The sequence below is a fragment of the Bidens hawaiensis genome, unplaced genomic scaffold, assembly GCF_021521415.1.
Source record: "Bidens hawaiensis isolate Kalapana, Puna unplaced genomic scaffold, B.hawaiensis_p1.1 tig00004595_1, whole genome shotgun sequence".
NCBI classification, from domain to species: Eukaryota; Viridiplantae; Streptophyta; class Magnoliopsida; order Asterales; family Asteraceae; genus Bidens; species Bidens hawaiensis.
Window position 1 is genome coordinate 515,018 of NW_027491279.1, and position 72,089 is coordinate 587,106.

Here is a 72,089-nt window from a genome sequence, read left to right on the forward strand (position 1 = left end):
ATGTTTATAAAATATTGTATGAAAGTCTCTTAGACGAATTTCTGATCCAATTCAGTGGTTCGACCCTTACTCAGTTTTTCCTCCGGCTCGATGAACATACCCCTTTGGCAATACAGGCAAAATTTCGAACGGGCCCCGGTGTGGCGTCAGGGCATAATTATTGATCCGATTCTATCGTATGTTTATAAAATATTGTATGAAAGTCTCTTTGATGAATTTCTGATCCAATTCAGTGGTTCGACCCATACTCAGTTTTTTCTCCGGCTCGGTGAACATGCCCCTTTGGCAATACTTGCAAAATTTCGAAGGGGCCCCGGGGTGGCGTTAGGGTATAATTATTGATCCGATTGTATCGTATGTTTATAAAATAATGTATGAAAGTCTCCAAGACCTAATTTCTGATCCAATTCGACCCATACTAAGTTTTTTCTCCGTCTCGGTGAACTTACCCCTTTGGCAATATATGAAAATTTTCTAACGGGCCCCGGGGTGGCGTCAGGGCATAGTTATTGTTCCGATTGTATCGTATGTTTATAAAATATTGTATGGAAGTTTCGAAGACCGAATTTCTAATCCGATTCAGTGTTTCGACCCATACTTAGTTTTTTCTCCGGCTCGGTGAACAGATCCTTTCGGCAACACATGCAAAATTTCGAACGAGCCCCGGGGTAGCGTCAGGGCATAAATATTGATCCGATTCTTTCGTATGTTTATAAAATATTGTATGGAAGTCTTCAAGACCGAATTTCTGATCCGATTCAGTGGTTAGACCCATACTCATTTTTTTCTCCGGCTCGGTGAACATACCCCTTTGACAATACAGGCAAATTTTCGAACGAGCCCCAGGGTAGCGTTAGGGCATAAATATTGACCCGATTGTATCGTATGTTTATAAAATATTGAATGGAAGTCTCCAAGACCGAATTTCTGATCCGATTCAGTGGTTCGACCCATACTTATTTTTTCTCCGGCTCGATGAACATACCCCTTTGGCAATACTGGCAAAATTTCGAACGGACCCCGGGGTGGCGTCAGGGCATAATTATTGATACGGTTCTTTCTTGGGGTCATAAAGTATTGTATGAGAGATTCCAAACACCGAATTTCTGATCCAATTAATTGGTTCGACCCATACTCAGTTTTTTCTCCGGCTCGGTGAACATACCCCCTTGGCAATACAGGCAGAATTCGAACGGGCCCCGGGGTGGTGTCAGGGCATAATTATTGATCCGATTCTTTCGTATGTTTATAAAATATTGTATGGAAGTCTCCAAGACGAATTTATGATCCGATTCAGTGGTTCGGCCCATACTTAGTTTTTTCTCCGGCTCGGTGAACATACTCCTTTGGCATTACTGGCAAAATTTCGAACGGGCCCCAGTGTGGCGTCAGGGCATAATTATTGATCCGATTCTTTCGTATATTTATAAAATACTGTATGAAAGTCTCTTAGACGAGTTTCTGATCCAATTCAGTGGTTCGACCCTTACTCAGTTTTTTCTCTGGCTCGGTGAACATACCCCTTTGGCAATACAGGCAAAATTTCGAACGGGCCCCGGTGTGGTGTCAGGGCATAGTTATCGATCCGATTCTTTCGTATGTTTATAAAATATTGTTTGAAAGTCTCTTAGACGAATTTCTGATCCAATTCAGTGGTTCGACCCATACTCAGTTTTTTCTCCGGCTCGGTGAACATACCCCCTTGGCAATACAGGCAGAATTCGAACGGGCCCCGGGGTGGTGTCAGGGCATAATTATTGATCCGATTCTTTCGTATGTTTATAAAATATTGTATGGAAGTCTCCAAGACGAATTTATGATCCGATTCAGTGGTTCGGCCCATACTTAGTTTTTTCTCCGGCTCGGTGAACATACTCCTTTGGCATTACTGGCAAAATTTCGAACGGGCCCCAGTGTGGCGTCAGGGCATAATTATTGATCCGATTCTTTCGTATATTTATAAAATACTGTATGAAAGTCTCTTAGACGAGTTTCTGATCCAATTCAGTGGTTCGACCCTTACTCAGTTTTTTCTCTGGCTCGGTGAACATACCCCTTTGGCAATACAGGCAAAATTTCGAACGGGCCCCGGTGTGGTGTCAGGGCATAGTTATCGATCCGATTCTTTCGTATGTTTATAAAATATTGTTTGAAAGTCTCTTAGACGAATTTCTGATCCAATTCAGTGGTTCGACCCATACTCAGTTTTTTCTCCGGCTCGGTGAACATACCCCCTTGGCAATACAGGCAGAATTCGAACGGGCCCCGGGGTGGTGTCAGGGCATAATTATTGATCCGATTCTTTCGTATGTTTATAAAATATTGTATGGAAGTCTCCAAGACGAATTTATGATCCGATTCAGTGGTTCGGCCCATACTTAGTTTTTTCTCCGGCTCGGTGAACATACTCCTTTGGCATTACTGGCAAAATTTCGAACGGGCCCCAGTGTGGCGTCAGGGCATAATTATTGATCCGATTCTTTCGTATATTTATAAAATACTGTATGAAAGTCTCTTAGACGAGTTTCTGATCCAATTCAGTGGTTCGACCCTTACTCAGTTTTTTCTCTGGCTCGGTGAACATACCCCCTTTGGCATTACTGGCAAAATTTCGAACGGGCCCCGGGGTGGCGTCAGGGCATAATTATTGATCCGATTCTATCGTATGTTTATAAAATATTGTATGAAAGTCTCTTTGATGAATTTCTGATCCAATTCAGTGGTTCGACCCATACTCAGTTTTTTCTCCGGCTCGGTGAACATGCCCTTTTGGCAATACTTGCAAAATTTCGAACGGGCCCCGGGGTGGCGTTAGGGTATAATTATTGATCCGATTGTATCGTATGTTTATAAAATAATGTAAGAAGGTCTCCAAGACCTAATTTCTGATCCAATTCGACCCATACTAAGTTTTTTCTCCGTCTCGGTGAACTTACCCCTTTGGCAATATATGAAAATTTTCTAACGGGCCCCGGGGTGGCGTCAGGGCATAGTTATTGTTCCGATTGTATCGTATGTTTATAAAATATTGTATGGAAATTTCGAATACCGAATTTCAAATCCGATTCAGTGTTTCGACCCATACTTAGTTTTTTCTCCGGCTCGGTGAACAGATCCTTTCGGCAACACATGCAAAATTTCGAACGAGCCCCGGGGTGGCGTCAGGGCATAAATATTGATCCGATTCTTTCGTATGTATATAAAATATTGTATGGAAGTCTTCAAGACCGAATTTCTGATCCGATTCAGTGGTTCGACCCATATTCATTTTTTTCTCCGGCTCGGTGAACATACCCCTTTGACAATACAGGCAAATTTTCGAACGAGCCCCAGGGTGGCGTTAGGGCATAAATATTGATCCGATTGTATCGTATGTTTATAAAATATTTAATGTAAGTCTCCAAGACCGAATTTCTGATCCGATTCAGTGGTTCGACCCATACTTATTTTTTCTCCGGCTCGATGAACATACCCCTTTGGCAATACTGGCAAAATTTCGAACGGACCCCGGGGTGGCGTCAGGGCATAATTATTGATACGGTTCTTTCTTGGGGTCATAAAGTATTGTATGAGAGATTCCAAAGACCGAATTTCTGATCCGATTAATTGGTTCGACCCATACTCAGTTTTTTCTCCGGCTCGGTGAACATACCTCCTTGGCTTTACAGGCAGAATTTCGAACGGGCCCCGGGGTGGTGTCAGGGCATAATTATTGATCCGATTCTTTCGTATGTTTATAAAATATTGTATGGAAGTCTCCAAGACGAATTTATGATCCGATTCAGTGGTTCGGCCCATACTTAGTTTTTTCTCCGGCTCGGTGAACATACTCCTTTGGCATTACTGGCAAAATTTCGAACGGGCCCCGGTGTGGCGTCAGGGCATAATTATTGATCCGATTCTTTCGTATGTTTATAAAATACTGTATGAAAGTCTCTTAGACGAATTTCTGATCCAATTCAGTGGTTCGACCCTTACTCAGTTTTTTCTCTGGCTCGGTGAACATACCCCTTTGGCAATACTTACAATATTTCGAACGGGCCCCAAGGTGGCGTTAGGGTATAATTATTAATCCGATTGTATCGTATGTTTATAAAATAATGTATGAAAGTCTCCAAGACCGAATTTCTGATCCAACTCGACCCATACTCAGTTTTGTCTCCGTCTCGGTGAACTTACCCCTTTGGCAATATATGCAAAACCTCTAACGGGCCCCGGGGTGGCATCAGGGCATAGTTATTGTTCCGATTGTATCGTATGTTTATAAAATATTGTATGGAAATTTCCAAAACCGAATTTCTAATCCGATTCAGTGGTTCGACCCATACTCAGTTTTTTCTCCGGCTCGGTGAACATGCCCCTTTGGCAATACTTACAATATTTCGAACGGGCCCCAAGGTGGCGTTAGGGTATAATTATTAATCCGATTGTATCGTATGTTTATAAAATAATGTATGAAAGTCTCCAAGACCGAATTTCTGATCCAACTCGACCCATACTCAGTTTTGTCTCCGTCTCGGTGAACTTACCCCTTTGGCAATATATGCAAAACCTCTAACGGGCCCCGGGGTGGCGTCAGGGCATAGTTATTGTTCCGATTGTATCGTATGTTTATAAAATATTGTATGGAAATTTCCAAAACCGAATTTCTAATCCGATTCAGTGGTTCGACCCATACTCAGTTTTTTCTCCGGCTCGGTGAACATAACCCTTTGGCAATACAGGAAAATTTTCGAACGGGCCCCAAGGTGGCGTTAGGGTATAATTATTAATCCGATTGTATCGTATGTTTATAAAATAATGTATGAAAGTCTCCAAGACCGAATTTCTGATCCAACTCGACCCATACTCAGTTTTGTCTCCGTCTCGGTGAACTTACCCCTTTGGCAATATATGCAAAACCTCTAACGTGCCCCGGGGTGGCGTCAGGGCATAGTTATTGTTCCGATTGTATCGTATGTTTATAAAATATTGTATGGAAGTTTCCATGACCGAATTTCTGATCCGATTCAGTGGTTCGACCCATACTAAGTTTTTTCTCCGGTTCGGTGAACATAACCCTTTGGCAATACTGGCAAAATTTCGAACGAGCCCCGGGGTGGCGTCAGGGCATAAATATTGATCCGATTCATTCGTATGATTATAAAATATTGTATGGAAGTCTTCAAGACCGAATTTCTGATCCGATTCAGTGGTTCGACCCATACTCAATTTTTTCTCCGGCTCGGTGAACATACCCCTTTGGCAATACAGGCAAATTTTCGAACGAGCCTCGGGGTGGCGTCAGGGCATAAATATTGATCCGATTCTTTCGTATGTTTATAAAATATTTAATGGAAGTCTCCAAGACCGAATTTCTGATCTGATTCAGTGGTTCGACCCATACTTATTTTTTCTCCGGCTCGATGAACATACCCCTTTGGCAATACTGGCAAAATTTCGAACGGACCCCGGGGTGGCGTCAGGGCATAATTATTGATACGGTTCTTTCTTGGGGTCATAAAGTATTGTATGAGAGATTCCAAAGACCGAATTTCTGATCCGATTAATTGGTTCGACCCATACTCAGGTTTTTCTCCTGCTCGGTGAACATACCTCCTTGGCTATACAGGCAGAATTTCGAACGGGCCCCGGGGTGGTGTCAGGGCATAATTATTGATCCGATTCTTTCGTATGTTTATAAAATATTGTATGGAAGTCTCCAAGACGAATTTATGATACGATTCAGTGGTTCGGCCCATACTTAGTTTTTTCTCCGGCTCGGTGAACATACTCCTTTGGCATTACTGGCAAAATTTCGAACGGGCCCCGGTGTGGCGTCAGGGCATAATTATTGATCCGATTCTTTCGTATGTTTATAAAATACTGTATGAAAGTCACTTAGACGAATTTCTGATCCAATTCAGTGGTTCGACCCTTACTCAGTTTTTTCTCTGGCTCGGTGAACATACCCCTTTGGCAATACAGGCAAAATTTCGAACGGGCCCCGGTGTGGTGTCAGGGCATAGTTATCGATCCGATTCTTTCGTATGTTTATAAAATATTGTATGAAAGTCTCTTAGACGAATTTCTGATCCAATTCAGTGGTTCGACCCATACTCAGTTTTTTCTCCGGCTCGGTGAACATGCCCCTTTGGCAATACTTACAATATTTCGAACGGGCCCCAAGGTGGCGTTAGGGTATAATTATTAATCCGATTGTATCGTATGTTTATAAAATAATGTATGAAAGTCTCCAAGACCGAATTTCTGATCCAACTCGACCCATACTCAGTTTTGTCTCCGTCTCGGTGAACTTACCCCTTTGGCAATATATGCAAAACCTCTAACGTGCCCCGGGGTGGCGTCAGGGCATAGTTATTGTTCCGATTGTATCGTATGTTTATAAAATATTGTATGGAAGTTTCCATGACCGAATTTCTGATCCGATTCAGTGGTTCGACCCATACTAAGTTTTTTCTCCGGTTCGGTGAACATAACCCTTTGGCAATACTGGCAAAATTTCGAACGAGCCCCGGGGTGGCGTCAGGGCATAAATATTGATCCGATTCATTCGTATGATTATAAAATATTGTATGGAAGTCTCCAAGACCGAATTTCTGATCCGATTCAGTGGTTCGACCCATACTCAATTTTTTCTCCGGCTTTGTGAACATACCCCTTTGGCAATACAGGCAAATTTTCGAACGAGCCTCGGGGTGGCGTCAGGGCATAAATATTGATCCGATTCTTTCGTATGTTTATAAAATATTGTATAGAAATCTCCAAGACCGATTATCTGATCCGATTCAGTGGTTCGACCCATACTCAGTTTTTCTCCGGCTCGGTGAATGTACCCCTTTGGCAATACAAGCAAATTTTCGAACGAGTCATGGGGTGACGTCAAGGCATAAATATTGATCCGATTCTGTCGTAAGTTAATAAAATATTGTATGGAAGTCTCCACGTCCGAATTTTCTCCGGCTCGGTGAACATACCCCTTTGGCAATACTGGCAAAATTTTGAAAGTACCCCGGGGTGGCGTCAGGGCATAATTATTGTTACGGTTCTTTCGCGGTGTCATAAAATATTGTATGGAAGTCTCCAAGACCGAATTTCTGATCCGATTCAGTTGTTCGACCCTTACTCAGTTTTTTTTCCGTCTCGGTGAACATACCCCTTTGGCAATATAGGCAAAATTTCGAACGGGCCCCGGTGTGGCGTCAGGGCATAATTATAGATCCGATTCTTTCGTATGTTTGTAAAATATTGTATGAAAGTCTCTTAGACGAATTTCTGTTCCAATTCAGTGGTTCGACCCTTACTCAGTTTTTTCTCCGGCTCGGTGAACATACCCCTTTGGCAATACAGGCAAAATTTCGAACGGGCCCCGGTGTGGTGTCAGGGCATAATTATTGATTCGATTCTTTCGTATGTTTATAAAATATTGTATGGAAGTTTGCAAGACCGAATTTCTGATCCGATTCAGTGGTTCGACCCATACTCAGTTTTTTCTCCGGCTCGGTGAACATACCCCTTTGGCAATACTGGCAAAATTTCGAACGGACCCCGGGGTGGCGTCAGGGCATAATTTTTGATCCGATTCTTACGTATGTTTTTGAAATATTGTATGAAAGTCTCTTAGACGAATTTCTGTTCCAATTCAGTGGTTCGACCCTTATTCAGTTTTTTCTCCGGCTCGGTGAACATACCCCTATGGCAATACAGGCAAAATTTCGAACGGGCCCCGGTGTGGTGTCAACGCATGGCAAAATTTCGAACGGGCCCCGGTGTGGCGTCAGGACATAATTATTGATCCGATTCTTTCGTATGTTTATAAAATATTGTATGAAAGTCTCTTATAAGAATTTCGGATCCAATTCAGTGGTTCGAGCCTTACTCAGTTTTCTCTCCGGCTCGGTGAACATACCCCTTTGGCAATACAAGCAAAATTTCGAACAGGCCCCGGTGTGGAGTCAGGGCATAATTATTGATCCGATTATATCGTATGTTTATAAAATATTGTAAGAAAGTCTCTTAGACGAATTTCTGATCCAATTCAGTGGTTCGACCCATACTCAGTTTTTTCTCCGGCTAGGTGAACATGCCATTTTGGCAATACTTGCAAAATTTCGAACGGGCCCCGGGGTGGCGTTAAGTTATAATTTTTGATCCGATTGCATCGTATGTTTATAAAATAATTTATGAAAGTCTCCAAGACCGAATTTCTGATCCAATTCGACCTATACTCAGTTTTTTCTCCGTCTCGGTGAACTTACCACTTTGGCAATATATGCAAAATTTCTAACGGGCCCCGGGGTGGCGTCAGGGCAAAGTTATTGTTCCGATTGTATCGTATGTTTATAAAATATTGTATGTAAGTTTCCAAGACCGAATTTCTAATCCGATTCAGTGGTTCGACCCATATTTAGTTTTTTCTCCGGCTCGGTGAACATAACCTTTTGGCAACACAAGCAAAATTTCGAACGAGCCCCGGGGTGGCATCAGGGCATAAATATTGATCCGATTCTTTCGTATGTTTATAAAATTTTGTATGGAAGTCTTCAAGACCGAATTTATGATCCAATTCAGTGGTTCGACCCTTACTCAGTTTTTCTCCTGCTCGGTGAATGTACCCCTTTGGTAATACAAGCAAATTTTCGAACGAGCCACGGGGTGACGTCAAGGCATAAATATTGATCCGATTCTTTCGTAAGTTAATAAAATATTGTATGGAAGTCTCCAAGGACGAATTTTCTCCGGCTCGGTGAACATACTCCTTTGGCAATACTGGCAAAATTTCGAAAGTACCCCTGGGTGGCGTCAGGGCATAATTATTGATACGGTTCTTTCGCGGTGTCATAAAATATTGTATGGAAGTCTCCAAGACCGAAATTCTGATCCGATTCAGTTGTTCGACCCTTACTCAGTTTTTTTTCCGGCTCGGTGAACATACCCCTTTGGCAATACAGGCAAAATTTCGAACGGGCCCCGGTGTGGCGTCAGGGCATAATTATAGATCCGATTCTTTCGTATGTTTATAAAATATTGTATGGAAGTCTCTTTGACGAATTTCTGTTCCAATTCAGTGGTTCGACCCTTACACAGTTTTTTCTACGGCTCGGTGAACTTACCCCTTTGGCAATATATGCAAAATTTCTAACGGGCCGGGGTTGGCGTCAGGGCATAGTTATTGTTCCGAATGTATCGTATGTTTATAAAATATTGTATGAAAGTTTCCAAGACCGAATTTCTAATCCGATTCAGTGGTTCGACCCATACTTAGTTTTTTCTCCTGCTCGGTGAACATAACCCTTTGGCAACACAGGCAAAATTTCGAACGAGCCCCGGGGTGGCGTCAGGGCATAGTTATTGTTCCGATTGTATCGTATGTTTATAAAATATTGTATGGAAGTCTCCAAGACTGAATTTCTAATCCGATTCAGTGGTTCGACCCATACTTAGTTTTTTCTCCGGCTCGGTGAACATACCCCTTTGACAATACAGGCAAATTTTTGAACGAGCCCCGGGGTGTCGTCAGGGCATAAATATTGATCCGATTCTATCGTATGTTTATAAAATATTGTATGGAAGTCTCCAAGACCGAATTTCTGATCCGATTCAGTGGTTCGACCCATACTTAGTTTTTTCTCCGGCTCGGTGAACATACCCCTTTGGCAATACTGGCAAAATTTCGAACGGACCTCGGGGTGGCGTCAGGGCATAATTATTGATACGGTTCGTTTTTGGGGTCATAAAGTATTGTATGAGAGATTCCAAAGACCGAATTTCTGATCCGATTAATTGGTTCAACCCATACTCAGTTTTTTCTCCGGCTCGGTGAACATACCCCTTTGGTAATACAAGCAGAATTTCGAACGGGCCCCGGGGTGGTGTCAGGGCATAATTATTGATCCGATTCTTTCGTATGTTTATAAAATATTGCTTGGAAGTCTCCAAGACGAATTTATGATCCGATTCAGTGGTTCGACCCATACTCAGTTTTTTCTCCGGCTTGGTGAACATACCCCTTTGGCAATACTATCAAAATTTCGAACGGGCCCCGGTGTGGCGTCAGGGCATACTTATTGATCCGATTCTTTCGTATGTTTATAAAATATTGTATGAAAGTTTCTTAGACGAATTTCTGATCCATTTCAGAGGTTGGACCCTTACTCAGTTTTTTCTCTGGCTCGGTGAACATACTTGTAGGTTCCTGGACGGATCGTACACGGGATATCGCTATCTACGCAGGTGCGGAATCCCTGCGTGGGTAGATACGAGCGTAGAATACGTAAAACACGAACACACGATACAAACGAAACCACGTTATATTATAACTCGAACCACGTCTATTACAGACACTTGACACGTGAAATGATCACAACTATCACGAACTCTGAAACGAACTATCAAAAAACCGAACTCTAAACAGTAACCCGTAGGTTACTTAAATACACGACAACTTCGCCTCAGGCGAAGTTGTCAATAACTTCGCTCGTTGAACAAGTTCGCCTAGGCGAACTTGTCAACAATTTCGCTTGGTTAACAAGTTCGCCTAAGCGAACTTGTCAACAACTTCGCTGTTACACAAACAATTACATAAACTTACAGACTCGATTACAGACTTTATACATATGAACTACTGACATCTATGCACCAACAGACTCCCCCTTGGCAGTAGCTTCATATCTTGATCTTTCAGCTCTTGTCTTGTAATCCTGTATCTTCATGCGTGCACTCCTTCTCTAACACACACCGTGACTACTCGCTGATATTTCCTTGCTTCATCCTTCCAAGCAGGAATATAGAATATCTTCTTTTCGTTCAACACTTGCAAATCAGCTTTCGATAAGTTAACAAGATGCATCGGGTCATACACCCTCAGCACTTCTTGTTCATCTTCGTCTTCCATCACGGCTTCAGCAGTCTGGCAATCAACGTACCACCATTTTAGATTCTTCAACACATCTTGAGGCATATTCTTCATTGGAACCTCCTTGATGCATCGGATCGGCTTGTACTTCATCACCATCCATGGCTTGCCATCTGCTCTCAATCCCCTCTCTGTATCCTCCACGAGCTTTCCCTTCTGTGGCTTTAATAGTTCAAACTTCTTTTCTTTTAAGCCTTCTTTCCACACAATCTTCTCAATCATTCTTGCCATATTGTTGTCACTTCTGTTTATCAGGCCCAACCTGCCCAAATCTTTCACCTCGCATTCCGGCAACATGTTGAAAGATCTCAACATTCTCTTGAAGTATTGAATGCCATCATAACGTTTTACCACAAATAACTTGATCTGTTCATCATAAATCCAACAGATGATTCCCTTCTTCGCCTCAGCATAGCCTTTAATGTTATAGCTCTTCTTGAACATGGCTGGAACTGCAGGCTTCTTGGTCTTGATAAACCAATGAGCACAGCCTTCCTTCCACCTAGGCTGCTCCTCCCACTCAGTAGTCTCATCCATCTCAGCCCTCACATCGGCTTTCTCAACCTTAGGGATCTCGTGTTCGACATTTTCTTCAACAATCTCTCCTTCCTCTATCACATTCTCAACCACAATTTCTGCACCAATCTTTTCAATCTCACTGATTGGCAGAACATCTTCATCAAATAACACATCGTCGCTGAACATGTCATCATCAAGTTCCTTCAGCGCATCTATCACGTCATCCTCCACCATCACTACATCATCACCACCAGCCGCTTCGGTAGACTCCCCCTCAGCTGTGGAAGCCCCAAGAGCTTGAGAGGTTCTTGGCAGCTCACCACCTGTACCTTCCGGTGCATTGGGATCATCGTCTCGGTCTTCTCGACACTTGGTCCTCAACTCATCACCTCTACAGCTCATCTCCCCCTGAGATGCCAAGAACACCTTCAAGGCATCTATTATTTTCCCGTGCTCAGCCAGGAGGGATGCCTGCAGTTGATTTGCTTCCACTAGGCTTTGAATAGTCTTTGACTGCTCAGCTACAATCCGCTCTAGTGAAGCTATCCGTTCCGAGTCAGAATAGGGCGTGTCCGCAGGTGGTACCGTACCCGATACTCCTGCAGTAGTGGTGACCGTAGACTCAACAAATCGTGCTACTACCACCGATGGAGTAAGCGTTGGAGGTGGTAGAGACACAATTGCTGGAGCCGACGTCTGGACGGCCGTGACCGATGGAGTGTCAGCCGACGATGTAGCCACTACGGGAACAACCGTAGCGCTTGTACTCGATACCTGCACAGAGGTAGGAACAAGGGACATACCAGACAAGGCAGGTGGAGCAAAACGTGCAAACCTTGAAGTCTCTCCGGCTCCTACACCCATACCTGTCGTTTCCCTTCGTGAGCGCTTTCTCACCAGCTGCACAGCTTCTTCTTCATCATCTTCCTCATCGTCGTCGTCAACAATTCTCTTCTGCTTACCCACCGTTCTCTCATGCCTCACCATCATCCGTCTGGCCTCTTCCATCACATCATCAAAATTAGCTTGGGGACCCGAGACTTGAATATTCTCATGTGGATCAAATCGGTCCATATCAAACAACCCTTGCCCGCCGAACATGGCGTCAAGATCAATCTCAGAAGCTGGCACAGCAGTAGATACAGCAGGCGCAGCTGATACAGCCTGGGGTGCTGCCGCCTGTTGTGGTCTTGGGTCTCTGAACTCGTCCCCCGCCGCAGGCACATACTCCGGGTTTATAAGATACCCAAAGAGCGGAGTATGCCTGGGACGCAGCCCAGGCTTGCTTCGTGCGCTGGAAGTGCGAAACTGTGCAAAGATACGTTTTGTCACACTTTCAACGTATCGTATAGGGCGTCGTTGAGGCAGCGTCGGAGCCACATGATTGAAAATCATCTGTAGAAATCGAGGATACATCGTAAACCGCTCACGCGCCACAGCCCTTCGTTGCCTGTCGATCTCGTAAAAGATCATCTGGCTGAACGAATATCTTTTATTGTAAGTCAATGCAGTCATAGCAGACTGCATTGTCGCACCCATTCCATAAGTGCCTGCCTTCTGTCCTGACATACATACGATCATGACGTGCATAAGGAAGCGCCACTGATCTAAGAGGAACCCCTTCCTCCGTTGAGTGTCTCCTAAGAGACCCGAATATCCCATCCTGAGGAACGCCCCATCACGGAATGGCGCAACAAACTCCGTTGGGTCATCCCTCGTTTCTTCACCAAACTGCAACGCCACCCGTATATGTTCAGAAGAAAACTGAACGACTTGACCGTTAACGGTGGCTCGCATAACCGGGGGCTCAACCCGGCAATCATACTCTACCGTCTGCCAAAAGTCTTCAATGTTAGGTAGCGAAATGGGCAGGGTAGTCGTTATTGCATGATAAATCCTTGAGCGCAGGAGAAAAGTAATTATCTCCCTATAATCCTCCACGCCCTTTGCATCTGGGTCAAGTGTTATAAACTGGTTATGGGCTGGAAAGAATTGTCTTTGATCATCACCGTCATCACCATAGTCGCGCAATTGTTGCTGAATCCACAAAACCTGAGAACAGCAATTGGATGCTGCCATATATTCAGCTTCGCACGTTGAGATTGCGACTGACGTCTGTTTCTTGCACTGCCATGAAACTAATCTTCCACCGAGAAACTGACATCCTCCTGTTGTCGACTTCCGACTCTGATTGCACCCTCCATAATCAGAATCCGTATAAGCAACCAGTTCCACGTCTCCTCCCTTCGGGTACCACAACCCTAGCTTCGGCTTGCCTTTGAGGTACCGCAAAATCCTCTTCACACCCTTCATGTGAGATTCCTTTGGGTTTGCCTGAAAACGAGCACAAAGACAAACAGCAAACATTATATCAGGCCTAGAAGCAGTTAAATACATCAAAGAACCTATTATAGCCCGATACTGAGTTGGGTCCACATCTGCGTCACCGTCTATTTCAGCTCCCAACTTGTGGTTGACGCAAATTGGAGTGTCAAATGGAGAAGAGTCCTCCATCTTGAAGCGCTTGAGGACATCATGAACATATTTTGTTTGATGAATGAACATCCCATCCTTCTTTTGATCAACCTGCAATCCTAAAAAGAACGTTAGTTCACCCATAGCACTCATCTCGAATCTTTTCTTCATAACGGCCTCAAAATCCTGACACATGGAGACACTTGATGCAGCAAATTTGATGTCATCCACGTAGACTTGAACTAGCAGGAAGTCACTTCCTTCTCTCTTCACAAACAAAGTACTGTCAATCAAACCCCTTTCAAAACCATTTTCTAGCAAGTAGTCCGATAACGTTGAATACCAGGCACGAGGTGCCTGATGTAATCCATACAGCGCCTTGCTCAACTTGTATACGTGATCAGGAAAGTCTGGGTCAGGAAAACCCGGAGGTTGCTCAACATACACAACCTCATCAACTTTCCCATTGAGGAACGCACTCTTCACGTCCAACTGAAACACTTTCATCTTCTTAGAAGCAGCAAACGTCAAAAACAATCTAATCGCTTCCAACCTGGCCACCGGAGCGAACACTTCATTATAGTCTATCCCCTCTTGCTGATTAAATCCTTTAACGACCAGCCTCACCTTGTTTCTTATAATAATTCCCTTTTCATCTCTCTTGCACTTAAACACCCATTTTGTGCCTATCGCATGCACATTCCTTGGTTTTTCAACCAAAGTCCAAACTTCCATCTTCTTAAATTGAGCCAACTCTTCTTGCATGGCCTCGACCCACGAGCTGTCCTTAAGAGCCATTTGATAATTTTTCGGTTCAATCTGGCTAATAAAGCATGAGTACAAACATTCGTTCATTATACCCGTTTCTTTAATACTTGTATAAACACAGGTGTGCTCATTCAATCTACCTCTGGTTTGTACACCGGAGGACACATCACCTATAACATTTTCCAAAGGGTGATCTATGTGAATTCTCGTGGTCGGCACAGCACCGACATGCAAATTATCTTCTAAATTAGTAGAGAGCTCATCAATGGTTGTTTCTGGCTAAGAGTGAAAAGGATTGATAAACTCATCTTCAGGAGAGACAGCAGGGGAACCAATAGAATTTGATGAGGAAGGTTGACAATCATCAAATAGTTGTCTATGTGCCAAATTTTCCTCCTCATCTAGAAACATCTTCGTAGCAACACGTTCTTCTTCTTCTGTACGAACCAAATCAGGTATGTTAAAAGACTTGAAGAGCCTATCATTGTCGAAAATCCCAGGAGGTCCGATGCTCGGTCTTGGCGATCTGTAACTCGTAATGTCGGTGTTACATACCACTTCAACCTTGCCGTTCGTTGTATTAAAGACACGCCTGTTGGGAGTCCCAACTTCATAGCCGACTAAGATTCCTTCATCGGCTGCTTCACCAAACTTTGAATGTGCCTTTAAAATTGAACACGGGGACCCGAAAGCTTCAAGTCCACACAAATTGGGCTTTCTTCCATGCATCAGCTCGTAGCATGTTTTATTAAGTCTTTTTACCGTTAACACTCTATTCAGGACATAGCAAGCTGTAGAAACAGCTTCAGCCCAGAACACCACCGGAAGCTTCGAATCAGCCAGCATTGTTCTGGCTCCTTCAATTAAAGTTCTATTCTTCCTTTCAGCCACTCCATTCTGTTGCGGAGTATACGGAGCGCTGAATTGGTGTTCAATCCCTCTTGACAGACAGAAGATCTCCATTTCAAAATTTTTAAACTCAGAACCATTGTCACTTCTGATGAACTTCACTCGTTTATCCATAATGTTCTCAACTTTGGTAATCAGATTCTTCACCAGTTGAGCCGTTTCGTCCTTTGATTTCAGGAAGTATACCCACGAGTATCGTGAGTAGTCATCAGTAATCACCAAGCAATAAGTTGTACCACCTAGACTTCTTACATTTACAGGACCGAAGAGATCTATGTGAAGCAGCTCTAGTGTACTAGCAATTGAGTTTACTTTCTTGGTGAGATGGGACTTCTTGTGCTGCTTTCCCTTTTTGCACGCAAGACATTTGTCTTCAAAATTGAAACTTTTTAAGGGAACACCCAACACAAGCCCATGTCTGACAATATGGTTCATCTTCCGAAGATGAATGTGCCCCATTCTCCTGTGCCACAGTTCAGATTCTGATTCGCTTGCTTTCGTCAAAAGGCACGATTCTTCCGTTGACATTTCAGTTGAACTTAGATCCATCATATACGTATTTCGATCACGTGGAGCCTTCATTACTATCCACTCCTCTGGTATTTGAAAACCAGCCTTCAACACAATAGCATCAGTCTTCGTGAAGTGTACGGTATAATCTTTATCACAAATCTGCGACACACTCAGCAGATTGTGCTTAAGTTCTTCAACAAAATTCACATTTTCTAACGTCATTTTCCCGTTAGTTACCGTACCCCTTCCAGTTATTCTGCCACCACTCTCACCGGCAAAACTGACTCTTGCTCCCTGAACAGGTTTTAAATCTTGTAACAAATTCTTGTTACCAGTCATGTGCCGGGAACAGCCGCTGTCCACAACCCAAAGATTATTGGAAGCCCTGTTCAACTGTTCCTGCACAAACAAAAGAGATTATTAAAATTTGGGGACCCAAGACCTCTTGGTCTTGGGTCGACTAACCTTCTTATCAGAACTCACACACCTTGACTGACCATAGTTAGCATTAGGAAAATTTTCACGAGTCCTAACAGAATACCTCCTTGGAGACTTATAGTGAGGCCAACCAAACTGACGAACATTAAGAGAATTAAAAGAATTATAGCAGTTGGTTTGGTTATTAGTAGTGTGAAAACGAGATGTGTTTCTTTGAAAACCGGTATTATATCTCAAATTTGAATGGTTTTCATTTTTAACATTTAAACGATTACTAAAAACCTTAGTCTCAGTTTTCGAGGGCCTCACCTCTCTGAAACGTTGCTTCAGAGGGCAATCAGCAACAAGGTGCCCTGTTTGATTACATCTAAAACAACATCTATATTCAGCTTTCTTTTCAGCAGATGTTTTAGATGTGGAGGCAGTATTACCACCCGTACGTCTCACATAAGGTGGGACATATGGGTTGAGTGGAGTACTCTTTTCAGTCGATTTAACCTTTTCTCCACTAGTGGGTAATACTTCCTTCTCTTTTGTCTTACCCGACTCGGATGACTTATCCGAATCAGATGAGACTGGACTTGAAATTTTAATTTTTGAGACAGGCGAACTTGTTTCGCCTTTACTAACTTCCGGTAGTTTACCAGTTTCCTTAGCAGTACCTGTCTGATCAGCTACAAAATTAACAGATTCATGAACACTAGGATTGAAAGTATAATTATGGTTATATGGTGGTGGAACCTCATGGTAACCAATTCCTCCCCTCTTGGGTGAGGAACCGTGATCACTGACGAGGTGATCAAGAATAGCAGAGGAATTCCGGAATTGCTCCAGTTTCCTATTTAGTTCCACCACTTTTACCTGGTGATCAGCAATCTGCTTTTCTTTCTCAGCAATTAACTTGGTTTTCTCTTCTAAAACCTCGTAGCTTAGATCGATCACATCAATTTTTTCAGCTAATTTTGTTTTTAAACTTTTAACGTCCTTTTCACACGCTTTAATTTTTATTCTATAATTATTTTCTCTTGTCTTTGTAAAATGATGATCTTCTTTCAAGGTTTTAAATTCGGCATCCAATTTAACATACTGATCAGTAATTGTTGCAAGCTGTTCAGACAAGTTCTCACACTTAGTACAGATAGGTTTAGTACATACCTCGGTGTTCTGATCATCAGCCATGAAGGCTTTTTCATTTTCAGCAGCTTTCACACATTCTTCAGCTGCAACCTTCGCCATGTGAGCTTGCTCAAAGAGTTCTCCAGAGAACATATTCCAGTTGTATTCACCAGCATCAGACATCATGGCTCTATTCCCATTGTTATTTCCACTTTGCTGTGTAGTCCTCCCCTGACTACGTTCTACCCGTGCATTAGTGCACTCTTTTGCAAAGTGTCCATTCTATTGGCAATTGTAACACCTCACCCTTGACTTGTCAAATCCTGGCTTTCCACCTACGAACTTTCTGCCAGTCTTCATCATGAAACGCTTCACTCTTCTGACTATCATCGCCATCTGCCACTGCAGATCCATCTCCTCCAGATCATCAGGATCGATCTGGTCATAGTCTTCTTCCAAAACAGCAGGGTCCACAATCTTCCCTTGTATGTAGTTCTCGTAAGAAGCAATAAAAGATGCATAGACTGCAAACTGCTCTTCAGCAGATTTGACACTCATTGGCATCTTAGTGTAGTTATTGGTTGAAGCACTGGGAGAGAAACTACTTGTGGATGCTTGAGGTTTCGAAGCACTTGATCCTCCAGCAACAAAGCAAACATCACCGTTCATGTTTACTGACACATTTCCTTCATGAGAAGAGTTAGAACCAGACTCTCCTTTGGAGTAGTAAGCAGCAGATTCAGACTTCGAACTTGAGCCTGAGTTAACTTTGGCACCATACATACCAGGGTCTTGAATCTGATCTGTTGGTGTCTCTTTACGAACCATATTAAGCTCAAAGGTTCTGAGCTTGTTTACTGCTGTCTCCAAATCATAATTAGGAAAGTCTCTGTCTTCCCTCATTAGAACAGTGTACATTTCCCACTTCGGTGGGAGAGCATCGAGAAGCTTCTCAACTATTTCCTCTTCTCTGTAAGCAATCGAATAGTTGTTCAGCTCTGTCATTAGATGATAATATCGGGTGATAATATCATCGAGTGATTCGTTCTTCAAATGCTTGAATACAGAGAACTGGGTCTTTAACAGCTTAATCTTCGAGGCACGAATACCCACGTTCCCTTCGAATCTATTCTCAAGAGCATCCCAAAGCTCTCGTGCAGAAGTGTACTTCCTGAATGTATGGAGAACCTCTTGAGGAAGAGCCATAGTAATTGCAGCATGGGCCTTGCTCTCAGCCTCATACATTTTCTTCTCTTCTTCCTCCATCTTGCTGTACTTCTTAACCACATCACGACCTTCGTACTCCATTGTCGGTGGGATATATCCATCCTGGATGCACACCCACATCTTTGCATCCTGGTATTTAATATACTGAATGAATCTATCCTTCCACGCCACAAAGTCAGTTCCTTTCATCAACCTTGGGGCCTTAGTAGCCGACCCCGCTTCTACTTCCATTTTGACTAATTCAGAGATGTTAATTGGCGACATCTTCGCGAAAACAAGAAAACCCGAAAAAAAAAAAATCTTCCAAACAGTACTATAGGCGAAGTTAAGGCTAACTTCGCTTAAGTGTTAACTTCGCTGGAAAATTCTTAAATTCGCGTGACTTGGCGAAGTTGAGAATAACTTCGCTTAAGGTAAGCGAACTTAGGAGGTAAGCGAAGTTGAGGATAACTTCGCTTAGGCGAACTTATGAGGTAGGCGAAGTTGAGGATAACTTCGCTTAGCCTTATATCTTCGCCGAAACCCTACTTCCAGTGACGGCAACTTCGCCTGAAGAACAGTAACTTCGCCCGAAGAACACTGAAAATATTCAGATCTGTTTTCGACGATTTAGCAGTTTCCGGTCAGTGTAACGGCTTGAATATGACTGTATAAGGTGAGTATAACACAATCCCAACGAAAACGTGTCCCGCGAATAGGTCAAACGAGACGTTTTCTACACCCGCGTGAAATCCCGAACCTCACAATCGAGCCTAAGCTTTGATACCAATTGTAGGTTCCTGGACGGATCGTACACGGGATATCGCTATCTACGCAGGTGCGGAATCCCTGCGTGGGTAGATACGAGCGTAGAATACGTAAAACACGAACACACGATACAAACGAAACCACGTTATATTATAACTCGAACCACGTCTATTACAGACACTTGACACGTGAAATGATCACAACTATCACGAACTCTGAAACGAACTATCAAAAAACCGAACTCTAAACAGTAACCCGTAGGTTACTTAAATACACGACAACTTCGCCTCAGGCGAAGTTGTCAATAACTTCGCTCGTTGAACAAGTTCGCCTAGGCGAACTTGTCAACAACTTCGCTTGGTTAACAAGTTCGCCTAAGCGAACTTGTCAACAACTTCGCTGTTACACAAACAATTACATAAACAATATTACAGACTCGATTACAGACTTTATACATATGAACTACTGACATCTATGCACCAACAATACTCCTTTGGCAATACAGGCAAAATTTTGAACGGGCCCCGGTGTGGTGTCAGGGCATAGTTATTGATCCGATTCTTTCGTATGTTTATAAAATATTGTATGAAAGTCTCTTAGACGAATTTCTGATCCAATTCAGTGGTTCGACCCATACTCAGTTTTTTCTCCGTCTCGGTGAACTTACCCCTTTGGCAATATATGCAAAATTTCTAACGGGCCCCGCGGTGGCTTCAGGGCATGGTTATTGTTCCGATTGTATCGTATGTTTATAAAATAATAAATGAAAGTCTCCAAGACCTAATTTCTGATCCAATTCGACCCATACTAAGTTTTTTCTCCGTCTCGGTGAACTTACCCCTTTGGCAATATAGGCAAAATTTCTAACGGGCCCCGGGATGGCGTCAGGGCATAGTTATTGTTCCGATTGTATCGTATGTTTATAAAATATTGTATGGAAGTTTCTACGACCGAATTTCTAATCCGATTCAGTGTTTCGACCCATACTTAGTTTTTTCTCCGGCTCGGTGAACATAACCTTTTGGCAACACAGGCAAAATTTCGAACGAGCCCCGGGGTGGCGTCAGGGCATAAATATTGATCCGATTCTTTCGTATGTTTATAAAATATTGTATGGAAGTCTTCAAGACCGAATTTCTGATCCGATTCAGTGGTTCGACCCATACTCATTTTTTTCTTCGGCTCGGTGAACATACCCCTTTGACAATACAGGCAAATTTTTGAACGAGCCCCGAGGTGGCGTCAGGGCATAAATATTGATCCGATTCTATCGTATGTTTATAAAATATTGTATGGAAGTCTCCAAGACCGAATTTCTGATCCGATTCAGTGGTTCGACCCATACTCAGTTTTTTCTCCAGCTCGGTTAACATACCCCTTTGGCAATACTAGCAAAATTTCGAACGGACCCCGGGGTGGCGTTAGGGCATAATTTTTGATCCGATTCTTACGTATGTTTATGAAATATTGTATGAAAGTCTCTTAGACGAATTTCTGTTCCAATTCAGTGGTTCGACCCTTATTCAGTTTTTTCTCCGGCTCGGTGAACATACCCCTTTGGCAATACAGGCAAAATTTCGAACGGGCCCCGGTGTGGCGTCAACGCATGGCAAAATTTCGAACGGGCCCCGGTGTGGCGTCAGGGCATAATTATTGATCCGATTCTTTCGTATGTTTATAAAATATTGTATGAAAGTCTCTTAGAAGAATTTCGGATCCAATTCAGTGGTTCGAGCCTTACTCAGTTTTCTCTCCGGCTCGGTGAACATACCCCTTTGGCAATACAGGCAAAATTCGAACAGGCCCCGGTGTGGCGTCAGGGCATAATTATTGATCAGATTATATCGTATGTTTATAAAATATTGTATGAAAGTCTCTTAGACGAATTTCTGATCCAATTCAGTGGTTCGACCCATACTCAGTTTTTTCTTCGGCTCGGTGAACATGCCCTTTTGGCAATACTTGCAAAATTTCGAACGGGCCCCGGGGTGGCGTTAAGTTATAATTTTTGATCCGATTGCATCGTATGTTTATAAAATAATGTATGAAAGTCTCCAAGACCGAATTTCTGATCCAATTCGACCCATACTCAGTTTTTTCTCCGTCTCGGTGAATTTACCCCTTTGGTAATATATACAAAATTTCTAACGGGCCCCGGGGTGGCGTCAGGGCAAAGTTATTGTTCCGATTGTATCGTATGTTTATAAAATATTGTATGTAAGTTTCCAAGACCGAATTTCTAATCCGATTCAGTGGTTCGACCCATATTTAGTTTTTTTCTCCGGCTCGGTGAACATAACCTTTTGGCAACACAGGCAAAATTTCGAACGAGCCCCGGGGTGGCGTCAGGGCATAAATATTGATCCGATTCTTTCGTATGTTTATAAAATATTGTATGGAAGTCTTCAAGACCGAATTTATGATCCAATTCAGTGGTTCGACCCTTACTCAGTTTTTCTCCTGCTCGGTGAATGTACCCCTTTTGCAATACAAGCAAATTTTCGAACGAGCCACGGGGTGACGTCAAGGCATAAATATTGATCCGATTCTTTCGTAAGTTAATAAAATATTGTATGGAAATCTCCAAGGACGAATTTTCTCCGGCTCGGTGAACATACCCCTTTGGCAATACTGGCAAAATTTCGAAAGTACCCCTGGGTAGCGTCAGGGCATAATTATTGATACGGTTCTTTCGCGGTGTCATAAAATATTGTATGGAAGTCTCCAAGACTGAAATTCTGATCCGATTCAGTTGTTCGACCCTTACTCAGTTTTTTTTCCGGCTCGGTGAACATACCCCTTTGGCAATACAGGCAAAATTTCGAACGGGCCCCGGTGTGGCGTCAGGGCATAATTATAGATCCGATTCTTTCGTATGTTTATAAAATATTGTATGGAAGTCTCTTTGACGAATTTCTGTTCCAATTCAGTGGTTCGACCCTTACTCAATTTTTTCTCCGGCTCGGTGAACTTACCCATTTGGCAATATATGCAAAATTTCTAACGGGCCGGGGGTGGCGTCTGGGCATAGTTATTGTTCCGATTTTATCGTATGTTTATAAAATATTGTATGGAAGTTTCCAAGACCGAATTTCTAATCCGATTCAGTGGTTCGACCCATACTTAGTTTTTTCTCCTGCTCGGTGAACATAACCCTTTGGCAACACAGGCAAAATTTCGAACGAGCCCCGGGGTGGCGTCAGGGCATAGTTATTGTTCCGATTGTATCGTACGTTTATAAAATATTGTATGGAAGTTTCAAGACCGAATTTCTAATCCGATTCAGTGGTTCGACCCATACATAGTTTTTTTTCCGGCTCGGTGAACATACCCCTTTGGCAATACTGGCAAAATTTCGAACGGACCCCGGGGTGGCGTCAGGGCATAATTATTGATATGGTTCTTTCTTGGGGTCACAAAGTATTGTATGAGAGATTCCAAAGACCAAATTTCTTATCCGATTAATTGGTTCGACCCATACTCAGTTTTTTCTCCGGCTTGGTGAACATACCCCTTTGGCAATACAGGCAGAATTTCGAACGGGCCCCGGGGTGGTGTCAGGGCATAATTATTGATCCGATTCTTTCGTATGTTTATAAAATATTGTATGGAAGTCTTCAAGACGAATTTATGATCCGATTCAGTGGTTCAACCCATACTCAGTTTTTTATCCGGCTTGGTGAACATACCCCTTTGGCAATACAGGCAAAATTTCGAACGGGTCCCGGTGTGGTGTCAGGGCATAGTTATTGATCCGATTCTTTCGTATGTTTATAAAATATTGCATGAAAGTCTTCGACAAATTTCTGATCCAATTCAGTGGTTCGACCCATACTCAGTTTTACTCCTTCCACGGGGTGACGTCAAGGCATAAATATTGATCCGATTCTTTCGTAAGTTAATAAAATATTGTATGGAAGTCTCCAAGGCCGAATTTTCTCCTGCTCGGTGAACATACCCCTTTGGCAATACTGGCAAAATTTCGAAAGTACCCCTGGGTGGCGTCAGGGCATAATTATTGATTCGGTTCTTTCACGGTGTCATAAAATATTGTATGGAAGTCTCCAAGACCGAATTTCTGATCCGATTCAGTTGTTCGACCCTTACTCAGGTTTTTTTCCGGCTCGGTGAACATACCCCTTTGGCAATACAGGCAAAATTTCGAACGGGCCCCGGTGTGGCGTCAGGGCATAATTATAGATCCGATTCTTTCGTATGTTTATAAAATATTGTATGGAAGTCTCTTTGACGAATTTCTGTTCCAATTCAGTGGTTCGACCCTTACTCAGTTTTTTCTCCGTCTCGGTGAACTTACCCCTTTGGCAATACATGCAAAATTTATAACGGGCCGGGGGTGGCGTCAGGGCATAGTTATTGTTCCGATTGTATCGTATGTTTATAAAATATTGTATGGAAGTTTCCAAGACCGAATTTCTAATCCGATTCAATGGTTCGACCCATACTTAGCTTTTTCTCCGGCTCGGTGAACATAACCCTTTGGCAACATAGGCAAAATTTCGAACGAGCCTCGGGGTGGCGTCTGGGCATACTTATTGTTCCGATTGTATAGTATGTTTATAAAATATTGTATGGAAGTTTCCAAGACCGAATTTCTAATCCGATTCAGTGGTTCGACCCATATTTTGTTTTTTCTCCGGCTCGGTGAACCTAACCTTTTGGCAACACAGGCAAAATTTCGAACGAGCCCCGGGGTGGCGTCAGGGCATAAATATTGATCCGATTCTTTCGTATGTTTATAAAATATTGTATGGAAGTATTCAAGACCGAATTTCTGATCCAATTCAGTGGTTCGACCCTTACTCAGTTTTTATCCTGCTCGGTGAAAGTACCCTTTGGCAATACAAGCAAATTTCGAACGAGCCACGGGGTGACGTCAAGGCAAAAATATTGATCCGATTCTTTCGTAAGTTAATAAAATATTGTATGGAAGTCTCCAAGTCCGAATTTTCTCCGGCTCGGTGAACATACCCCTTTGGCAATACTGGCAAATTTTCGAAAGTACCCCTGGGTAGCGTCAGGGCATAATTATTGATACGGTTCTTTCGCGGTGTCATAAAATATTGTATGGAAGTCTCAAAGACCGAATTTCTGATCCGATTCAGTTGTTCGACCCTTACTCAGTTTTTTTTCCGGCTCGGTGAACATACCCCTTTGGCAATACAGGCAAAATTTCGAACGGGCCCCGGTGTGGCGTCGGGGCATAATTATAGATCCGATTCTTTTGTATGTTTTTAAACTATTGTATGGAAGTCTCTTAGACGAATTTCTGTTCCAATTCAGTGGTTCGACCCTTACTCAGTTTTTTCTCCGGCTCGGTGAACTTACCCCTTTGGCAATATATGCAAAATTTCTAACGGGCCGGGGGTGGCGTCAGGGCATAGTTATTGTTCCGATTGTATCGTATGTTTATAAAATATTGTATGGAAGTTTCCAAGACCGAATTTATAATCCGATTCAGTGGTTCGACCCATACTTAGTTTTTTCTCCGGCTCGGTGAACATAACCCTTTGGCAACACCGGCAAAATTTCGAACGAGCCCCGGGGTGGCGTCAGGGCATAGTTATTGTTCCGATTGTATCGTATGTTTATAAAATATTGTATGGAAGTTTCCAAGACCGAATTTCTAATCCGATTCAGTGGTTTGACCCATACTTCGTTTTTTCTCCGGCTCAGTGAACATAACCCTTTGGCAACACAGGCAAAATTTCGAACGAGCCCCGGGGTGGCGTCAGGGCATAAATATTGATCCGATTCTTTCGCGGTGTCATAAAATATTGTATGGAAGTCTCCAAAACCGAATTTCTGATCCGATTCAGTTGTTCGACCCTTACTCAGTTTTTTTTCCGGCTCGGTGAACATACCTCTTTGACAATACAGGCAAATTTTCGAACGAGCCCCGGGGTGGCGTCAGGGCATAAATATTGATCTGATTCTTTCGTATGTAATAAAATATTGTATGGAAGTCTCCAAGACCGAATTTCTGATCCGATTCAATTGTTCGATCCATACTCAGTTTTTTCTCCGGCTCGGTGAACATACCCCTATGGCAATACTGGCAAAATTTCGAACGGACCCCGGGGTGGCGTCAGGGCATAATTATTGATACGGTTCTTTCATGGGGTCATAAAGTATTGTATGAGAGATTCCAAAGACCGAATTTCTGATCCGATTCATTGGTTTGACTCATACTCAGTTTTTTATCCGGCTCGGTGAACATGCCCCTTTGGCAATACAAGCAAAATTTCGAACGGGCCCCGGGGTGGTGTCAGGGCATAGTTATTGATCCGATTGTATCGTATGTTTATAAAATATTGTATGGAAGTTTCCATGACCGAATTTCTGATCCGAGACAGTGGTTCGACCCATACTAAGTTTTTTCTCCGGCACGGTGAACATAATCCTTTGGCAATACAGGCAAAATTTCGAACGAGCCCCGGGGTGGTGTCAGGGATTAAATATTGATCCGATTCATTCGTATGTTTGTAAAATATTGTATGGAAGTTCCCAAGATCGTATTTCTGATCCGACTCAGTGGTTCGACCCATACTAAGTTTTTTCTCCGGCTCGGTGAATATGCCCCTTTGGCAATACAAGCAAAATTTCGAACGGGCCCCGGGGTGGTATCAGGGCATAGTTATTGATCCGATTGTATCGTATGTTTATAAAATATTGTATGGAAGTTTCCATGACCGAATTTCTGATCCGAGACAGTGGTTCGACCCATACTAAGTTTTTTCTCCGGCTCGGTGAACATAATCCTTTGGCAATACAGGCATAATTTCGAACAAGCCCAGGGGTGGCGTCAGGGCATAAATATTGTTCCGATTCTTTCGTATGTTTATAAAATATTGTATGGAAATCTCCAAAACCAAATTTGTGATCCGATTCAGTGGTTCGACCCATACTCAGTTTTTTCTCCGGATCGGTGAACGTACCCCTTGGGCAATGCAGGCAAATTTTCGAACGAGCCCCGGGGTGGCATCAAGGCATAAATATTGATCTGATTCTTTCGTATGTTTATAAAATATTGTATGGAATTCTCCAAGACCGAATTTATGATTCGATTCAGTGGTTCGACCCATACTCAGTTTTTTCTCCGGCTCGGTGAACATACCTCTTTGGCAATACTGACAAAATTTCGAACGTACCCAGGGGTGGCGTTATGGCATAATTATTGTTACGGTTCTTTCGCGGTGTCATAAAATATTGTATGGAAGCTCCAAGACCGAATTTCTGATTCGATTCAGTTGTTCAACCCTTACTCAGTTTTTTCTCCGGCTCGGTGAACATACCCCTTTTGCAATACAGGCAAAACTTCGAACGGGCCCCGGTGTGGCGTCAGGGCATAATTATTAATCCGATTCTTTCGTTGGGTCGTAAAGTATTGTATGAGAGATTCCAAAGACCGAATTTCTGATCTGATTCATTGGTTCAACCCATACTCAGTTTTTTCTCCGGCTCGGTGAACATACCCCTTTGGTAATACAGACAAAATTTCGAACGGGCCCCGGGGTGGCGTCAGGGCATAAATATTGTTCCGATTCTTTCATATGTTTATAAAATATTGTTTGGAAGTCTCCAAGACCGAATTTCTGATCCGATTCCTTGGTTCGACCCATACTCAGTTTTTTCTCCGGCTCGGTGAATACACCCCTTTGGTAATACAGACAAAATTTCGAACGGGCCCCGTGGTGGCGTCAGGGTATAATTATTAATCCGATTGTATCGTATATTTATAAAATAATGTATGAAAGACTCTAAGACGAATTTCTGATCCGATTCAGTGGTTCGACCCATACTCAGTTTTTTCTCCGGCTCGGTGAACATACCCCTTTGGCAATACTTGCAAAATTTCGAACGTGCCCCGAAGTGGCGTCAGGGTATAATTATTGATCCGATTGTATCATATGTTTATAAAATATTGTATGAAAGTCTCCAAGACCGAATTTCTGATCCAATTCAGTGGTTCGACCCGTACTTAGTTTTTTCTCTGGCTCGGTGAACATACTCCTTTGGCAATACAGGCAAAATTTCGAACGGGCCCTGGGGTGGTGTCAGAGCATAATTATTGTTCCGATTCTTTCGTAAGTTTATAAAATATTGTATGGAAGTCTCCAAGACGAATTTATGATCCGATTCAGTGGTTCGAGCCATACTCAGTTTTTTCTCCGGCTCGGTGAACATACCCCTTTGGCAATACAGGCAAATTTTCGAATAGCCCCGGAGTGGCGTCGGGGCATAAATATTGATCTGATTCTTTCGTATGTTTATAAAATATTGTATGGAAGTCTCCAAGACCGAATTTCTAATCCGATTCAGTGGTTCGACCAATACTCAGTTTTTTCTCCGGCTCGGTGAACGCACCCCTAGGGCAATGCAGGCAAATTTTCGAACGAGCCCCGGGGTGGCGTCAAGGCATAAATATTGATCTGATTCTTTCGTATGTTTTTAAAATATTGTATGGAGGTCTACAAGACCGAATTTATGATCCGATTCAGTGGTTCGATCCATACACAGTTTTTTCTCCGGCTCGGTGAACATACCCCTTTGGCAAAACTTGCAAAATTTCGAACGGGCCCCGAGGTGGCGGCAGGGCATAGTTGTTGATCCGATTGTATCGTATGTTTATAAAATATTGTATGGAAGTTTCCAAGACCGAAATTCTGATACGATTCAGCGGTTCGACCCATACTAAGTTTTTTCTCCGGCTCGGTGAACATAATCCTTTGGCAAAACAGGAGAAATTTCGAACGAGCCCCGGGGTGGCGTCAGGGCATAGTTATTGATCCGATTGTATCGTATTTTTATAAAATATTGTATGGAAGTTTCTAAGACTGAATTTTTGATCCGATTCAGTGGTTCGACCCATACTAAGTTTTTTCTCCGGCTCTATGAACATAATCCTTTGGTAATAAAGCCAAAATTTTGAACGAGCCCCGGGGTGGCGGCAGGGCATAAATATTGTTCCGATTCTTTCGTATGTTTATAAAATATTGTATGGAAGTTTCCAAGACCGAATTTCTGATCAGATTCAGGGATTCGACCCATACTCAGCTTTTTCTCCGGGTCGGTGAACGTACCCCTTGGGCAATGCAGGCAAATTTTCGAACGGGCCTCGTGGTGGTGTCAGGGCATAATTATTGATTCGATTCTTTCGTATGTTTATAAAATATTGTATGAAAGTCTCTAAGACGAATTTCTGATCCAATTCAGTGGTTCGACCCATACTCAGTTTTTTCTCCGGCTCGGTGAACATACCCCTTTGGCAATACTTTCAAAATTTCGAACAGGACCCGGGGTGGCGTCAGGGTTTAATTATTGATCCGATTCTTTTGTATGTTTATAAAATATTGTATGAAAGTCTCTAAGACGAATTTCTGATCCAATTCAGTGGTTCGACCCATACTCAATTTTTTCTCCGGCTCGGTGAACATACCCCTTTGGCAATACTTGCAAAATTTCGAACGGGACCCGGGGTGGCGTCAGGGTATAATTATTGATCCGATTGTATCGTATGTTTATAAAACAATGTACGAAAGTCTCCAAGATCGAATTTCTGATCAAATTCGACCCATACTCAGTTTTTTCTCCGTCTCGGTGAACTTACCCTTTTGGCAATATATGCAATATTTTTAACGGGTCCGAGGTGGCGACAGGGTATAGTTATTGTTTTGATTGTATCGTATGTTTATAAAATATTGTATGGAAATTTCCAAAACCGAATTTCTAATCCGATTCAGTGGTTCGACCCATACTCAGTTTTTTCTCCGGCTCGGTGAACATAACCCTTTGGCAATACAGGAAAATTTTCGAACAAGCGCTGGGGTGGCTACAGGGCATAAATATTAATCCGATTCATTCGTATATTTCTAAAATATTATATGGAAGTCTCCAAGACCGAATTTCTGATCCGATTCAGTGGTTCGACACACACTCTGTTTTTTCTCCGGCTCGGTGAACATAATCCTTTGGCAATAAAGGCAAAATTTCGAACGAGCCCCGGGGTGGCGTCAGGGCATAAATATTGTTCCGATTCTTTCGTATGTTTATAAAATATTGTATGGAAGTCTCCAAGACCGAATTTCTGATCCGATTCAGTGGTTCGACCCATACTCAGTTTTTTCTCCGGCTCGGTGAACATAATCCTTTGGCAAAACAGGAGAAATTTCGAACGAGCCCCGGGGTGGCGTCAGGGCATAGTTATTGATCCGATTGTATCGTATTTTTATAAAATATTGTATGGAAGTTTCTAAGACTGAATTTTTGATCCGATTCAGTGGTTCGACCCATACTAAGTTTTTTCTCCGGCTCTATGAACATAATCCTTTGGTAATAAAGGAAAAATTTTGAACGAGCCCCGGGGTGGCGGCAGGGCATAAATATTGTTCCGATTCTTTCGTATGTTAATAAAATATTGTATGGAAGTTTCCAAGACCGAATTTCTGATCAGATTCAGGGATTCGACCCATACTCAGCTTTTTCTCCGGGTCGGTGAACGTACCCCTTGGGCAATGCAGGCAAATTTTCGAACGGGCCTCGTGGTGGTGTCAGGGCATAATTATTGATTCGATTCTTTCGTATGTTTATAAAATATTGTATGAAAGTCTCTAAGACGAATTTCTGATCCTATTCAGTGGTTCGACCCATACTCAGTATTTTCTCCGGCTCGGTGAACATACCCCTTTGGCAATACTTTCAAAATTTCGAACGGGACCCGGGGTGGCGTCAGGGTTTAATTATTGATCCGATTCTTTTGTATGTTTATAAAATATTGTATGAAAGTCTCTAAGACGAATTTCTGATCCAATTCAGTGGTTCGACCCATACTCAATTTTTTCTCCGGCTCGGTGAACATACCCCTTTGGCAATACTTGCAAAATTTCGAACGGGACCCGGGGTGGCGTCAGGGTATAATTATTGATCCGATTGTATCGTATGTTTATAAAACAATGTACGAAAGTCTCCAAGATCGAATTTCTGATCAAATTCGACCCATACTCAGTTTTTTCTCCGTCTCGGTGAACTTACCCGTTTGGCAATATATGCAATATTTTTAACGGGTCCGAGGTGGCGACAGGGCATAAATATTGTTCCGATTGTATCGTATGTTTATAAAATATTGTATGGAAATTTCCAAAACCGAATTTCTAATCCGATTCAGTGGTTCGACCCATACTCAGTTTTTTCTCCGGCTCGGTGAACATAACCCTTTGGCAATACAGGAAAATTTTCGAACAAGCGCTGGGGTGGCTACAGGGCATAAATATTAATCCGATTCATTCGTATATTTCTAAAATATTATATGGAAGTCTCCAAGACCGAATTTCTGATCCGATTCAGTGGTTCGACACACACTCTGTTTTTTCTCCGGCTCGGTGAACATAATCCTTTGGCAATAAAGGCAAAATTTCGAACGAGCCCCGGGGTGGCGTCAGGGCATAAATATTGTTCCGATTCTTTCGTATGTTTATAAAATATTGTATGGAAGTCTCCAAGACCGAATTTCTGATCCGATTCAGTGGTTCGACCCATACTCAGTTTTTTCTCCGGCTCGGTGTACATAATCCTTTGGCAAAACAGGAGAAATTTCGAACGAGCCCCGGGGTGGCGTCAGGGCATAGTTATTGATCCGATTGTATCGTATTTTTATAAAATATTGTATGGAAGTTTCTAAGACTGAATTTTTGATCCGATTCAGTGGTTCGACCCATACTAAGTTTTTTCTCCGGCTCTATGAACATAATCCTTTGGTAATAAAGGAAAAATTTTGAACGAGCCCCGGGGTGGCGGCAGGGCATAAATATTGTTCCGATTCTTTCGTATGTTAATAAAATATTGTATGGAAGTTTCCAAGACCGAATTTCTGATCAGATTCAGGGATTCGACCCATACTCAGCTTTTTCTCCGGGTCGGTGAACGTACCCCTTGGGCAATGCAGGCAAATTTTCGAACGGGCCTCGTGGTGGTGTCAGGGCATAATTATTGATTCGATTCTTTCGTATGTTTATAAAATATTGTATGAAAGTCTCTAAGACGAATTTCTGATCCTATTCAGTGGTTCGACCCATACTCAGTATTTTCTCCGGCTCGGTGAACATACCCCTTTGGCAATACTTTCAAAATTTCGAACGGGACCAGGGGTGGTGTCAGGGTTTAATTATTGATCCGATTCTTTTGTATGTTTATAAAATATTGTATGAAAGTCTCTAAGACGAATTTCTGATCCAATTCAGTGGTTCGACCCATACTCAATTTTTTCTCCGGCTCGGTGAACATACCCCTTTGGCAATACTTGCAAAATTTCGAACGGGACCCGGGGTGGCGTCAGGGAATAATTATTGATCCGATTGTATCGTATTTTTATAAAACAATGTACGAAAGTCTCCAAGAACGAATTTCTGATCAAATTCGACCCATACTCAGTTTTTTCTCCGTCTCGGTGAACTTACCCCTTGGCAATATATGCAAAATTTTTAACGGGCCCCGAGGTGGCGTCAGGGCATAGTTATTGTTTTGATTGTATCGTATGTTTATAAAATATTGTATGGAAATTTCCAAAACCGAATTTCTAATCCGATTCAGTGGTTCGACCCATACTCAGTTTTTTCTCCGGCTCGGTGAACATAACCCTTTGGCAATACAGGAAAATTTTCGAACAAGCGCTGGGGTGGCTACAGGGCATAAATATTAATCCGATTCATTCGTATATTTCTAAAATATTATATGGAAGTCTCCAAGACCGAATTTCTGATCCGATTCAGTGGTTCGACACGCACTCTGTTTTTTCTCCGGCTCGGTGAACATAATCCTTTGGCAATAAAGGCAAAATTTCGAACGAGCCCCGGGGTGGCGTCAGGGCATAAATATTGTTCCGATTCTTTCGTATGTTTATAAAATATTGTATGGAAGTCTCTAAGACCGAATTTCTGATCCGATTCAGTGGTTCGACCCATACTCAGTTTTTTCTCCGGCTCGGTGAACATAATCCTTTGGCAAAACAGGAGAAATTTCGAACGAGCCCCGGGGTGGCGTCAGGGCATAGTTATTGATCCGATTGTATCGTATTTTTATAAAATATTGTATGGAAGTTTCTAAGACTGAATTTTTGATCCGATTCAGTGGTTCGACCCATACTAAGTTTTTTCTCCGGCTCTATGAACATAATCCTTTGGTAATAAAGGCAAAATTTTGAACGAGCCCCGGGGTGGCGGCAGGGCATAAATATTGTTCCGATTCTTTCGTATGTTTATAAAATATTGTATGGAAGTTTCCAAGACCGAATTTCTGATCAGATTCAGGGATTCGACCCATACTCAGCTTTTTCTCCGGGTCGGTGAACGTACCCCTTGGGCAATGCAGGCAAATTTTCGAACGGGCCTCGTGGTGGTGTCAGGGCATAATTATTGATTCGATTCTTTCGTATGTTTATAAAATATTGTATGAAAGTCTCTAAGACGAATTTCTGATCCAATTCAGTGGTTCGACCCATACTCAGTATTTTCTCCGGCTCGGTGAACATACCCCTTTGGCAATACTTTCAAAATTTCGAACGGGACCAGGGGTGGTGTCAGGGTTTAATTATTGATCCGATTCTTTTGTATGTTTATAAAATATTGTATGAAAGTCTCTAAGACGAATTTCTGATCCAATTCAGTGGTTCGACCCATACTCAATTTTTTCTCCGGCTCGGTGAACATACCCCTTTGGCAATACTTGCAAAATTTCGAACGGGACCCGGGGTGGCGTCAGGGAATAATTATTGATCCGATTGTATCGTATATTTATAAAACAATGTACGAAAGTCTCCAAGAACGAATTTCTGATCAAATTCGACCCATACTCAGTTTTTTCTCCGTCTCGGTGAACTTACCCCTTGGCAATATATGCAAAATTTTTAACGGGCCCCGAGGTGGCGTCAGGGCATAGTTATTGTTTTGATTGTATCGTATGTTTATAAAATATTGTATGGAAATTTCCAAAACCGAATTTCTAATCCGATTCAGTGGTTCGACCCATACTCAGTTTTTTCTCCGGCTCGGTGAACATAACCCTTTGGCAATACAGGAAAATTTTCGAACAAGCGCTGGGGTGGCTACAGGGCATAAATATTAATCCGATTCATTCGTATATTTCTAAAATATTATATGGAAGTCTCCAAGACCGAATTTCTGATCCGATTCAGTGGTTCGACACGCACTCTGTTTTTTCTCCGGCTCGGTGAACATAATCCTTTGGCAATAAAGGCAAAATTTCGAACGAGCCCCGGGGTGGCGTCAGGGCATAAATATTGTTCCGATTCTTTCGTATGTTTATAAAATATTGTATGGAAGTCTCCAAGACCGAATTTCTGATCCGATTCAGTGGTTCGACCCATACTCAGTTTTTTCTCCGGCTCGGTGAACATAATCCTTTGGCAAAACAGGAGAAATTTCGAACGAGCCCCGGGGTGGCGTCAGGGCATAGTTATTGATCCGATTGTATCGTATTTTTATAAAATATTGTATGGAAGTTTCTAAGACTGAATTTTTGATCCGATTCAGTGGTTCGACCCATACTAAGTTTTTTCTCCGGCTCTATGAACATAATCCTTTGGTAATAAAGGCAAAATTTTGAACGAGCCCCGGGGTGGCGGCAGGGCATAAATATTGTTCCGATTCTTTCGTATGTTTATAAAATATTGTATGGAAGTTTCCAAGACCGAATTTCTGATCAGATTCAGGGATTCGACCCATACTCAGCTTTTTCTCCGGGTCGGTGAACGTACCCCTTGGGCAATGCAGGCAAATTTTCGAACGGGCCTCGTGGTGGTGTCAGGGCATAATTATTGATTCGATTCTTTCGTATGTTTATAAAATATTGTATGAAAGTCTCTAAGACGAATTTCTGATCCAATTCAGTGGTTCGACCCATACTCAGTATTTTCTCCGGCTCGGTGAACATACCCCTTTGGCAATACTTTCAAAATTTCGAACGGGGCCCGGGGTGGCGTCAGGGTTTAATTATTGATCCGATTCTTTTGTATGTTTATAAAATATTGTATGAAAGTCTGTAAGACGAATTTCTGATCCAATTCAGTGGTTCGACCCATACTCAATTTTTTCTCCGGCTCGGTGAACATACCCCTTTGGCAATACTTGCAAAATTTCGAACGGGACCCGGGGTGGCGTCAGGGTATAATTATTGATCCGATTGTATCGTATGTTTATAAAACAATGTACGAAAGTCTCCAAGATCGAATTTCTGATCAAATTCGACCCATACTCAGTTTTTTCTCCGTCTCGGTGAACTTACCCCTTTGGCAATATATGCAATATTTTTAACGGGTCCGAGGTGGCGACAGGGTATAGTTATTGTTTTGATTGTATCGTATGTTTATAAAATATTGTATGGAAATTTCCAAAACCGAATTTCTAATCCGATTCAGTGGTTCGACCCATACTCAGTTTTTTCTCCGGCTCGGTGAACATAACCCTTTGGCAATACAGGAAAATTTTCGAACAAGCGCTGGGGTGGCTACAGGGCATAAATATTAATCCGATTCATTCTTATATTTCTAAAATATTATATGGAAGTCTCCAAGACCGAATTTCTGATCCGATTCAGTGGTTCGACACGCACTCTGTTTTTTCTCCGGCTCGGTGAACATAATCCTTTGGCAATAAAGGCAAAATTTCGAACGAGCCCCGGGGTGGCGTCAGGGCATAAATATTGTTCCGATTCTTTCGTATGTTTATAAAATATTGTATGGAAGTCTCCAAGACCGAATTTCTGATCCGATTCAGTGGTTCGACCCATACTCAGTTTTTTCTCCGGCTCGGTGAACGTACCCCTTGGGCAATGCAGGCAAATTTTCGAACGAGCCCCGGGGTGGCGTCAAGGCTTAAATATTGATCTGATTCTTTCGTATGTTTATAAAATATTGTATGGAGGTCTCCAAGACCGAATTTCTGATTCGATTCAGTGGTTCGACCCATACTCTCCGGCTCGGTGAACATACCCCTTTGGCAATACATGCAAAATTTCGAACGGGACCCGGGGTTGAAGTCAAGGTATAATTATTGATCCGATTCCTTCGTATGTTTATAAAATATTGTATGAAAGTCTCTAAGACGAATTTCTGATCCAATTCAGTGGTTCGACCCATACTCAGTTTTTTCTCCGGCTCGGTGAACATACCCCTTTGGCAATACTTGCAAAATTTCGAACGGGAGCAGGGGTGGCGTCAGGGTATAATTATTGATCCGATTGTATCGTATGTTTATAAAACAATGTATGAAAGTCTCCAAGATCGAATTTCTGATCCAATTCGACCCATACTCAGTTTTTTCTCCGTCTCGGTGAACTTACCGCTTTGGCAATATATGCAAAATTTAAAAGGGGCCCCGAGGTGGCGTCAGGGCATAGTTATTGTTTTGATTGTTTCCTATGTTAATAAAATATTGTATGGAAGTTTCCAAGACCGAATTTCTTATCTGATTCAGTGGTTCGACCCATACTTAGTTTTTTCTCAGGCTCGGTGAACATAACCCTTTGGCAATACAGGCAAAATTTCGAACGAGCCCCTGGGTGGCTTCAGGGCATAAATATTAATCCGATTCATTCGTATGTTTATAAAATATTATATGGAAGTCTCCAAGACCGAATTTCTGATCCGATTCAGTGGTTCGACCCATACTCAGTTTTTTCTCCGGCTCGGTGAACATACCCCTTTGGCAATACAGGCAAATTTTCGAACGAGCCCCGGAGTGGCGTCGGGGCATAAATATTGATCTGATTCTTTCGTATGTTTATAAAATATTGTATGGAAGTCTCCAAGACCGAATTTCTGATCCGATTCAGTGGTTCGACCCATACTCAGTTTTTTCTCCGGCTCGGTGAACGTACCCCTTGGGCAATGCAGGCAAATTTTCGAACGAGCCCCGGGGTGGCGTCAAGGCATAAATATTGATCTGATTCATTCGTATGTTTATAAAATATTGTATGGAGGTCTCCAAGACCGAATTTCTGATTTGATTCAGTGGTTCGACCCATACTCAGTTTTTCTCCGGCTCGGTGAACATACCCCTTTGGAAAACGTGCAAAATTTCGAACGGGCCCCGAGGTGGCGGCAGGGCATAGTTGTTGATCCGATTCATTCGTATGTTCATAAAATATTGTATGGAAGTCTCCAAAACCGAATTTCTGATCCGATTCAGTGGTTCGGCCCATACCCAGTTTTTTCTCCGGCTCGGTGAACATAATCCTTTGGCAATAAAGGCAAAATTTTGAACGAGCCCCGGGGTGGCGTCAGGGCATAAATATTGTTCCGATTCTTTCGTATGTTTATAAAATATTGTATGGAAGTCTCCAAGACCGAATTTCTGATCCGATTCAGTGGTTCGACCCATACTCAGTTTTTTCTCCGGCTTGGTGAACGTACCCCTTGGGTAATGCAGTCAAATTTTCGAACTAGCCCCGGGGGGGCGTCAAGGCATAAATATTGATCTGATTCTTTTGTATGTTTATAAAATATTGTATGGAGGTCTCCAAGACCGAATTTCTGATTCGATTCAGTGGTTCGACCCATAGTCAGTTTTTTCTCCGGCTCGGTGAACATACCTCTTTGGCAATACTTGCAAAATTTCGAACGGGACCAGGGGTGGTGTCAGGGTTTAATTATTGATCCGATTCTTTTGTATGTTTATAAAATATTGTATGAAAGTCTATAAGACGAATTTCTGATCCAATTCAGTGGTTCGACCCATACTCAATTTTTTCTCCGGCTCGGTGAACATACCCCTTTGGCAATACTTGCAAAATTTCGAACGGGACCCGGGGTGGCGTCAGGGAATAATTATTGATCCGATTGTATCGTATATTTATAAAACAATGTACGAAAGTCTCCAAGAACGAATTTCTGATCAAATTCGACCCATACTCAGTTTTTTCTCCGTCTCGGTGAACTTACCCCTTGGCAATATATGCAAAATTTTTAACGGGCCCCGAGGTGGCGTCAGGGCATAGTTATTGTTTTGATTGTATCGTATGTTTATAAAATATTGTATGGAAATTTCCAAAACCGAATTTCTAATCCGATTCAGTGGTTCGACCCATACTCAGTTTTTTCTCCGGCTCGGTGAACATAACCCTTTGGCAATACAGGAAAATTTTCGAACAAGCGCTGGGGTGGCTACAGGGCATAAATATTAATCCGATTCATTCGTATATTTCTAAAATATTATATGGAAGTCTCCAAGACCGAATTTCTGATCCGATTCAGTGGTTCGACACACACTCTGTTTTTTCTCCGGCTCGGTGAACATAATCCTTTGGCAATAAAGGCAAAATTTCGAACGAGCCCCGGGGTGGCGTCAGGGCATAAATATTGTTCCGATTCTTTCGTATGTTTATAAAATATTGTATGGAAGTCTCCAAGACCGAATTTCTGATCCGATTTAGTGGTTCGACCCATACTCAGTTTTTTCTCCGGCTCGGTGAACATAATCCTTTGGCAAAACAGGAGAAATTTCGAACGAGCCCCGGGTGGCGTCAGGGCATAGTTATTGATCAGATTGTATCGTATTTTTATAAAATATTGTATGGAAGTTTCTAAGACTGAATTTTTGATCCGATTCAGTGGTTCGACCCATACTAAGTTTTTTCTCCGGCTCTATGAACATAATCCTTTGGTAATAAAGGCAAAATTTTGAACGAGCCCCGGGGTGGCGGCAGGGCATAAATATTGTTCCGATTCTTTCGTATGTTTATAAAATATTGTATGGAAGTTTCCAAGACCGAATTTCTGATCAGATTCTGGGATTCGACCCATACTCAGCTTTTTCTCCGGGTCGGTGAACGTACCCCTTGGGCAATGCAGGCAAATTTTCGAACGGGCCTCGTGGTGGTGTCAGGGCATAATTATTGATTCGATTCTTTCGTATGTTTATAAAATATTGTATGAAAGTCTCTAAGACGAATTTCTGATCCAATTCAGTGGTTCGACCCATACTCAGTATTTTCTCCGGCTCGGTGAACATACCCCTTTGGCAATACTTTCAAAATTTCGAACGGGACCCGGGGTGGCGTCAGGGTTTAATTATTGATCCGATTCTTTTGTATGTTTATAAAATATTGTATGAAAGTCTCTAAGACGAATTTCTGATCCAATTCAGTGGTTCGACCCATACTCAATTTTTTCTCCGGCTCGGTGAACATACCCCTTTGGCAATACTTGCAAAATTTCGAACGGGACCCGGGGTGGCGTCAGGGTATAATTATTGATCCGATTGTATCGTATGTTTATAAAACAATGTACGAAAGTCTCCAAGATCGAATTTCTGATCAAATTCGACCCATACTCAGTTTTTTCTCCGTCTCGGTGAACTTACCCCTTTGGCAATATATGCAATATTTTTAACGGGTCCGAGGTGGCGACAGGGTATAGTTATTGTTTTGATTGTATCGTATGTTTATAAAATATTGTATGGAAATTTCCAAAACCGAATTTCTAATCCGATTCAGTGGTTCGACCCATACTCAGTTTTTTCTCCGGCTCGGTGAACATAACCCTTTGGCAATACAGGAAAATTTTCGAACAAGCGCTGGGGTGGCTACAGGGCATAAATATTAATCCGATTCATTCTTATATTTCTAAAATATTATATGGAAGTCTCCAAGACCGAATTTCTGATCCGATTCAGTGGTTCGACACGCACTCTGTTTTTTCTCCGGCTCGGTGAACATAATCCTTTGGCAATAAAGGCAAAATTTCGAACGAGCCCCGGGGTGGCGTCAGGGCATAAATATTGTTCCGATTCTTTCGTATGTTTATAAAATATTGTATGGAAGTCTCCAAGACCGAATTTCTGATCCGATTCAGTGGTTCGACCCATACTCAGTTTTTTCTCCGGCTCGGTGAACGTACCCCTTGGGCAATGCAGGCAAATTTTCGAACGAGCCCCGGGGTGGCGTCAAGGCTTAAATATTGATCTGATTCTTTCGTATGTTTATAAAATATTGTATGGAGGTCTCCAAGACCGAATTTCTGATTCGATTCAGTGGTTCGACCCATACTCTCCGGCTCGGTGAACATACCCCTTTGGCAATACATGCAAAATTTCGAACGGGACCCGGGGTTGAAGTCAAGGTATAATTATTGATCCGATTCCTTCGTATGTTTATAAAATATTGTATGAAAGTCTCTAAGACGAATTTCTGATCCAATTCAGTGGTTCGACCCATACTCAGTTTTTTCTCCGGCTCGGTGAACATACCCCTTTGGCAATACTTGCAAAATTTCGAACGGGAGCAGGGGTGGCGTCAGGGTATAATTATTGATCCGATTGTATCGTATGTTTATAAAACAATGTATGAAAGTCTCCAAGATCGAATTTCTGATCCAATTCGACCCATACTCAGTTTTTTCTCCGTCTCGGTGAACTTACCGCTTTGGCAATATATGCAAAATTTAAAAGGGGCCCCGAGGTGGCGTCAGGGCATAGTTATTGTTTTGATTGTTTCCTATGTTAATAAAATATTGTATGGAAGTTTCCAAGACCGAATTTCTTATCTTATTCAGTGGTTCGACCCATACTTAGTTTTTTCTCCGGCTCGGTGAACATAACCCTTTGGCAATACAGGCAAAATTTCGAACGAGCCCCTGGGTGGCTTCAGGGCATAAATATTAATCCGATTCATTCGTATGTTTATAAAATATTATATGGAAGTCTCCAAGACCGAATTTCTGATCCGATTCAGTGGTTCGACCCATACTCAGTTTTTTCTCCGGCTCGGTGAACATAATCCTTTGGCAAAACAGGAGAAATTTCGAACGAGCCCCGGGGTGGCGTCAGGGCATAGTTATTGATCCGATTGTATCGTATTTTTATAAAATATTGTATGGAAGTTTCTAAGACTGAATTTTTGATCCGATTCAGTGGTTCGACCCATACTAAGTTTTTTCTCCGGCTCTATGAACATAATCCTTTGGTAATAAAGGCAAAATTTTGAACGAGCCCCGGGGTGGCGGCAGGGCATAAATATTGTTCCGATTCTTTCGTATGTTTATAAAATATTGTATGGAAGTTTCCAAGACCGAATTTCTGATCAGATTCAGGGATTCGACCCATACTCAGCTTTTTCTCCGGGTCGGTGAACGTACCCCTTGGGCAATGCAGGCAAATTTTCGAACGGGCCTCGTGGTGGTGTCAGGGCATAATTATTGATTCGATTCTTTCGTATGTTTATAAAATATTGTATGAAAGTCTCTAAGACGAATTTCTGATCCAATTCAGTGGTTCGACCCATACTCAGTATTTTCTCCGGCTCGGTGAACATACCCCTTTGGCAATACTTTCAAAATTTCGAACGGGACCCGGGGTGGCGTCAGGGTTTAATTATTGATCCGATTCTTTTGTATGTTTATAAAATATTGTATGAAAGTCTCTAAGACGAATTTCTGATCCAATTCAGTGGTTCGACCCATACTCAATTTTTTCTCCGGCTCGGTGAACATACCCCTTTGGCAATACTTGCAAAATTTCGAACGGGACCCGGGGTGGCGTCAGGGTATAATTATTGATCCGATTGTATCGTATGTTTATAAAACAATGTACGAAAGTCTCCAAGATCGAATTTCTGATCAAATTCGACCCATACTCAGTTTTTTCTCCGTCTCGGTGAACTTACCCCTTTGGCAATATATGCAATATTTTTAACGGGTCCGAGGTGGCGACAGGGTATAGTTATTGTTTTGATTGTATCGTATGTTTATAAAATATTGTATGGAAATTTCCAAAACCGAATTTCTAATCCGATTCAGTGGTTCGACCCATACTCAGTTTTTTCTCCGGCTCGGTGAACATAACCCTTTGGCAATACAGGAAAATTTTCGAACAAGCGCTGGGGTGGCTACAGGGCATAAATATTAATCCGATTCATTCGTATATTTCTAAAATATTATATGGAAGTCTCCAAGACCGAATTTCTGATCCGATTCAGTGGTTCGACACGCACTCTGTTTTTTCTCCGGCTCGGTGAACATAATCCTTTGGCAATAAAGGCAAAATTTCGAACGAGCCCCGGGGTGGCGTCAGGGCATAAATATTGTTCCGATTCTTTCGTATGTTTATAAAATATTGTATGGAAGTCTCCAAGACCGAATTTCTGATCCGATTCAGTGGTTCGACCCATACTCAGTTTTTTCTCCGGCTCGGTGAACGTACCCCTTGGGCAATGCAGGCAAATTTTCGAACGAGCCCCGGGGTGGCGTCAAGGCATAAATATTGATCTGATTCTTTCGTATGTTTATAAAATATTGTATGGAGGTCTCCAAGACCGAATTTCTGATTCGATTCAGTGGTTCGACCCATACTCTCCGGCTCGGTGAACATACCCCTTTGGCAATACATGCAAAATTTCGAACGGGACCCGGGGTTGAAGTCAAGGTATAATTATTGATCCGATTCCTTCGTATGTTTATAAAATATTGTATGAAAGTCTCTAAGACGAATTTCTGATCCAATTCAGTGGTTCGACCCATACTCAGTTTTTTCTCCGGCTCGGTGAACATACCCCTTTGGCAATACTTGCAAAATTTCGAACGGGAGCAGGGGTGGCGTCAGGGTATAATTATTGATCCGATTGTATCGTATGTTTATAAAACAATGTATGAAAGTCTCCAAGATCGAATTTCTGATCCAATTCGACCCATACTCAGTTTTTTCTCCGTCTCGGTGAACTTACCGCTTTGGCAATATATGCAAAATTTAAAAGGGGCCCCGAGGTGGCGTCAGGGCATAGTTATTGTTTTGATTGTTTCCTATGTTAATAAAATATTGTATGGAAGTTTCCAAGACCGAATTTCTTATCTTATTCAGTGGTTCGACCCATACTTAGTTTTTTCTCCGGCTCGGTGAACATAACCCTTTGGCAATACAGGCAAAATTTCGAACGAGCCCCTGGGTGGCTTCAGGGCATAAATATTAATCCGATTCATTCGTATGTTTATAAAATATTATATGGAAGTCTCCAAGACCGAATTTCTGATCCGATTCAGTGGTTCGACCCATACTCAGTTTTTTCTCCGGCTCGGTGAACATACCCCTTTGGCAATACAGGCAAATTTTCGAACGAGCCCCGGAGTGGCGTCGGGGCATAAATATTGATCTGATTCTTTCGTATGTTTATAAAATATTGTATGGAAGTCTCCAAGACCGAATTTCTGATCCGATTCAGTGGTTCGACCCATACTCAGTTTTTTCTCCGGCTCGGTGAACGTACCCCTTGGGCAATGCAGGCAAATTTTCGAACGAGCCCCGGGGTGGCGTCAAGGCATAAATATTGATCTGATTCATTCGTATGTTTATAAAATATTGTATGGAGGTCTCCAAGACCGAATTTCTGATTTGATTCAGTGGTTCGACCCATACTCAGTTTTTCTCCGGCTCGGTGAACATACCCCTTTGGAAAACTTGCAAAATTTCGAACGGGCCCCGAGGTGGCGGCAGGGCATAGTTGTTGATCCGATTCATTCGTATGTTCATAAAATATTGTATGGAAGTCTCCAAAACCGAATTTCTGATCCGATTCAGTGGTTCGGCCCATACCCAGTTTTTTCTCCGGCTCGGTGAACATAATCCTTTGGCAATAAAGGCAAAATTTTGAACGAGCCCCGGGGTGGCGTCAGGGCATAAATATTGTTCCGATTCTTTCGTATGTTTATAAAATATTGTATGGAAGTCTCCAAGACCGAATTTCTGATCCGATTCAGTGGTTCGACCCATACTCAGTTTTTTCTCCGGCTTGGTGAACGTACCCCTTGGGTAATGCAGTCAAATTTTCGAACTAGCCCCGGGGGGGCGTCAAGGCATAAATATTGATCTGATTCTTTTGTATGTTTATAAAATATTGTATGGAGGTCTCCAAGACCGAATTTCTGATTCGATTCAGTGGTTCGACCCATAGTCAGTTTTTTCTCCGGCTCGGTGAACATACCTCTTTGGCAATACTTGCAAAATTTCGAACGGGACCAGGGGTGGTGTCAGGGTTTAATTATTGATCCGATTCTTTTGTATGTTTATAAAATATTGTATGAAAGTCTATAAGACGAATTTCTGATCCAATTCAGTGGTTCGACCCATACTCAATTTTTTCTCCGGCTCGGTGAACATACCCCTATGGCAATACTTGCAAAATTTCGAACGGGACCCGGGGTGGCGTCAGGGAATAATTATTGATCCGATTGTATCGTATATTTATAAAACAATGTACGAAAGTCTCCAAGAACGAATTTCTGATCAAATTCGACCCATACTCAGTTTTTTCTCCGTCTCGGTGAACTTACCCCTTGGCAATATATGCAAAATTTTTAACGGGCCCCGAGGTGGCGTCAGGGCATAGTTATTGTTTTGATTGTATCGTATGTTTATAAAATATTGTATGGAAATTTCCAAAACCGAATTTCTAATCCGATTCAGTGGTTCGACCCATACTCAGTTTTTTCTCCGGCTCGGTGAACATAACCCTTTGGCAATACAGGAAAATTTTCGAACAAGCGCTGGGGTGGCTACAGGGCATAAATATTAATCCGATTCATTCGTATATTTCTAAAATATTATATGGAAGTCTCCAAGACCGAATTTCTGATCCGATTCAGTGGTTCGACACACACTCTGTTTTTTCTCCGGCTCGGTGAACATAATCCTTTGGCAATAAAGGCAAAATTTCGAACGAGCCCCGGGGTGGCGTCAGGGCATAAATATTGTTCCGATTCTTTCGTATGTTTATAAAATATTGTATGGAAGTCTCCAAGACCGAATTTCTGATCCGATTCAGTGGTTCGACCCATACTCAGTTTTTTCTCCGGCTCGGTGAACATAATCCTTTGGCAAAACAGGAGAAATTTCGAACGAGCCCCGGGGTGGCGTCAGGGCATAGTTATTGATCCGATTGTATCGTATTTTTATAAAATATTGTATGGAAGTTTCTAAGACTGAATTTTTGATCCGATTCAGTGGTTCGACCCATACTAAGTTTTTTCTCCGGCTCTATGAACATAATCCTTTGGTAATAAAGGCAAAATTTTGAACGAGCCCCGGGGTGGCGGCAGGGCATAAATATTGTTCCGATTCTTTCGTATGTTTATAAAATATTGTATGGAAGTTTCCAAGACCGAATTTCTGATCAGATTCAGGGATTCGACCCATACTCAGCTTTTTCTCCGGGTCGGTGAACGTACCCCTTGGGCAATGCAGGCAAATTTTCGAACGGGCCTCGTGGTGGTGTCAGGGCATAATTATTGATTCGATTCTTTCGTATGTTTATAAAATATTGTATGAAAGTCTCTAAGACGAATTTCTGATCCAATTCAGTGGTTCGACCCATACTCAGTATTTTCTCCGGCTCGGTGAACATACCCCTTTGGCAATACTTTCAAAATTTCGAACGGGACCCGGGGTGGCGTCAGGGTTTAATTATTGATCCGATTCTTTTGTATGTTTATAAAATATTGTATGAAAGTCTCTAAGACGAATTTCTGATCCAATTCAGTGGTTCGACCCATACTCAATTTTTTCTCCGGCTCGGTGAACATACCCCTTTGGCAATACTTGCAAAATTTCGAACGGGACCCGGGGTGGCGTCAGGGTATAATTATTGATCCGATTGTATCGTATGTTTATAAAACAATGTACGAAAGTCTCCAAGATCGAATTTCTGATCAAATTCGACCCATACTCAGTTTTTTCTCCGTCTCGGTGAACTTACCCCTTTGGCAATATATGCAATATTTTTAACGGGTCCGAGGTGGCGACAGGGTATAGTTATTGTTTTGATTGTATCGTATGTTTATAAAATATTGTATGGAAATTTCCAAAACCGAATTTCTAATCCGATTCAGTGGTTCGACCCATACTCAGTTTTTTCTCCGGCTCGGTGAACATAACCCTTTGGCAATACAGGAAAATTTTCGAACAAGCGCTGGGGTGGCTACAGGGCATAAATATTAATCCGATTCATTCGTATATTTCTAAAATATTATATGGAAGTCTCCAAGACTGAATTTCTGATCCGATTCAGTGGTTCGACACGCACTCTGTTTTTTCTCCGGCTCGGTGAACTTAATCCTTTGGCAATAAAGGCAAAATTTCGAACGAGCCCCGGGGTGGCGTCAGGGCATAAATATTGTTCCGATTCTTTCGTATGTTTATAAAATATTGTATGGAAGTCTCCAAGACCGAATTTCTGATCCGATTCAGTGGTTCGACCCATACTCAGTTTTTTCTCCGGCTCGGTGAACGTACCCCTTGGGCAATGCAGGCAAATTTTCGAACGAGCCCCGGGGTGGCGTCAAGGCATAAATATTGATCTGATTCTTTCGTATGTTTATAAAATATTGTATGGAGGTCTCCAAGACCGAATTTCTGATTCGATTCAGTGGTTCGACCCATACTCTCCGGCTCGGTGAACATACCCCTTTGGCAATACATGCAAAATTTCGAATGGGACCCGGGGTTGAAGTCAAGGTATAATTATTGATCCGATTCCTTCGTATGTTTATAAAATATTGTATGAAAGTCTCTGAGACGAATTTCTGATCCAATTCAGTGGTTCGACCCATACTCAGTTTTTTCTCCGGCTCGGTGAACATACCCCTTTGGCAATACTTGCAAAATTTCGAACGAGCCCTGAGGTGGCGGCAGGGCATAGTTGTTGATCCGATTCATTCGTATGTTTATAAAATATTGTATGGAAGTCTCCAAGACCGAATTTTTAATCCGATTCAGTGGTTCGACCCATACTTAGTTCTTTCTCCGGCACGGTGAACATAACCCTTTGGCAATACAGGCAAAGTTTCGAACGAGCCCCGGGGTGGCTTCAGGGCATAAATATTAATCCGATCCATTCGTATGTTTATAAAATATAGTATGGAGGTCTCCAAGACCAAATTTCTGATTTGATTCAGTGGTTCGACCCATACTCAGTTTTTTCTCCGGCTCGGTGAACATACCCCTTTGGCAATACTTGCAAAATTTCGAACGAGCCCTGAGGTGGCGGCAGGGCATAGTTGTTGATCCGATTCATTCGTATGTTTATAAAATATTGTATGGAAGTCTCCAAGACCGAATTTTTAATCCGATTCAGTGGTTCGACCCATACTTAGTTCTTTCTCCGGCACGGTGAACATAACCCTTTGGCAATACAGGCAAAGTTTCGAACGAGCCCCGGGGTGGCTTCAGGGCATAAATATTAATCCGATCCATTCGTATGTTTATAAAATATAGTATGGAGGTCTCCAAGACCAAATTTCTGATTTGATTCAGTGGTTCGACCCATACTCAGTTTTTTCTCCGGCTCGGTGAACATACCCCTTTGGCAATACTTGCAAAATTTCGAACGGGCCCTGAGGTGGCGGCAGGGCATAGTTGTTGATCCGATTCATTCGTATGTTTATAAAATATTGTATGGAAGTCTCCAAGACCGAATTTCTGATCCGATTCAGTGGTTCGACCCATACTTAGTTTTTTCTCCGGCTCGGTGAACGTACCCCTTGGGAAATGCAGGCAAAATTTCGAACGAGCCCCGGGGTGGCGTCAAGGCATAAATATTGATCCGATTCATTCGTATGTTTATAAAATACTATATGGAAGTCTCCAAGACCGAATTTCCGATCCGATTCAGTGGTTCGACCCATACTCAGTTTTTTCTCCGGCTTGGTGAACTTACCCCTTTGGCAATATTGCAAAATTTCGAACGGGACCCGGGGTGGAGTCAGGGTATAATTATTGATCCGATTCTTTCGTATGTTTATAAAATATTGTATGAAAGTCTCTAAGACGAATTTCTGATCCAATTCAGTGGTTCGACCCATACTCAGTTTTTTCTCCGGCTCGGTGAACATACCCCTTTGGCAATACTTGCAAAATTTCGAACGGGTCCCGTGGTGGCGTCCGGGTAAAATTATTGATCCGATTGTATCGTATGTTTATAAAACAATGTATGAAAGTCTCCAAGATCGAATTTCTGATCAAATTCGACCCATACTCAGTTTTTTCTCCGTCTCGATGAACTTACCCCTTTGGCAATATATGCAAAATTTTTAACGGGCCTCAAGGTGGCGTCAGGGCATAGTTATTGATTTGATTGTATCGTATGTTTATAAAATATTGTATGGAAGTTTCCAAGACCGAATTTCTAATCCAATTCAGTGGTTCGACCCATACTTAGTTTTTTCTCCGGCTCGGTGAACATAACCCCTTGGCAATACAGGCAAAGTTTCGAACGAGCCCCTGGGTGGCTTCAGGGCATAAATATTAATCCGATTCATTCGTATGTTTATAAAATATTATATGGAAGTCTTCAAGACCGAATTTCTGATCCGATTCAGTGGTTCGACACATACTCCGTTTTTTCTCCGGCTCGGTGAACATAATCCTTTGGCAATAAAGGCAAAATTTCGAACGAGCCCCGGGGTGGCGTTAGGGCATAAATATTGTTCCGATTCTTTCGTATGTTTATAAAATATTGTATGGAAGTCTCCAAGACCGAATTTCTGATCCGATTCAGTGGTTCGACCCATACTCAGTTTTTTCTCCGGCTCGGTGAACGTACCCCTTGGGCAATGCAGGCAAATTTTCGAACGAGCCCCGGGGTAGCGTCAAGGCATATATATTGATCTGATTCTTTCGTATGTTTATAAAATATTGTTTGGAGGTTTCCAAGACCGAATTTCTGATTCGATTCAGTGGTTCGACCCATACTCAGTTTTTTTTCCAGCTCGGTGAACATACCCCTTTGGCAATACTTGCAAAATTTCGAACGGGACCCGGGGTGGAGTCAAGGTATAATTATTGATCCGATTCTTTCGTATGTTTATAAAATATTGTATGAAAGTCTCTAAGACGAATTTCTGATCCAATTCAGTGGTTCGACCCATACTCAGTTTTTTCTCCGGCTCGGTGAACATACCCCTTTGGCAATACTTGCAAAATTTCGAACGGGACCCGAGGTGGCGTCAGGGTATAATTATTGATCCGATTGTATCGTATGTTGATAAAACAATGTATGAAAGTCTCCAAGATCGAATTTCTTATCCGATTCAGTGGTTCGACCCATACTCAGTTTTTTCTCCGGCTCGGTGAACATACCCCTTTGGCAATACTTGCAAAATTTCGAACGGGCCCTGAGGTGGCGGCAGGGCATAGTTGTTGATCCGATTGTATCGTATGTTTATAAAATATTGTATGGAAGTTTCCAAGACCGAAATTCTGATACGATTCAGTGGTTCGACCCATACTAAGTTTTTTCTCCTGCTCGGTGAACATAATCCTTTGGCAATACAGGCGAAATTTCGAACGAGCCCCGGGGTGGTGTCAGGGCTTAATTATTGATCCGATTCTTTCGTATGTTTATAAAATATTGTATCGAAGTCTCCAAGACAAATTTATGATCCGATTCAGTGGTTCGACCCATACTCAGTTTTTTCTCCGGCTCGGAGAACATACCCCTTTGGCAATACATTCAAATTTTCGAAAGGGCCCCGAGGTGGCGTCAGGGCATAGTTATTGATCCGATTGTATCGTATTTTTATAAAATATTGTATGGAAGTTTCCAAGACCGAATTTCTAATCCGATTCAGTGGTTCGACCCATACTTAGTTTTTTCTCCGGCTCGGTGAACATACACTTTTGGCAATACTTGCAAAATTTCGAACGGGACCCGGGGTGGCGTCAGGTTTAATTATTGATCCGATTCTTTCGTATGTTTATAAAATATTGTATGAAAGTCTCTAAGACAAATTTCTGATCCAATTCAGTGGTTCGACGCATACTCAGTTTTTTCTCCGGCTCGGTGAACATACCCTTTTGGCAATACTTGCAAAATTTCGAACGGGACACGGGGTGGCGTCAGGTTTAATTATTGATCCGATTCTTTCGTATGTTTATATAATATTGTATGAAAGTCTCTAAGACGAATTTCTGATCCAATTCAGTGGTTTGACCCATACTCAGTTTTTTCTCCGGCTCGATGAACATACCCCTTTGGCAATACTTGCAAAATTTCGAACGGGACCCGGGGTGGCGTCAGGGTATAATTATTGATCCGATTGTATCGTATGTTTATAAAACAATGTCTGAAAGTCTCCAAGTTCGAATTTCTGATCAAATTCGACCCATACTCAGTTATTTCTCCGTCTCGGTGAACTTACCCCTTTGGCAATAGATGCAAAATTTTTAACGGGCCCCGAGGTGGCGTCAGGGTATAATTATTGATCCGATTGTATCGTATGTTGATAAAACAATGTATGAAAGTCTCCAAGATCGAATTTCTTATCCGATTCAGTGGTTCGACCCATACTCAGTTTTTTCTCCGGCTCGGTGAACATACCCCTTTGGCAATACTTGCAAAATTTCGAACGGGCCCTGAGGTGGCGGCAGGGCATAGTTGTTGATCCGATTGTATCGTATGTTTATAAAATATTGTATGGAAGTTTCCAAGACCGAAATTCTGATACGATTCAGTGGTTCGACCCATACTAAGTTTTTTCTCCTGCTCGGTGAACATAATCCTTTGGCAATACAGGCGAAATTTCGAACGAGCCCCGGGGTGGTGTCAGGGCTTAATTATTGATCCGATTCTTTCGTATGTTTATAAAATATTGTATCGAAGTCTCCAAGACAAATTTATGATCCGATTCTGTGGTTCGACCCATATTCAGTTTTTTCTCCGGCTCGGAGAACATACCCCATTGGCAAAACTTTCAAAATTTCGAAAGGGCCCCGAGGTGGCGTCAGGGCATAGTTATTGATCTGATTGTATCGTATTTTTATAAAATATTGTATGGAAGTTTCCAAGACCGAATTTCTAATCCGATTCAGTGGTTCGACCCATACTTAGTTTTTTCTCCGGCTCGGTGAACATACACTTTTGGCAATACTTGCAAAATTTCGAACGGGACCCGGGGTGGCGTCAGGTTTAATTATTGATCCGATTCTTTCGTATGTTTATAAAATATTGTATGAAAGTCACTTAGACGAATTTCTGATCCAATTCAGTGGTTCGACCCATACTCAGTTTTTTCTCCGGCTCGGTGAACATACCCTTTTGGCAATACTTGCAAAATTTCGAACGGGACCCGGGGTGGCGTCAGGTTTAATTATTGATCCGATTCTTTCGTATGTTTATATAATATTGTATGAAAGTCTCTAAGACGAATTTCTGTTCCAATTCAGTGGTTCGACCCATACTCAGTTTTTTCTCCGGCTCGGTGAACATACCCCTTTGGCAATACTTGCAAAATTTCGAACGGGAGGGGTGGCGTCAGCGTATAATTATTGATCCGATTGTATCGTATGTTTATAAAACAATGTATGAAAGTCTCCAAGTTCGAATTTCTGATCAAATTCGACCCATACTCAGTTTTTTCTCCGTCTCGGTGAACTTACCCCTTTGGCAATATATGCAAAATTTTTAACGGGCCCCGAGGTGGCGTCAGGGCATAGTTATTGTTTTGATTGTATCGTATGTTAATAAAATATTGTATGGAAGTTTCCAAGACCGAATTTCTAATCCGATTCAGTGGTTCGACCCATACTTAGTTTTTTCTCCGGCTCGGTGAACATAACCCTTTGACAATACAGGAAAAGTTTCGAACGAGCCCCGGGGTGGCTTCAGGGCATAAATATTAATCCGATTCATATGTATGTTTATAAAATATTATATGGAAGTCTCCAAGACCGAATTTCTGATCCGATTCAGTGGTTCGACCCATACTCAGTTTTTTCTCCGGCTCGGTGAACATACCCCTTTGGCAATACAGGCAAATTTTCGAACGAGCCCCGGAGTGGTGTCGGGGCATAAATATTGATTTTATTCTTTCGTATGTTTATAAAATATTGTATGGAAGTCTCCTTATCCGATTCAGTGGTTCGACCCATACTCTGTTTTTTCTCCGGCTCGGTGAACGTACCCCTTGGGCAATGCAGGCAAATTTTCGAACGAGCCCCGGGGTGGAGTCAAGGCATAAACATTGATCTGATTCTTTCGTATGTTTATAAAATATTGTATGGGGGTCTCCAAGACCGAATTTCTTATTCGATTCAGTGGTTCGACCCATACTCAGCTTTTTCTCCGTCTCGATGAACTTACCCCTTTGGCAATACTTGAAAATTTTCGAACGGGCCCCGAGGTGGCGGCAGGGCTTAGTTGTTGATCCGATTGTATCGTATGTTTATAAAATATTGTATGGAAGTTTCCAAGACCGAAATTCTGATACGATTCAGTGGTTCGACCCATACTAAGTTTTTTCTCCGGCACGGTGAACATAATCCTTTGGCAATACAGGCGAAATTTCGAACGAGACCCGGGGTGGTGTCAGGGCTTAATTATTGATCCGATTCTTTCGTATGTTTATAAAATATTGTATCGAAGTCTCCAAGACAAATTTATGATCCTATTCAGTAGTTCGACCCATAATCAGTTTTTTCTTAGGCTCGGAGAACATACCCCTTTGGCAATACTTTCAAAATTTCGAACGGGCCCCGAGGTGGCGTCAGGGCATAGTTATTGATTCGATTGTATCGTATTTTTATAAAATATTGTATGGAAGTTTCCAAGACTGAATTTCTGATCCGATTCAGTGGTTCGACCCATACTAAGTTTTTTCTCCGGCTCGGTGAACATAATCCTTTGGCAATAAAGGCAAAATTTCGAACGAGCCTCGGGGTGGCGTCAGGGCATAAATATTGTTCCGATTCTTTCGTATGTTTATAAAATATTGTTTGGAAGTCTCAAAGACCGAATTTCTGATCCGATTCAGTGGTTCGACCCATACTCAGTTTTTTCTCCGGATCGGTGAACGTACCCCTTTGACAATACACGCAAAACTTCGAACGGGCCCCGGTGTGGAGTCAGGGCATAATTATTAATCCGATTCTTTCGTTGGGTCATAAAGTATTGTATGAGAGGTTCCAAAGACTGAATTTCTGATCCGATTCAGTGGTTCGACCCATACTCAGTTGTTTCTCCGGCTCGGTAAACATACCCCTTTGGCAATACTTGCAAAATTTCGAACGGGACCCGGGGTGGCGTCAGGGTATAATTATTGATCCGATTGTATCGTACGTTTATAAAACAATGTATGAAAGTCTCCAAGATCGAATTTCTAATCAAATTCGACCCATACTTAGTTTTTTCTCCGTCTCGGTGAACTTACCCCTTTGGCAATATATACAAAATTTCTAACGGCCACGAGGTGGCGTCAGGCCATAGTTATTGTTTTGATTGTATCGTATGTTTATAAAATATTGTATGGAAGTTTCCAAGACCGAATTTCTAATCCGATTCAGTGATTCGACCCATACTTAGTTTTTTCTCCGGCTCGGTGAACATAACCCTTTGGCAATACAGGCGAAGTTTCGAACGAGCCCCGGGGTGGCTTCAGTGCATAAATATTAATCCGATTCATTCGTATGTTTATAAAATATTATATGGAAGTCTCCAAGACCGAATTTCTGATCCGATTCAGTGGTTCGACCCATACTCAGTTTTTTCTCCGGCTCGGTGAACATACCCCTTTGGCAATACAGGCAAATTTTCGAACGAGCCCCGGAGTGGCTTCAGGGCATAAATATTAATCCGATTCATTCGTATGTTTATAAAATATTTTATGGAAGTCTCCAAGACCGAATTTCTGATCCGATTCAGTGGTTCGACACATACTCAGTTTTTTCTCCGGCTCGGTGAACATAATCCTTTGGCAATAAAGGCAAAATTTCAAACGAGCCCCGGGGTGGCGTCAGGGCATAAATATTGTTCCGATTCTTTCGTATGTTTATAAAATATTGTATGGAAGTCTCCAAGACCGAATTTCTGATCCGATTCAGTGGTTCGACCCATACTCAGTTTTTTCTCCGGCTCGGTGAACATACCCCTTTGACAATACTTGCAAAATTTCGAACGGGACCCGGGGTGGCGTCAGGGTTTAATTATTGATCCGATTCTTTCGTATGTTTATAAAATATTGTATGAAAGTCTCTAAGACGAATTTCTGATCCAATTCAGTGGTTCGACCCATACTCAGTTTTTTCTCCGGCTCGGTGAACATACCCCTTTGGCAATACTTGCAAAATTTCGAACAGGACCCGGGGTGGCGTCAGGGCATAAATATTGTTCCGATTCTTTCGTATGTTTATAAAATATTGTTTGGAAGTCTCCAAGACCGAATTTCTGATCCGATTCAGTGGTTCGACCCATACTCAGTTTTTTCTCCTGATCGGTGAACGTACCCCTTTGACAATACAGGCAAATTTTCGAACGGGCCCCGGTGTGGCGTTAGGCATAATTATTAATCCGATTCTTTCGTTGGGTCATAAAGTATTCTATGAGAAATTCCAAAGACCGAATTTCTGATCCGATTCAGTGGTTCGACCCATACTCAGTTGTTTCTCCGACTCGGTGAACATACCCCTTTGACAATACTAGCAAAATTTCGAACGGGACCCGGGGTGGCGTCAGGGTATAATTATTGATCCGATTGTATCGTATGTTTATAAAACAATGTATTAAAGTCTCCAAGATCGAATTTCTGATAAAATTCGAACCACACTCAGTTTTTTCTCCGTCTCGGTGAACTTACTCCTTTTGCAATATATGCAATATTTTTAACGGCCCCCGAGGTGGCGTCAGGGCATAGTTATTGTTTTGATTGTATCGTATGTTTATAAAATATTGTATGGAAGTTTCCAAGACCGAATTTCTAATCCGATTCAGTGATTCGACCCATAATTAGTTTTTTCTCCGGCTCGGTGAACATAACCCTTTAGCAATACAGGCAAAATTTCGAACGAGCCCCGGGGTGGCTTCAGGGCATAAATATTAATCCGATTCATTGGTATGTTTATAAAATATTATATGGAAGTCTCCAAGACCGAATTTCTGATCCGATTCAGTGGTTAGACCCATGCTCAGTTTTTTCTCCGGCTTGGTGAACATACCCCTTTGGCAATACAGGAAAATTTTCGAACGAGCCCCGGAGTGGTGTCGGGGCATAAATATTGATCTGATTCTTTCGTATGTTTATAAAATATTGTATGGAAGTCTCCAAGACCGAATTTCTGATCCGATTCAGTGGTTCGACCCATACTCAGTTTTTTCTCCGGCTCGGTGAACGTACCCCTTGGGCAATGCAGGCAAATTTTCGAACGAGCCCCGGGGTGGCGTCAAGGCATAAATATTGATCTGATTCATTCGTATGTTTATAAAATATTGTATGGAGGTCTCCAAGACCGAATTTCTGATTCGATTCAGTGGTTCGACCCATACTCAGTTTTTCTTCGGCTCGGTGGACATACCCCTTTGGAAATACTTGCAAAATTTCGAACGGGCCCCGAGGTGGCGGCAGGGCATAGTTGTTGATCCGATTGTATCGTATGTTTATAAAATATTGTATGGAAGTTTCCAAGACCTAAATTCTGATACGATTCTGTGGTTCGACCCATACTAAGTTTTTTCTCCGGCTCGGTGAACATAATCCTTTGGCAATACAGGCGAAATTTCGAACGAGCCCCGGGGTGGTGTCAGGGTTTAATTATTGATCTGATTCTTTCCTATGTTTATAAAATATTGTATCGAAGTCTCCAAGACAAATTTATGATCCGATTTAGTGGTTCGACCCATACTCAGTTTTTTCTTCGGCTCGGAGAACATACCCCTTTGGCAATACTTTCAAAATTTCGAACGGGCCCCGAGGTGGCGTCAGGGCATAGTTATTGATCCGATTGTATCGTATTTTTATAAAATATTGTATGGAAGTTTCCAAGACTGAATTTCTGATCCGATTCAGTGGTTCGACCCATACTCAGTTTTTTCTCCGGATCGGTGAACGTACCCCTTTGACAATAAAGGCAAAACTTCGAACCGGCCCCGGTGTGGCGTCAGGGCATAATTATTAATCCGATTCTTTCGTTAGGTCATAAAGTATTGTATGAGAGATTCCAAAGACCGAATTTCTGATCCGATTCAGTGGTTCGACCCATACTCAGTTGTTTCTCCGGCTCGGTGAACATACCCCTTTGGCAATACTTGCAAAATTTCGAACGGGACCCGGGGTGGCGTCAAGGTATAATTATTGATCCGATTGTATCGTATGTTTATAAAACAATGTATTAAAGTCTCCAAGATCGAATTTCTGATGAAATTCGACCCATACTCAGTTTTTTCCCTGTCTCGGTGAACATACCCCTTTGAAAATATATGCTAAATTTCTAACGGCCACGAGGTGGCGTCAGGGCATAGTTATTGTTTTGATTGTATCGTATGTTTATAAAATATTGTATGGAAGTTTCCAAGACCGAATTTCTAATCCGATTCAGTGGTTCGACCCATACTTAGTTTTTTCTCCGGGTCGGTGAACATAACCCTTTGGCAATACAGGCAAAGTTTCGAACGAGCCCCGGGTGGCTTCAGGGCATAAATATTAATCCGATTCATTCGTATGTTTATAAAATATTATATAGAAGTCTCCAAGACCGAATTTCTGATCCGATTCAGTGGTTCGACCCATACTAACTTTTTTCTCCGGCTCGGTGAACATAATCCTTTGGCAATACAGGAAAAATCTCGAAAGAGCCCCGGGGTGGCGTCAGGGCATAAATATTGATCCGATTCATTCGTATATAAAATATTGTATGGAAGTCTCCAAGACCGAATTTCTGATCCGATTCAGTGGTTCGACCCATACTCAGTTCTTTCTCCGGCTCGGTGAACATGCCCCTTTGGCAATACTGGCAAAATTTCCAACGAGACCCGGGGTGGAGTCAGGGTATAATTATTGATCCGATTCTTTCGTATGTTTATAAAATATTGTATGGAAGTTTCCAAGACTGAATTTTGATCCGATTCAATGGTTCGACCCATACTAAGTTTTTTCTCCGGCTCGATGAACATAATCCTTTGGCAATAAAGGCAAAATTTCGAACGAGCCCCGTGGTGGCGTCTGGGCATAAATATTGTTCCGATTCTTTCGTATGTTTATAAAATATTGTATGGAAGTCTCCAAGACCGAATTTCTTATCCTATTCAGTGGTTCGACCCATACTCTGTTTTTTCTCCGGCTCGGTGAACGTACCCCTTGGGCAATGCAGGCAAATTTTTGAACGAGCCTCGGGGTGGCGTCAAGGCATAAATATTGATCTGATTCTTTCGTATGTTTATAAATTATTGTATGGAGGTCTCCAAGACCGAATTTCTGATTCGATTCAGTGGTTCGACCCATACAAAGTTTTTTCTCCGGCTCGGTGAACATACCCCTTTGGCAATACTTGCTAAATTTCGAACGGGCCCCGAGGTGGCGGCAGGGCATAGTTGTTGATCCGATTGTATCGTATGTTTATAAAATATTGTATGGAAGTTTCCAATACCGAAATTCTGATACGATTCAGTGGTTCGACCCATACTAAGTTTTTTCTCCGGCTCGGTGAACATAATCCTTCGGCAATACAGGCAAAATTTCGAACGAGCCCCGGGGTGGTGTCAGGGCTTAATTATTGATCCGATTCTTTCGTATGTTTATAAAATAGTGTATCGAAGTCTCCAAGACAAATTTATATTCGATTCAGTGGTTCGACCAATACTCAGTTTTTTCTCCGGCTCGGAGAACATACCCCTTTGGCAATACTTTCAAAATTTCGAACGGGCCCCGAGGTGGCGTCAGGGCATAGTTATTGATCCGATTGTATCGTATTTTTATAAAATATTGTATGGAAGTTTCCAAGACTGAATTTCTGATCCGATTCAGTGGTTCGACCCATACTAAGTTTTTTCTCCGGCTCGGTGAACATAATCCTTTGGGAATAAAGGCAAAATTTCGAACGAGCCCCGGGGTGGCGTTAAGGCATAAATATTGTTCCGATTCTTTCGTATGTTTATAAAATATTTTATGGAAGTCTCCAAGACCGAATTTCTCATCCGATTCAGTGGTTAGACCCATGCTCAGTTTTTTCTCCGGCTCGGTGAACATACCCCTTTGGCAATACAGGAAAATTTTCGAACGAGCCCCGGTGTGGTGTCGGGGCATAAATATTGATCTGATTCTTTCGTATGTTTATAAAATATTGTATGGAAGTCTCCAAGACCGAATTTCTGATCCGATTCAGTGGTTCGACCCATACTCAGTTTTTTCTCCGGCTCGGTGAACGTACCCCTTGGGCAATGCAGGCAAATTTTCGAACGAGCCCCGGGGTGGCGTCAAGGCATAAATATTGATCTGATTCATTCGTATGTTTATAAAATATTGTATGGAGGTCTCCAAGACCGAATTTCTGATTCGATTCAGTGGTTCGACCCATACTCAGTTTTTCTCCGGCTCGGTGAACATACCCCTTTGGCAATACTTGCAAAATTTCGAACGGGCCCCGAGGTGGCGGCAGGGCATAGTTGTTGATCCGATTGTATCGTATGTTTATAAAATATTGTATGGAAGTTTCCAAGACCTAAATTCTGATACGATTCAGTGGTTCGACCCATACTAAGTTTTTTCTCCGGCTCGGTGAACATAATCCTTTGGCAATACAGGCGAAATTTCGAACGAGCCCCGGGGTGGTGTCAGGGTTTAATTATTGATCTGATTCTTTCGTATGTTTATAAAATATTGTATCGAAGTCTCCAAGACAAATTTATGATCCGATTCAGTGGTTCGACCCATACTCAGTTTTTTCTTCGGCTCGGAGAACATACCCCTTTGGCAATACTTTCAAAATTTCGAACGGGCCCCGAGGTGGCGTCAGGGCATAGTTATTGATCCGATTGTATCGTATTTTTATAAAATATTGTATGGAAGTTTCCAAGACTGAATTTCTGATCCGATTCAGTGGTTCGACCCATACTCAGTTTTTTCTCCGGATCGGTGAACGTACCCCTTTGACAATAAAGGCAAAACTTCGAACCGGCCCCGGTGTGGCGTCAGGGCATAATTATTAATCCGATTCTTTCGTTAGGTCATAAAGTATTGTATGAGAGATTCCAAAGACCGAATTTCTGATCCGATTCAGTGGTTCGACCCATACTCAGTTGTTTCTCCGGCTCGGTGAACATACCCCTTTGGCAATACTTGCAAAATTTCGAACGGGACCCGGGGTGGCATCAAGGTATAATTATTGATCCGATTGTATCGTATGTTTATAAAACAATGTATTAAAGTCACCAAGATCGAATTTCTGATGAAATTCGACCCATACTCAGTTTTTTCTCTGTCTCGGTGAACATACCCCTTTGGCAATATATGCTAAATTTCTAACGGCCACGAGGTGGCGTCAGGGCATAGTAATTGTTTTGATTGTATCGTATGTTTATAAAATATTGTATGGAAGTTTCCAAGACCGAATTTCTAATCCGATTCAGTGGTTCGACCCATATTTAGTTTTTTCTCCGGGTCGGTGAACATAACCCTTTGGAAATACAGGCAAAGTTTCGAACGAGCCCCGGGTGGCTTCAGGGCATAAATATTAATCCGATTCATTCGTATGTTTATAAAATATTATATAGAAGTCTCCAAGACCGAATTTCTGATCCGATTCAGTGGTTCGACCCATACTAACTTTTTTCTCCGGCTCGGTGAACATAATCCTTTGGCAATACAGGAAAAATCTCGAAAGAGCCCCGGGGTGGCGTCAGGGCATAAATATTGATCCGATTCATTCGTATATAAAATATTGTATGGAAGTCTCCAAGACCGAATTTCTGATCCGATTCAGTGGTTCGACCCATACTCAGTTCTTTCTCCGGCTCGGTGAACATACCCCTTTGGCAATACTGGCAAAATTTCCAACGGGACCCGGGGTGGAGTCAGGGTATAATTATTGATCCGATTCTTTCGTACGTTTATAAAATATTGTATGGAAGTTTCCAAGACTGAATTTTGATCCGATTCAATGGTTCGACCCATACTAAGTTTTTTCTCCGGCTCGATGAACATAATCCTTTTGCAATAAAGGCAAAATTTCAAACGAGCCCCGTGGTGGCGTCTGGGCATAAATATTGTTCCGATTCTTTCGTATGTTTATAAAATATTGTATGGAAGTCTCCAAGACCGAATTTCTTATCCGATTCAGTGGTTCGACCCATACTCTGTTTTTTCTCCGGCTCGGTGAACGTACCCCTTGGGCAATGCAGGCAAATTTTCGAACTAGCCTCGGGGTGGCGTCAAGGCATAAATATTGATCTGATTCTTTCGTATGTTTATAAATTATTGTATGGAGGTCTCCAAGACCGAATTTCTGATTCGATTCAGTGGTTCGACCCATACAAAGTTTTTTCTCCGGCTCGGTGAACATACCCCTTTGGCAATACTTGCTAAATTTCGAACGGGCCCCGAGGTGGCGGCAGGGCATAGTTGTTGATCCGATTGTATCGTATGTTTATAAAATATTGTATGGAAGTTTCCAATACCGAAATTCTGATACGATTCAGTGGTTCGACCCATACTAAGTTTTTTCTCCGGCTCGGTGAACATAATCCTTCGGCAATACAGGCAAAATTTCGAACGAGCCTCGGGGTGGTGTCAGGGCTTAATTATTGATCCGATTCTTTCGTATGTTTATAAAATAGTGTATCGAAGTCTCCAAGACAAATTTATATTCGATTCAGTGGTTCGACCAATACTCAGTTTTTTCTCCGGCTCGGAGAACATACCCCTTTGGCAATACTTTCAAAATTTCGAACGGGCCCCGAGGTGGCGACAGGGCATAGTTATTGATCCGATTGTATCGTATTTTTATAAAATATTGTATGGAAATTTCCAAGACTGAATTTCTGATCCGATTCAGTGGTTCGACCCATACTAAGTTTTTTCTCCGGCTCGGTGAACATAATCCTTTGGGAATAAAGGCAAAATTTCGAACGAGCCCCGGGGTGGCGTTAAGGCATAAATATTGTTCCGATTCTTTCGTATGTTTATAAAATATTTTATGGAAGTCTCCAAGACCGAATTTCTCATCCGATTCAGTGGTTCGACCCATACTCAGTTTTTTCTCCGGATCGGTGAACGTACCCCTTTGACAATACAGGAAAAACTTCGAACGGGCCCCGGTGTGGCGTCAGGGCATAATTATTAATCTGATTCTTTCGTTGGGTCATAAAGTATTGTATGAGAGATTCCAAAGACCGAAATTCTGATCCGATTTATTTGTTCTACCCATACTCAATTTTTTTTCCGGCTCGGTGAACACACCCCTTTGTTAATATAGACAAAATTTCGAACGGGCCCCGGGGTGGCGTCAGGGTATAATTATTGATCCGATTGTATCGTATGTTTATAAAATATTGTATGAAAGTCTCTAAGGCGAATTTCTGATCCGATTCAGTGGTTCGATCCATACTCAGTTGTTTCTCCGGCTCGGTGAACATACCCCTTTGGCAATACTTGCAAAATTTCGAACGTGACCCGGGGTGGCGTCTGGGTATAATTATTGATCCGATTGTATCGTATGTTTATAAAACAATGTATGAAAGTCTCCAAGATCGAATTTCTGATCAAATTCGACCCATACTCAGTTTTTTCTCCGTCTTGGTTAACTTACCCCTTTGGCAATATATGCAAAATTTCTAACGGGCCCCGAGGTGGCGTCAGGGCATAGTTATTGTTTTGATTGTATCGTATGTTTATAAAATATTGTAAGGAAGTTTCCAAGACCGAATTTCTAATCCGATTCAGTAGTTCGACCCACACTTAGTTTTTTCTCCTGCTCGGTGAACATAACCCTTTGGCAATACAGGCAAAATTTCGAACGAGCCCCGGGGTGGCTTCAGGGCATAAATATTAATCCGATTCATTCGTATGTTTATAAAATATTATATAGAAGTCTCCAAGACCGAATTTCTGATCCGATTCAGTGGTTCGACCCATACTAAGTTTTTTCTCCGGCTCGGTGAACATAATTCTTTGGCAATACAGGCAAAGTTTCGAACAAGCCCCGGGGTGGCTTCAGGGCATAAATATTAATCCGATTCATTCGTATGTTTATAAAATATTATTTGGAAGTCTCCAAGACCGAATTTCTGATCCGATTCAGTGGTTCGACACATACTCAGTTTTTTCTCCTGCTCGGTGAACATATCCTTTGGCAATAAAGGCAAAATTTTGAACGAGCCCCGGGGTGGCGTCAGGGCTTAAATATTGTTCCGATTCTTTCGTATGTTTATAAAATATTGTATGGAAGTCTCCAAGACCGAATTTCTGATCCGATTCAGTGGTTCGACCCATACTCAGTTTTTTCTCCGGCTCGGTGAACATACCCCTTTGGCAATTAAGGAAAATTTTCGAACGAGCCCCGGAGTGGCGTCGGGACATAAATATTGATCCAATTCTTTCGTATGTTTATAAAATATTGTATGGAAGTCTCCAAGAACGAATTTCTGATCCGATTCAGTGGTTCGACCCATACTCAGTTGTAAGGCCCCGAACCCGGTAGCCCTACTTTCGCGTCGGATTTACTCATAAGCACAGGTCTTATAAATCAGAGTTCATTAAAACTTTCGCGGAATATAAAAACTTTCTTAAAACATTTCATATCAAAACACGTCTTGTCTTAAAACATCATTTTGCCTTTCAAAATAAACGAAACATTAAACTTAAACATCTTGAGTCTTCCGATGCCAGCCTCTTATTCAGTGCCACATGTCTCCTCGAGCGAGCTGCCTCATCCTACTCACCTGCGTGCATACTAAAAGTCAGCTACGCTGAGTGAGTTCTAGTTAATCACATAGTCCTACAATACCTTCTTACATTTCATACTTAACCTCTTAACTTTCTTTCATACACACATAATTGCATATACTTTCATTCTTACCTTCATACTTTCTTTACATATATAATCATACGTTTTAAGGAGCCTTTCGCCCTATAAACTCACAGATATTATAAGGGCCTGGTCCCTAACATCACAGATATTATAAGGGTCTGGTCCCTAACATATATTAGAAGGGTTCGGTTCCCTAGTTCTCGAATATTAGTAGGGTTCGATTCCCTCTTCGTTACCATACAACCATACATCATACCTCTAGTATTATTAGGGCCCGATACCCTCTTCGTAACCATACAACCATCCTTTCCTTCTTTTATTATCTTTATCACATTCATACACATAAGCATACATATCATACTTACCTTATACTTAGCGTTACAACCTGACAGTACGTGCAATATCCGAAGATCGTTCACGTACCGTCAAGCCATCATTCATACATATCACATTATTCACATAAGGCATACACTTATCTCTTAGGATAAGCGTATTAACAAACATATCGAGTATGCACACAGCCCCGAAAACATAACACATAAATGGGGCTAGAAACTCACCTGAACACGGTTACGTTCACCGTTAATCGTAATCCTTTTACTCAGTTGTGCACGGCTGACTGTATAACAAGTATACATATCAATTAACTATCACTACTTATATCATCTTTCTAATCTTAATTACTACCCACAACGAACGGGGGTCCAGGGCAGTCATCAGGCGAACTTAGCTTTAGGCGAAGTTAAACCTTAGGCGAACTTAGCTTTGCAGGCGAAGTTGTCATCAGGCGAACTTAGCTTTAGGCGAAGTTAAACCTTAGGCGAACTTAGCTTTAGGAGAAGTTAAACCTTAGGCGAACTTAGCTTTGCAGGCGAAGTTGTCATCAGGCGAACTTAGCTTTAGGCGAAGTTAAACCTTAGGCGAACTTAGCTTTAGGCGAAGTTAAACCTTAGGCGAACTTAGCTTTAGGCGAAGTTAAACCTTAGGCAAACTTAGCTTTAGGCGAAGTTGTCATCAGGGGAACTTAGCTTTGCAGGCGAAGTTCATCAGGCGAATTTAGCTTGCAGGCGAAGTTGTCGGCTGCAGCTACTGTTCGTCCTTAATCATCTTCGTTTCTTAACCAAATTACTCGATTTAGGTATCCACGGAATCGTCTGACCAGCGCATACAAACCCCAACCATCAAATCGGCCTAACATCGATGTTTAAGGGGTGCGATATAGGCATATAGGTTACGGGTTCTTTTATCAATCGATTAACCCATCAAATCTTAACCATTTTCAGTAAATTTAGCTTTGTATAGAAATTTCGGGATGTTACATCAGTTCTTTCTCCGGCTCGGTGAACATACCCCTTTGGCAATACTGGCAAAATTTCGAACGGGACCCGGGGTGGAATCAGGGTATAATTATTGATCCGATTCTTTCGTATGTTTATAAAATATTGTATGAAAGTCTCTAAGACGAATTTCTGATCCAATTCAGTGGTTCGACCCATACTCAGTTTTTTCTCCGGCTCGGTGAACATACCCCTTTGGCAATACTGGCAAAATTTCGAACGGGACCCGGGGTGGCGTCAGGGTATAATTATTGATCCGATTCTATCGTATGTTTATAAAACAATGTATGAAAGTCTCCAAGATCGAATTTCTGATCCAACTTGACCCATACTCAGTTTTTTCTCAGTCTCTGTGAACTTACCCCTTTGGCAATATATGAAAATTTTCTAACGGGCCCCGAGGTGGCGTCAGGGCATAGTTATTGTTTTGATTGTATCGTATGTTTATAAAAGATTGTATGGAAGTTTCCAAGACCGAATTTCTTATCTGATTCAGTGGTTCGACCCATACTTAGTTTTTTCTCCGGCTCGGTGAACATAACCCTTTGGCAATACAGGCAAAATTTCGAACGAGCCCCGGTGTGGCTTCAGGGCTTAAATATTAATCCGATTCATTCGTATGTTTATAAAATATTATATGTAAATCTCCAAGACCGAATTTCTGATCTGATTCAGAGGTTCGACCCATACTCAGTTTTTTCTCCAGCTCGGTGAACATACCCCTTTGGCAATACAGGCAAATTTTCGAACGAGCCCCGGAATGGAGTCGGGGCATAAATATTGATCTGATTCTTTCGTATGTTTATAAAATATTGTATGGAAATCTCCAAGACCGAATTTCTGATCCGATTCAGTGGTTCGACCCATACTCAGTTTTTTCTCTGGCTCGGTGAACGTACCCCTTGGGCAATGCAGGCAAATTTTCGAACGAGCCCCGGGGTGGCGTCAGGGCATAGTTGTTGATCCGATTGTATCGTATGTTTATAAAATATTGTATGGAAGTTTCCAAGACCGAATTTCTGATACGATTCAGTGGTTCATCCCATACTAAGTTTTTTCTCCGGCTCGATGAACATAATCCTTTGGCAATACAGGCAAAATTTCGAACGAGCCCCGGGGTGGCGTCAGGGCATAAATATTGTTGCGATTCTTTCGTATGTTTATAAAATATTGTATGGAAGTTTCCAAGACCGAATTTCTGATCCGATTCAGTGGTTCGACCCATACTCAGTTTTTTCTCTGGCTCAGTGATCATACCCCTTTGGCAATACTGGCAAAATTTCGAACTGACCCCGGGGTGGCGTTAGGGCATAATTATTGTTACGGTTCTTTCGTGGTGTCACAAAATATTGTATGGAAGACTCCAAGACTGAATTTCTGATCCGATTCAGTTGTTCCACCCTTACTCAGTTTTTTCTCCGGCTCGGTGAACATACCCCTTTGGCAATACAGGCAAAACTTCGAACGAGCCCCTGTTTGGCGTCAGGGCATAATTATTAATCCGATTCTTTCGTTGGGTCATAAAGTATTGTATGAGAGATTCCAAAGATCGAATTTCTGATCCGATTCATTTGTTCGATCCATACTCAGTTTTTTCTCCGTCTCGGTGAACATACCCCTTTGGTAATACAGGCAAAATTTCGAACGGGCCCCGGGGTGGCGTCAGGGTATAATTATTTATCCGATTGTATCGTAAGTTTATAAAATGTTGTATGAAAGTGTCCAAGACGAATTTCTGATCCGATTCAGTGATTCGACCCATAAACAGTTTTTTCTCCGGCTCGGTGAACATACCCCTTTGGCAATACTTGCAAAATTTCGAACGTGCCCCGGGGTGGCGTTAGGGCATAATTATTAATCCGATTGTATCGTATGTTTATAAAATATTGTATGAAAGTCTCCAAAACCGAATTTCTGATCCAATTCAGTGGTTCGACCCATACTCAGTTTTTTCTCTGGATCGGTGAACATACCCCATTGGCAATACAGGCAAAATTTCGAACGGGCCCAGGTGTGGTGTCAGGGCATAATTATTGATTCGATTCTTTCTTATGTTTATTAAATACTGTATGAAAGTCTACAAGACGAATTTATGATCCGATTCAGTGGTTCGACCCATACTCAGTTTTTTCTCCGGCTCGGTGAACATACCCATAGGGCAATGCAGGCGAAATTTTCGAACGAGCCCCGGGGTGGGGTCAAGGCATAAATATTGATCTGATTGTATCGTATGTTTATAAAATATTGAATGAAAGTCTACAAGACCGAATTACTGATCCGATTCAGTGGTTCGACCCATACTCAATTGTTTCTCCGTCTCGGTGAACTTACCCCATTGGCAATACTTGCAAAATTTCGAACGGGCCCCGGGGTGGCGTCAGGGCATAGTTGTTGATCCGATTGTATCGTATGTTTATAAAATAATGTATGAAGTTTCCAAGACCGAATTTCTGATCCGATTCAGTGGTTCGACCCGTACTCAGTTTTTTCTCCGGCTCGGTGAACATACCCCTTTGGCAATACTTGCAAAATTCGAACGGGACCCGGGGAGGCGTCAGGGTATAATTATTGATCCGATTGTATCGTATGTTTATAAAATAATGTCTGAAAGTCTCCAAGACCGAATTTTTAATCCAATTCGACTCGTACTCAGTTTTTTCTCCGTCTCGGTGAACTTACCCTTTTGGCAATATATGCAAAATTTCTAACGGGCCCCGGGGTGGCGTCAGGGCATAGTTATTGATCCGATTGTATCGTATGTTTATAAAATATTGTATGAAAGTTTCCAATACCGAATTTTTAATCCTATTCAGTGGTTCAACCATACTTAGTTTTTTCTCCGGCTCGGTGAACATAACCCTTTGGCAATCCAGGCAAAATTTCGAAAGAGCCCAGGGTGGCATCAGGGCATAAATATTGATCCGATTCATTCGTATGTTTATAAAATATTGTATGGAAGCCTCGAAGACCGAATTTCTGATCCGATTCAATGGTTCGACCCATACTCAGTTTTTTCTCCGACTCGGTGAACATACCCCTTTGGCAATACAGGCAAATTTTCGAACGAGCCCGGAGTGGCGTCGGGGCATAAATATTGATCCGATTCTTTCGTATGTTTATAAAATATTGTATGGAATTCTCAGAGAACGAATTTCTTATCCGATTCAGTGGTTAGACCCATACTCAGTTCTTTCTCCGGCTCGGCGAGCGTACCCCTTGGGCAATGCAGGTAAATTATCGAATGAGCCCCGGGGTGGCATCAAGGCATAAATATTGATCTGTTTCTTTCGTATGTTTATAAATTATTGTATGGAGGTCTCCAAGACCGAATTTCTGATTCGATTCAGTGGTTCGACCTATACTCAGTTTTTTCTCCGGCTCGGTGAACATACCCCTTGGCAATACTGACAAAATTTCTAATGGACCCCGGGGTGGCGTCAGGGCATAATTATTGATACGTTTCTTTCGTGGGGTCATAAAATATTGTATGGAAGACTCCAGGACCGAATTTCTGATCCGATTCAGTGGTTCGACCCATACTCAGTTTTTTCTCCGGTTCGGTGAACATACCTCTTTGGCAATACTTGTAAAATTTCGAACGTGCCCCGGGGTGGCGTCAGGGCATAATATTAATCCGATTGTATCGTATGTTTATAAAATATTGTATGAAAGTCTCCAAGACCGAATTTCTGATCCAATTCAGTGGTTCGACCCATACTCAGTTTTTTCTCCGGCTCGGTGAACATACCCCTTTGGCAATACAGGCAAAATTTCGAACGGGCCACGGGGTGGTGTCAGGGCATAACTATTGATTCGATTCTTTCGTATGTTTATAAAATACTGTATAAAAGTCTACAAGACGAATTTATGATCCGATTCAGTGGTTCGACCCATACTCAGTTTTTTCTCCGGCTCGGTGAACATACCCATTGGGCAATGCAGGAAAATTTTCGAACGAGCCCCGGGGTGGGGTCAAGGCATAAATATTGATCTGATTGTATCGTATGTTTATAAAATATTGTATGAAAGTCTACAAGACCGAATTACTGATCCAATTCAGTGGTTCGAACCATACTCAGTTGTTTCTTCGTCTCGGTGAACTTACCCCTTTGGCAATACTTGCAAAATTTCGAACGGGCCCCGGGGTGGCGTCAGGGCATAGTTGTTGATCCGATTGTATCGTATGTTTATAAAATAATGTATGGAAGTTTCCAAGACCGAATTTCTGATCCGATTCAGTGGTTCGACACGTACTCAGTTTTTTCTCCGGCTCGGTGAACATACCCTTTTGGCAATACAGGCAAATTTTCGAACGAGCCCCGGAGTGGCGTCGAGGCATAAATATTGATCCGATTCTTTCGTATGTTAATAAAATATTGTATGGAAGTCTCCAAGAACGAATTTCTGATCCGATTCAGTGGTTCGACCCATACTCAGTTCTTTCTCCGGCTCGGTGAGCGTACCCCTTGGGCAATGCAGGTAAATTTTCGAACGAGCCACGGGGTGGCGTCAGGGGATAAATATTGATCTGTTTCTTTCGTATGTTTATAAAATTTTGTATGGAGGTCTCCAAGACCGAATTTCTGATTCGATTCAGTGGTTCGACCCATACTCAGTTTTTTCTCCGGCTCGGTGAACATACCCCTTTGGCAATACAGGCAAAATTTCGAACGGGCCCCGGGGTGGTGTCAGGGCATAATAATTGATTCGATTCTTTCGTATGTTTATAAAATACTGTATGAAAGTGTACAAGACGAATTTATGATCCGATTCAGTGGTTCGACCCATACTCAGTTTTTTCTCCTGCTCGATGAACATACCCATTGGGCAATGCAGGAAAATTTTCGAACGAGCCCCGGGGTGGGGTCAAGGCATAAATATTGATCTGATTGTATCGTATGTTTATAAAATATTGTATGAAAGTCTACAAGACCGAATTATTGATCCAATTCAGTGGTTCGACCCATACTCAGTTGTTTCTCCATCTCGGTGAACTTACCCCTTTGGCAATACTTGCAAAATTTCGAACGGGCCCCGGGGTGGCGTCAGAGCATAGTTGTTGATCCGATTGTATCGTATGTTTATAAAATAATGTATGGAAGTTTCCAATACCGAATTTCTGATCCGATTCAGTGGTTCGACCCGTACTCAGTTTTTTCTCCGGCTCGGTGAACATACCCCTTTGGCAATACTTGCAAAATTTCGAACGGGACCTGGGGTGGTGTCAGGGTATAATTATTTATCCGATTTATAGTATGTTTATTAAATAATGTCTGAAAGTCTTCAAGACCGAATTTTTAATCCAATTCGACCCATACTCAGTTTTTTCTCCGTCTCGGTGAACTTACCCTTTTCGCAATATATGCAAAATTTCTAACGGGCCCCGGGGTGGAAAATTTTCGTGGGGTCATAAAATATTGTATGGAAGACTCCAAGACGAATATATGATCCGATTCAGTGGTTCGACCCAAACTCAGTTTTTTCTCCGGCTCGGTGAACAAACCCCTTTGGCAATACTGGCACAACTTCGAACGGGCCCCAGTGTGGCGTCAGGGCATAGTTATTAATCCGATTCTTTCGTTGGGTCATAAAGTATTGTATGAGAGATTCCAAAGACCAAATTTCTGATCCGATTCATTGGTTCGACCCATACTCAGTTTTTTTCTCTGGCTCGGTGAACATACCCCTTTGGTAATACAGACAAAATTTCGAACGGGCCTCGGGGTGGTGTCAGAGCATAATTATTGATCCGATTCTTTCGTATGTTTATAAAATATTGTATGTAAGTCTCCAAGACCTAATTTCTGATTAGATTCAGTTGTTCGACCCATACTCAGTTTTTTCTCCATCTCGGTGAACTTACCCCTTTGGCAATATATGCAAAATTTCTAACGGGCCCCGGGGCGGCGTCAGGGCATAGTTATTGTTCCGAATGTATCGTATGTTTATAACATATTGTATGGAAGTTTCCAAGACCGAATTTCTAATCCGATTCATTGGTTCGACCCATACTTAGTTTTTTCTAAGGCTCGGTGAACATAACTCTATGGCAATACAGGCAAAATTTCGAACGAGCCCCGGGGTGGCGTCAGGGCATAAATATTGATCCGATTCATTCGTATGTTTATAAAATATTGTATGGAAGTCTCCAAGACCGAATTTCTGATCCGATTCAGTGGTTCGACCCATACTCAGTTTTTTCTCCAGCTCGGTGAACATACCCCTTTGGCAATACAGGCAAATTTTCGAACTAGCCCCGTAGTGGTGTCGGGGCATAAATATTGATCCGATTCTTTCGTATGTCTATAATATATTGTTTGGAAGTCCTCAAGACCGAATTTCTGATCCAATTCAGTGGTTCGACCCATACTCAGTTTTTTCTCTGGCTCGGTGAACTTACACCTTTGGTTATAAAGGCAAATTTTCGAACGAGCCCCAGGGTGGCGTCAAGGCATAAATATTGATCTGATTCTTTCGTATGTTTATAAAATATTGTATGGAGGTCTCCAAGACCGAATTTCTGATTCGATTCAGTGGTTCGACCCATACTCAGTTCTTTCTCCGTCTCGGTGAACTTACCTCTTTGGCAATATATGCAAAATTTCTAACGGGCCCCGGGTGGCGTCAGGGCATAGTTATTGATTCGATTGTATCGTATGTTTATAAAATATTGTATGGAAGTTTCCAAGACCGAATTTCTGATCCGATTAAGTGGTTCGACCCATACTAAGTTTTTTCTCCGGCTCGGTGAACATAATCCTTTGGCAATACAGGCAAAATTTCGAACGAGCCCCGGGGTGACGTCAGGGCATAAATATTGATCTGATTCATTCGTATGTTTATAAAATATTGTATGGAAGTCTCCAAGACCGAATTTCTGATCCGATTCAGTGGTTCGACGCATACTCAGTTTTTTCTTCGGCTCGATGAACATAACCCTTTGGCAATACAGGCAAATTTTCGAACGAGCCCCGGGGTGGCGTCAGGGCATATATATTGATCTGATTCTTTCGTATGTTTATGAAATATTGTATGGAAATCTCCAACACGAATTTCTGATCCGATTCAATGGTTCGACCCATAATCAACTTTTTCTCCGGCTCGGTGAACATACCACTTTGGCAATACTTGCAAAATTTCGAACGGGCCCCGGGGGTGGCCTCAGGGTATAATTATTGATCCGATTGTATCGTATGTTTATAAAATATTGTATGAAAGTCACCAAGACCGAATTTCTGATCCAATTCAGTGGTTCGACCCATACTCAGTTTTTTCTCCGGCTCGGTGAACATAACCCTTTGGCAATACAGGCAAATTTTCGAACGAGCCCCGGGGTGGCGTCAGGGCATATATATTGATCTGATTCTTTCGTATGTTTATGAAATATTGTATGGAAATCTCCAACACGAATTTCTGATCCGATTCAATGGTTCGACCCATAATCAACTTTTTCTCCGGCTCGGTGAACATACCACTTTGGCAATACTTGCAAAATTTCGAACGGGCCCCGGGGGTGGCCTCAGGGTATAATTATTGATCTGATTGTATCGTATGTTTATAAAATATTGTATGAAAGTCACCAAGACCGAATTTCTGATCCAATTCAGTGGTTCGACCCATACTCAGTTTTTTCTCCGGCTCGGTGAACATAACCCTTTGGCAATACAGGCAAAATTTCGAACGAGCCCCGGGGTGGCGTCATGGCATAAATATTGATCCGATTCATTCGTATGTTTATAAAATATTGTACGGAAGTCTCCAAGACCGAATTTCTGATCCTATTCAGTGGTTCGACCCATTCTCAGTTTTTTCTCCAGCTCGGTGAACATACCCCTTTGGCAATACAGGAAAATTTTTGAACGAGCCCCGGGGTGGCGTCACGGCATAAAAATTGATCCGATTCTTTCGTATGTTTATAAAATATTGTATGGAAGTCTCCAAGACCGAATTTCTGATTCGATTCAGTGGTTCGAACCATACTCATTTTTTTCTCTGGCTCAGCGAACAAAACCCTCTGGCAATACTGGTAAAATTTCGAACGGACCCCGGGGTGACGTCGGGGCATAATTATTGTTACGGATCTTTCATGGGGTCATAAAATATTGTATGGAAGTCTCTAAGACCGAATCTCTGATCCGATTCAGTTGTTCGACCCATACTCAGCTTTTTCTCCATCTCGATGAACATACCCCTTTGGCAATATAGGCAAATTTTTGAATGAGCCCCGGGGTGGAGTCAGGGCATAAATATTGATCTGATTCTTTCGTATGTTTATAAAATATTGTATGGAAGTCTCCAAGACCGAATTTCTGATCTGATTCAGTGGTTCGACCC